This window comes from Lethenteron reissneri, chromosome 69 (assembly GCF_015708825.2).
Source record: "Lethenteron reissneri isolate LAM-NWPU_2019-01 chromosome 69, ASM1570882v1, whole genome shotgun sequence".
Taxonomy (NCBI): Eukaryota; Metazoa; Chordata; class Hyperoartia; order Petromyzontiformes; family Petromyzontidae; genus Lethenteron; species Lethenteron reissneri.
Window position 1 is genome coordinate 5,368,574 of NC_083847.1, and position 54,908 is coordinate 5,423,481.

The 54,908-nt window shown below is 48.1% G+C and overlaps 3 protein-coding genes and 11 non-coding genes across 17 annotated transcripts; 9 read left to right on the forward strand and 5 right to left on the reverse strand.

Annotated features, from left to right (window-relative positions):
* Positions 1 to 1,399: 1,399 nt before the first annotated feature.
* On the forward strand, positions 1,400 to 7,422 carry LOC133360655 (tripartite motif-containing protein 14-like; the record flags this gene model as incomplete). Its single annotated transcript, XM_061579449.1, has 4 exons — positions 1,400 to 1,639; positions 2,300 to 2,322; positions 4,145 to 4,335; positions 5,652 to 7,422. Coding segments are annotated over 4 exons (1,206 nt in total), but the record flags the coding sequence as incomplete, so codon positions are not given.
* A 1,070-nt stretch (positions 7,423 to 8,492) lies between these two features.
* Positions 8,493 to 8,564, forward strand: TRNAG-UCC (transfer RNA glycine (anticodon UCC)). The gene has a single exon. It is a non-coding gene; the product is annotated as a tRNA-Gly (tRNA).
* Positions 8,565 to 8,978: 414 nt separating this feature from the next.
* On the reverse strand, positions 8,979 to 9,050 carry TRNAG-UCC (transfer RNA glycine (anticodon UCC)). Its single transcript has one exon. It is a non-coding gene; the product is annotated as a tRNA-Gly (tRNA).
* Positions 9,051 to 10,576: 1,526 nt separating this feature from the next.
* On the forward strand, positions 10,577 to 10,648 carry TRNAG-UCC (transfer RNA glycine (anticodon UCC)). Its single transcript has one exon. It is a non-coding gene; the product is annotated as a tRNA-Gly (tRNA).
* A 665-nt stretch (positions 10,649 to 11,313) lies between these two features.
* TRNAG-UCC (transfer RNA glycine (anticodon UCC)) lies at positions 11,314 to 11,385 on the reverse strand. The gene has a single exon. It is a non-coding gene; the product is annotated as a tRNA-Gly (tRNA).
* A 1,786-nt stretch (positions 11,386 to 13,171) lies between these two features.
* On the forward strand, positions 13,172 to 17,185 carry LOC133360657 (uncharacterized). Its single transcript, XM_061579450.1, has 3 exons — positions 13,172 to 13,273; positions 14,329 to 14,504; positions 16,451 to 17,185. Exons 1-3 carry the CDS (start codon positions 13,172 to 13,174, stop codon positions 16,878 to 16,880), a joined length of 708 nt encoding a protein of 235 aa, XP_061435434.1. The 3' UTR covers positions 16,881 to 17,185.
* Positions 17,186 to 19,339: 2,154 nt separating this feature from the next.
* On the forward strand, positions 19,340 to 19,411 carry TRNAG-UCC (transfer RNA glycine (anticodon UCC)). Its single transcript has one exon. It is a non-coding gene; the product is annotated as a tRNA-Gly (tRNA).
* A 404-nt stretch (positions 19,412 to 19,815) lies between these two features.
* Positions 19,816 to 19,887, reverse strand: TRNAG-UCC (transfer RNA glycine (anticodon UCC)). Its single transcript has one exon. It is a non-coding gene; the product is annotated as a tRNA-Gly (tRNA).
* Positions 19,888 to 22,291: 2,404 nt separating this feature from the next.
* TRNAG-UCC (transfer RNA glycine (anticodon UCC)) lies at positions 22,292 to 22,363 on the forward strand. Its single transcript has one exon. It is a non-coding gene; the product is annotated as a tRNA-Gly (tRNA).
* A 4,183-nt stretch (positions 22,364 to 26,546) lies between these two features.
* Positions 26,547 to 36,700, reverse strand: LOC133360813 (tripartite motif-containing protein 14-like). 4 transcript variants are annotated; one of them, XM_061579688.1, is made up of 9 exons: positions 36,642 to 36,700; positions 34,029 to 34,434; positions 32,833 to 32,937; positions 31,414 to 31,549; positions 30,632 to 30,727; positions 29,251 to 29,496; positions 28,614 to 28,636; positions 27,925 to 28,046; positions 26,547 to 27,460 (listed from the first exon to the last, which is right to left on the reverse strand). In XM_061579688.1, exons 2-9 carry the CDS (start codon positions 34,397 to 34,399, stop codon positions 26,547 to 26,549), a joined length of 2,013 nt encoding a protein of 670 aa, XP_061435672.1. In that variant the 5' UTR covers positions 34,400 to 34,434; positions 36,642 to 36,700. The 4 variants fall into 4 exon arrangements, with proteins under 4 accessions (XP_061435672.1, XP_061435671.1, XP_061435670.1 ...); XM_061579687.1 differs by having other exon boundaries at positions 34,029 to 34,507; positions 36,642 to 36,666; XM_061579686.1 differs by having other exon boundaries at positions 34,029 to 34,504; positions 36,642 to 36,656.
* A 2,325-nt stretch (positions 36,701 to 39,025) lies between these two features.
* Positions 39,026 to 39,097, forward strand: TRNAG-UCC (transfer RNA glycine (anticodon UCC)). The gene has a single exon. It is a non-coding gene; the product is annotated as a tRNA-Gly (tRNA).
* A 1,110-nt stretch (positions 39,098 to 40,207) lies between these two features.
* On the reverse strand, positions 40,208 to 40,279 carry TRNAG-UCC (transfer RNA glycine (anticodon UCC)). The gene has a single exon. It is a non-coding gene; the product is annotated as a tRNA-Gly (tRNA).
* A 2,229-nt stretch (positions 40,280 to 42,508) lies between these two features.
* On the forward strand, positions 42,509 to 42,580 carry TRNAG-UCC (transfer RNA glycine (anticodon UCC)). Its single transcript has one exon. It is a non-coding gene; the product is annotated as a tRNA-Gly (tRNA).
* Positions 42,581 to 45,143: 2,563 nt separating this feature from the next.
* TRNAG-UCC (transfer RNA glycine (anticodon UCC)) lies at positions 45,144 to 45,215 on the forward strand. The gene has a single exon. It is a non-coding gene; the product is annotated as a tRNA-Gly (tRNA).
* The last annotated feature ends 9,693 nt before the right edge of the window (positions 45,216 to 54,908 follow it).

Sequence of the window (54,908 nt, forward strand, 5' to 3'; positions counted from 1 at the left end):
CTCCCCCCCACTCTCCCCCCACTCACCTCTCCCCCCCCACTCACCCCCACTCACCCCCACTCACCTCCCCACCACCATCACAAGGGGTCAAACAAAAACAAACAGAGGAATGTTTTGGGTGCCCGTATTGTTGAAACGGCTGGACGCCGTATGGACCTGAAAGACTCAATTTTCCCTGCACAAGAATGCGGGCTAAACCGTACGTGTTGACACGGTATGCGACCACCAGGTATCTTATCTTCACGTAATCTACATAGCGTCCTAACCGAGGCGCTTTACAGAGGATCAAGGACGGTACGACACCGTGCTTGAATGTAGCGAGGTGGATGAATTAGACGAGGGAAAGCAATGTGGGGGGGGGCGAATCTGTGATTAGGTGAAAGCGAATTTGATGACTGGAAATGATGATGAACGCCAGGTATTCGCATTTGATTCCCTCCCAAATGTGGTAAAGCATTTTAAGAGTTTGCTTTAGTTTAGATTAGGTGGTCACAGCAAAGCCCCGTGGTGGCTAGGAGATGTTAACTACCTCGCCTATAATACAGGTTTTGTGGGTTCGATCCCGACCCTGACGATGCCTGTTGTATATTTGGAGTTTGCATGTTTGGAGTTTGCATATTAACTAGCTCGCTTGGTATGCTGGAGTTCGTGCGTTCGATCCCGACCCTGATCCCTGCTGTCAATTTGCAGTTTGCGTGCGTCTCTCTCTCCCCGTGGTCGTGTGGAATTTTCTCCGGGTCCTCCGTTTTTTCCCCTCACATTTAGAATCGGCATGCTATTTAGAGTATTTGGCTGCTAACACAAAGACCAGATGATGCTATGCCACTTCGTTGGCCAACCGTGCTAATCTGTGGGTCTCTGTGGGTCTCTATAGGTCTGTGTGTCTGTGAGTCTGTGTATGTACGATGAACTTCTTTTGCACCGTACGTAGCAAACCGTTCTAATCTGTGGGTCTCCTCTGTGAGTCTCTATGGGTGTCTCTGTGGGTCTCTATGGGTCTGGGTGTCTGTGCGTCTCTGTGTACGTGCGTACCTTGAATTTCTTTCGCACCGTACCTAGCCAACCGTACTAATCTGTGGCTCTCCTCTGTGAGTTTCTAATGGTGTCTCTGTGGGTCTCTTGGTGTCTATGGGTCTGGGTCTCTGTGGGTCTCTGTGGGTGTCTCTTGGACCGGACTCGGCTTTCCACGGGCTGTCGTCCACGGACTTGAAATCCATGGATTTGAAATCCACGGATTCAGACTCGTAGACTTTTACGGGCCGTCGTAGACTCGAGTCGACGACCGCTGGACAAAATTCGAAACGACAAAAAAATAACGATAAATAAAAACAAAAAATTCGCCCGGCTTTTAACTCGCAAACCGCAACCGCTTGCTGCTGCTGCTACTGCGCGCGATATTTGCCAGGAAGCGGCCGAGGAGACAAAGTCGAGGCTGGGCGCCAGCTACGGCGAACTCCTGCGCCTCGTCGCCGAGGACCGCGAGTCGGCGCTGAGGGTCGTGGACGCGGAGCGAGACGCCAAACTCTCGGCGATCCGGCGCGAGCTCGGCAGGTGCGCCGAGGTGCTGGGCGGCGCGCAGGATGCGCTGAGAGCCGTCGACGATCTCGAGGTGACGGAGGACCACGTGGAGTTCATCCAGGTTTGTCGTGGGACATCTCCTGGAACGTAAATGCGTTGGGGGGGCAGGGGGGTGGGGGAGCGACGCGGCATGTCGGTCGCCTCCGCTTAGCTTTGCGTGGAGGTTCGCGTTACGGATTCTTGTGGGATGCTGGTTTCTTGCAGCGGAGGATAATAACCGAATCGTGGGTTATTCGCTCGCTCCTCCAAGAGGGAGTTTGGTCATCGTCTTGAAGGCGGTCCACCTCGGCCCCTACTGTCCACCCCGACACCTACAACTATCCATACTGTCCCCGTCTACAACTACCCCGACATTCTGGCGAATTGCCCGATGATGCTGGATGCAATTACCAGCGAAACGTCGTACAACTCAAATTGTAAATGTTGTGGTTTGACGCTTCAGCACACCGGTGGGCTAAAGCAGTGAACTATTTGTCTTTTGTCAACGTGACACTTTTTTACTGATTGGCCGTGTCGGGTGGTGGAGGGTTACGACACATTTATAAATAACGCGATCTCAACCCAAAAACGTTGATTATGAACTACACAACTACCCCAACTGTCGCCATCCCTACTGTCCCCACCCATACCCTTGGAGTTTCATTTGACAAAATCGTGTTCCGTATTATTCAACAACGTGAGTCTAAGTGTGTGCACCTGTGTGTGCCTGCGTGTGTTCCAGAAATGCATGACAAACTGGGACAGGTAAGTGCTCGATTTGAAGCTTTCGTGACTGCAAGGATTCATATTCTTAGGTTTTTTCGGTAAAGTCACGTAGGTAAAACATCAAAATTAATAAAAATAAAATAAAGATCACGACGTTTCGGAGGCAACACAAGGTGGGACCGTCACAGCCAGATTAGCTGCAGCTAATCTGGCTGTGACGGTCCCACCTGATGACGGAGACTTGTGTTGCCTCCGAAACGTCGTGATCTTTATTTTATTTTATTTTTATTAATTTTGATGTTTTACCTACGTGACTTTACCGATAAAACCTAAGAACAGGTAAGTCCTCTGCATCTTTATTATTTTCTTTGCTTCTGGATGACATGTATACACCGGCAAAGTTAACAGCGTGTTATATATATATATGTGTGTGTGTGCGTGCATATGGAAGTCATGAAGCCATTCGGTCGCCTCTATGGAGGCTTGGTGGTGCAGTGTTGGATCTGATCTAGATTTATCTAGCAGCGCCTTATTCAAAGGCGCTCTGCAGAAACTACACAATTCCGCATACGATGATAGTGATCGAGTATAAGAGTGGGGTTGTTATTCAAAACAAAAAACTAAACAATTTATTTTACCAGGTAAGGCCCACTGAGCTATAGAGCTTTGTTTCAAGAAGCCACCTGGCTACCACAAATAATAGCTCAACGTAAGTTGGCTTACGACGTTTCGGGCGCAACACTAACTACTTAAGCAGTTGTTATTTCGCTGTGTCTGTCCCCACCTGAAGACGGACGCTTGTGTTGCGCCCGAAACGTCGTCATTTTATTGAGTTGTTTTCATTTTAATTTATTTAGTTTTTTTTACCTACGTGACTTTACCGAAAAAAACTAAACGTATATGGATCCTTGCAGTCACGAAAACTTCAAATCTAGAAGTTGGCTTATCGTCATCACATGGAAATGTATAGCAGCAGCCAATATACTCTCTAAACCGCACGTCGATTCTAAAATGTGGATGGATAAACCGGAGGACCGGGAGTAAAAATCCACGCGACCACGGGGAGAACATTCTTCTTCTTTCATATGTAAGCAACAGTTTGTATAGATGTTATAGTTGAGTGTTAAAATCCTTCAACAAATCCGAGGTGGCAGTAGATGCTGTATGGATTCTAAATGTGAAGCTTTCGTGACTGCAAGGATTCATACTCCTAGGTTTTTTCGGTAAAGTCACGTAGGTAAAAAAATAATAATACTAAAATATAATAAAATAATAATACATGCAAATAACTAAATTTACTTGATACAGTAAATTTGGCTGTGACGGTCCCATCTGAAGATGGAGACTTGTGTTGCCTCCGAAACGTCGTGATTTAATTTAGTTATTTTCATTTATTAATATTTTATTATTTTTTTGCCTACGTGACTTTACCGAAAAAACCTAGGAGTATGCTATATGGATTTCGGCAATAACGCAGGGGATAATATTAAAATTGGCGGTTGTTAGCTACGGTGACAGCACAGCTGGGTTTGTGTGATCCGTGGTCTGGCGCATTTCATCCTCACGACCACCATCCTGATCATTACCATCATCACGATCGTCATCACCACCATTTTCATCACCACCATCGTAATCATCATCATCATCATCAAACTCATTTCTTTAGAGCTGTTTTGTTTTTATTTTGTCCTTCCCCCGCCACCTTCGATATTAGCATGGTTGGCTACAGACGGTGCAAAATAAGTTCAACATACATATTGACATACAGACATACATACATACACCTTGCCATGGCCCCTTGTCCCCCACTCACGGTCATCTCAGCCCATCGCTTGTGCGGCGCTACCCTCGCGGTCGCCAGCTTTGTGAGCCTGGGAAGCGTGCAGATGGAGCCGGCGCACGACCCGCCCTTGGAGTTCGTTGACGCGGCCGCGCTGAAGGAACGCATCGATGAATTCCTGGCATCCTTCAGAGCCTCCCAGCGCGAGGCGTCACCGGGAGATCCGGCACGTCACTTTGGGGAGCTTGGATATCGCGAGTTTATCAGGAGATGTACGTAGCACTCGACGCGGGAGATTGTTTTGCTGTAATTAACTCAACTGTTTATTACTCGTAGGAACCGCCAGGATACACCAGCCCACAGGGGATTATTGTGTCCGTCATGCAGGGAGGGGCTGGGTGGAGAGGGAGGGGCTGGGTGGAGAGGGAGGGGCTGGGTGGAGAGGGAGGGGCTGGGAGGGGTGGGGCTTGGTGTTGAGGGGCTGGTCACCCCGTGGTGCCCTTATAAAACTCAACGTTTAACCTACTCACGCCGGCTTGTGCCCACCCTCACAGTCGGCCATATTTGCGGAATACACCACACCGCCGTTGACCCTGGCCATTGACCGAGCAACCCAACGTTCCTACCAGCTCCCTCCGCAGGAATGTGTTTTATTATACCAGGCAAGGCCACACGGAGCTGCTGTGTAGCGCTTTTTCAGAAGTCACCTGGCTATCACAAACGATGGCTCAACGAAGTGGCTTTTCATAATCATCATCATCATCGGCTGGAAATTAATAGTAGCTGCCAAATACTCTGAACGCGTGACGTTGATTCTAAATGTGGAGGGGGAAACCGAAGGACCCGGAGAAAATGCCACGTGACCAAAATGGGGAGGGAGTCGCAAACTACAAATATACAGCAGGGGGTCGAGATCAAACCCACGACCTCCTGCATGCCAGACGAGGTAGTTAACACGCAGACTCCAAATATACGGCAGGGATCATCAGGGTCGGGATCGAACCCACGACCTCCTGCATGCCAGGCAAGGTGGTTAACGTGAAAACTCCAAATACACAGCAGGCATCGTCGGGGTAGGGATTGATCCCACGACCTCGTGCATACCAGGCGAGGTAGTTAACATCTCTTAGCCATCATTGAAACCTCATTTGCCAGTAAAAAATATGATAATTGGTTTTTTACCCTTATATCTGTCAACAAAATTGACACCTTTTTTACAAGGAGTCATGTTTGCATAGACCACAATACCTGCAGCCATAATGCAAACCAAAAACATAATTCTGATAATATATACATTGTCCTTGAAGTTTATTGGTCCACACCCGAGACAGCTTTCCTAAGAGCCTAGTTAGAGCCATTAGAGCCTAGTTGTGTGGACCAATCAACTTCAAAGACAGTGCATATATTATCAGAGTTATGTTTTTTGTTTGCATTATGGCTGCAGGTATTGTGGTCTATGCAAACATGACTCATTGTAAAAAAGGTGTCAGTTTTGTTGCCAGATATAAGGGTAAAAAAACAATTATCATCTCTTAGCCATCTTAACGCCTGGGGGGGTGGTGGTGCTATCTTGTGGCCGCGCACGCAGATGGCTACTCGCCGACTTTGAACGCGGGCTCGGCCCACCCGGAGCTGCGCTTCTCCCCCGACCTCCGGAGGGTGACGCTGGCGCGGTGCTCGCAGACCCTGCCCGACGCCCCCGAGCGATTCGACGTGGCCAAGCAGGCCCTCTGCTCCGAGCCCCTGTCCTCGGGCCGCCGCTACTGGGAGGTGGACGTCGCCGGCTGCGGCTGGTACCGCGTGGGCGCCGCGTACGCGACCATCGCGCGCAGGGGAGCGGGCGCCGAATGCCGCCTCGGGGAGAACGACGAGTCTTGGTGCCTCGTGCGGGACAGCAAGAGCCTCGTGGCGTGGCACGGCGGGTCGAAGGTGCCGCTCAAGCTGCCTGGGGGCACTCATCTTCAGAGGGTCGGCATCTATCTGGACTGGGACGCGGGGCTGCTGGCGTTCTGCGGCGTCTCGGCGGGCGGCGGTGGTGGTGGCAACGGTGGTGGCGGTGGTGGTGGCGGCAGTGGCAGCGGTGGCGGCGGTGGTGGCAGTGGTGGTGGCAACGTTGGTGGTGGTGGCGGCGGTGGTGGCAGCGGTGGTAGCAGCGGTGGTGGCAGCAGTGGCAGCGCTGTCACGCTGCACTCGTTTCACCACGAGTTCACGCAACCGCTACTGCCCGCTCTGGCCGTGGGTTGCGTCACCCAGAGCCTGAGGATCGTGGAGCTCGGGGGAAAGGAAGACGACGATGAGGAGGAGGAGGGGGAAGAGGAGGAGCTTCCGCCATGCTCGTGAACAACCTTGGGACTTAATTTGGAGCTTTCGTGACTGCAGGAATTACTCTTTGGTTCTTTCGGTAAAGTGACGTGTAGAGATAAACTAATAAATTAAATAATAGCATACTACGACGTTTCGATTGCGACACAAGCAATCGTCATCAGGTATAAAAGAAAACGTCGTAGTAGTATGATATTATTTAATTTATTATTTTATCTTTATACGTCACTTTACCGAAAGAACCAAAGAGTCACCGTTGGGACTGCGGTTGGGCGGAGCCCCTAACCGAGACCACGCCCCCTAACCGAGGCCACGCCCCTAACCGAGGCCACGTCCCTAACAGAGGCCACGCCCCTAATCGAGGCCACGCCCCTAATCGAGGCCACGCCCCTAACCGAGGCCACGCCCCTAACCGAGGCCACGCCCCTAACCGAGGCCACGCCCCTGACCGAGGCCACGCCCCTGACCGAGACCACGCCCCTAATCGAGGCCACGCCCCTAACCGAGGCCACGCCCCTAACCGAGGCCACGCCCCTAACTGAGGCCACGCCCCTAACCGAGGCCACGCCCCTAATCGAGACCACGCCCCTAACCGAGGCCACGCCCCTAACCGAGGCCACGCCCCTAACCGAGGCCACGCCCCTAACCGAGGCCACGCCCCTAACCGAGACCACGCCCCTAACAGACCACAACCCCCACACACCTTCTTGGTTCTTTCGGTAAATATTCTTAGGTTTTTTTTTTTTCGGTAAAGTCACGTAGGTAAAACATCAAAATTAATGAAAATAAAATAAAACAAAAATCACAAAAATAAAATAAAACAAAAATCACAAAAATCACGACGTTTCTCCGTCATCAGGTGGGACCGATGACGGAGACTTGTGTTGCCTCCGAAACGTCGTGATTTTTGTTTTATTTTATTTTCATTAATTTTGATGTTTTACCTACGTGACTTTACCGAAAAAAAAAAACCTAAGAATATGAATCCTTGCAGTCACGAAAGCTTCAAATCTAGAATCTTTCGGTAAAGTCACCACGTAGAAGGGAAGTAATAAAATAATAAAAATAAAACATAATAAAATAATTCTCACGACGATTCGGCCACAACGCAAGCAGCCGTCTTCAGGTGGAGACGGCTGCTTGCGTTGTAGCCGAAACGTCGTGAGAATTATTTTATTATGTTTTATTTTTATTATTTTATTACTTCCCTTCTACGTGGACTTTACCGAAAGAACCAAGAAGATGAATCCCTGCAGTCACGAAAGCTTTAAGTCGAAACCCCCACACCGTGTCGTGCGTTGGTGGAGCTCGACACGAAATTTGGCACAGCTCCCCGGGCCTCTTGGTCCATTGCCAAATTCTCTTCCCCTTCTCTCCCCTCCACTTCTTCACCCTCCCCGACACCCCCTACGCGCACCCCTCGATTGTGACCAGCTCCCCCCCCCCCTATCCCGTTTGCACCCCTCCGAGTCACCCATTCCACATGCGCTTGTCATCTTAATACAATTCTTCGTCCGTACCGTTGTTTAAATGATGTTAAGCGCCTCGGTCGAAGGCGTTCTACGACACACAAATTAAGTCGTGAACACCTCGTGAGAGTACCAACACGCAGATGGGTGTAAAGTTAAGAGATTATTTAAGGCACGCTCTACAAAAGGCATCTTTGGACGAAACGAGAATCTATTGGCCTAACCGTGTACGCCACCAAGCGGGAGCTTTGAAGAATAAAACGCAAAACGGGAAACAAAAAAAAATACATTTCATAAGTTAACCCAATTAACGAATCGTAATATTGACATGTCAATAAAGATCGCAGCTGTTCAAACGGTTTACATTTGTACTTGATTCGAGAGTGTGGCAACGCATTAGGGGAGGAGGCCTTCATCCAGCAGTGGATTGAGCCTGGCTGATGATGATTGTGATGATGATGGTGGTGATGGTGGTGATGATGGTGGTGGTGATGGTGATGATAATGATGGTGATGATGGTGGTGGTGATGATAATGATGGTGATGATGGTGGTGATGATGGTGATGATAATGATGGTGATGATGATAGTGATGATGTTGAAGGTGATGATGAGTGGGTCAACAGCAAGCTACGCAACAGCAACAGTGGTATAGTGGTGAGCATAGCTGCCTTCCAAGCAGTTGACCCGGGATCGATTCCCGGCTGTCGCAAGCAAAAGTTGTATATATTTTTTTGCATTTAAATAGAGGCGCCTCATCCATAACGAGTGAACAAACACCGACCGCGTGCAACACAAAGCGATGATTCATTAAAATTAGACAAATTATTGTGGCGATGCTGCTGTATTCTTAGTTTTTTTCGGTAAAGTCACGTATGTAAAAAAGTTAAAATTAAAAGTTAATAAAAGTAAAATTACAATAAAAATCACGACGTTTCTGAGGCCTCCGAAACGTCGTGATTTTTATTTTCTTTAAATTTTTTATTTTACTTTTATTAATTTAAAATTTTTACATACGTGAATTTTAATTAAACGTCGCTTTGTGTTGCACGCGGTCGGTGTTTGTTCACTCGCTATGGATGAGGCGCCTCTATTTAAATGCAAAAAAATATATAAAACTTTAGCTTGCGACAGCCGGGAATCGAACCCGGGTCAACTGCTTGGAAGGCAGCTATGCTCACCACTATACCACTGTCGCTGTTGCTGTTGAGCAGCTTGCTGTTGACAAAGTCATCATCATCATCACTATCGTCAGCCAGACTCAATCCACTGCTGGATTTTCTCCACGAGTGGGTGATGCACAAAGCCCTTTCGAGACTCGCCGAGCGACTCGAGGTTGCGGCTGCTGATGATGGTGATGATGATGATGGTGGTGGTGGTGATGTTGGTGATGATCGTGATGATGATAGTTGTGATGATGGTGGTGGTGGTGGTGATGATGATAATGATGGTGGTGGTGATGATGATCCTGGCTGATGGTGGTGGTGGTGGTGATGCTGGTGGTGATGGTGATCGTGATGATGATGATGGTGGTGGTAGTGGTGGTGATGCTGGTGGTGATGATCGTGATGGTGGTGGTGATGATGATCCTGGCTGATGATGATGGTGGTGGTGGTGATGATGGCGGTGATGATCGTGATGATGATGATGATCGTGATGGTGATCGTGATGGTGATGATGATGGTGGTGGTGATGATGGTGGTGATGGTGATAATGATAATGATGGTGGTGGTGATGATGATCCTGGCTGATGATGATGGTGGTGATGCTGGTGGTGATGATCAAGATGATGATGATAGTGATGATGATCGTGATGACGATCGTGATGGTGATGATGATGGTGGTGGTGATGATGATCCTGGCTGATGATGATTGTGGTGATGGTGATGCTGGTGGTGATGATCGTGATGGTGATAGTTGTGATGGTGGTGGTGGTGGTGATGATAATGATGGTGGTGGTGATGATGATCCTGGCTGATGATGATGGTGGTGGTGGTGATGATGGCGGTGATGATCGTGATGATGATGATGATCGTGATGGTGATCGTGATGGTGATGATGATGGTGGTGGTGATGATGGTGGTGATGGTGATAATGATAATGATGGTGGTGGTGATGATGATCCTGGCTGATGATGATGGTGGTGATGCTGGTGGTGATGATCAAGATGATGATGATAGTGATGATGATCGTGATGACGATCGTGATGGTGATGATGATGGTGGTGGTGATGATGATCCTGGCTGATGATGATTGTGGTGATGGTGATGCTGGTGGTGATGATCGTGATGATGATGATGGTGATGATGATCGTGATGGTGATGATGATGGTGGTGGTGATGATTTTCCGCGGTTGTCTGGCGAGGCTCCGTCTCGTGTCCGCTCCTCCACAGCCCCTGTCGTGCGGGAGGGGACCTCGTGGGGCTGAACTCTCGCCTGGCAGAGGGATGGCAGAGGCCTTCATCCAGCAGTGGATTGAGCATGGATGATGGTGATGATTATGATGTGGCTGATGATGATGTTAATGTTACTCTTAGTTCTTTCGGTAAAGTCACGTAGGTAAAAAATGAAATAAAAATTAATAAAAAAATAACGTGACTTTACCGAAAAAACTAAGAGTATGAATCCTTGCAGTCACGAACGCTTCAAATCTAGATGTTAATGATGTTGATGATGTTAATGATGTTGATGATGATGACTGTGTCAACAGAAACCTGATCAACAGCGACAGTGGTATAGTGGTGAGCATAGCTGCCTTCCAAGCAGTTGACCCGGGTTCGATTCCCGGCTGTCGCAGTGGTTATTGATTATTTTGATTTGTCCGAGTTGAACTCGGAGGAGGAGAGAGAGGGAGAGGTCACAGGAGCTGCTGTGGGTAGCCTCGTGCAAGGCGGCACAGCAAGTAGGACTCCCCTATCCTGCATCGTCATCAGCAGCCGCGATCAATCCACTGCTGAATGAAGGCCTGGTGAGGTCACTTCACGAGTTGAGTTTGTGTCGGTTGTGCACGTGGACCAATGCAGCAGCAGCATCACTTCTAGATTTGAAGCTTTCGTGACTGCAAGGATTCATATTCTTAGGTTTTTTCGGTAAAGTCACGTAGGTAAAAAATTAAAATTAATAAAAGTAAAATAGAAATGAAATAAAAATAAAATTCACGTTTCGGAGGCCTCCGAAACGTCGTGATTTTTATTTTACTTTTATTTTAATTTTTTACCTACGTGACTTTACCGAAAAAACCTAAGAATACAGCAGCATCGCCACAATAATTTGTCTAATTTTAATGAATCATCGCTTTGTGTTGCACGCGGTCGGTGTTTGTTCACTCGTTGTGGATGAGGCGCCTCTATTTAAATACAAAAATATATTAAACTTTAGCTTGCAACAGCAGCTCTTGTGACTCCCACTGTGACCTCTCCCTCTCAGTTCAACTCGGACAAATCAAAATAATCAATGACCACTGCGACAGCCGGGAATCGAACCCGGGTCAACTGCTTGGAAGGCAGCTATGCTCACCACTATACCACTGTCGCTGTTGCTGTTAAGCAGCTTGCTGTTGACAAAGTCATCATCATCAGCCACTGCTGGATGAAGGCCACCCTCTCGATCCTGGAGGAGGCTCGTGAAAGCCACTACTGAGCAGTTGGAGGCAGTCGCCCACCAAAAACTGAGGGCAGAGGAGCGACGCTCACAACAAGCGTAGCGCCAGACGGCTAAAATGCAGGAAGTTTGCACAATACGGAGTACAGCTGGTGCATCTACCAGTCATATCAGTCAGCCAACCCATCGCAACTGGGTCTGGCCCGTGACCTCCTGTCAGCGAGCCTTCGACACTTCACCGCACAAGGCACTCATTTGAGGCTGAGTCAACCTAGGCGAAGGCCCAGGACTGGTTCAGATGAATCGCCACCGGTGTTGGCCGTGAGCAGAAATCGAACTCGGGTTGGTGGGCTCATAACGCAGTGCGCGAACCACTTTGCTACTGCTCCCGCTCCGCGGGACGACACACACGTGTGGATGTGTGGTGAAGAACTTTTATTTGTCGGGTGGAGGAGGGGCGTACGACACAGCACGTTTCACTTCGCGCGGCAGAAAACATCAAATCCGAATTTGTATCACCGACCGTGACCCCTACCCCTCCTTACCCCATACCCACCCCTCGACCTCCAATAGAGCACAACGTGTAGTGTATAGTAGTGTAGTGTATAGTAGTGTAGTGTATAGTAGTGTAGTGTATAGTAGTATAGTGTGTAACAGTGTAGTGTATTGTGTATAGTCGTGTAGTGTATAGTCGTGTATAGTGTAGTGTATAGTAGTGTAGTGTATAGTAGTGTAGTGTATAGTAGTGTAGTGTATGGTAGTGGTTTATAGTTGAGTGTATAGTAGTGCAGTGTATAGTAGTATAGTGTGTAATAGTGTAGTGTATTGTGTATAGTCGTGTAGTGTATAGTCGTGTATAGTGTAGTGTATAGTAGTGTAGTGTATAGTAGTGTAGTGTATAGTAGTGTGTAGTGTATAGGAGTGTAGTGCCTCCATAAAGCTCAATGTGTTCGCTTATCGACCATTCCCCTGTTAACGACGGGCTGTTGTAGGTACAGTAAATATGAATTCATGCATATTCTTTGGATCTTTCGGTAAAGTTACGTAGATTGAAAATAATAAAGTGAATAAAAATTAATAAAATAAAAACCACGACGTTTCGATCGCAACACAAGCGGTCGTCATCCTGATATTTTATTTGTATTATTTTATTCACTTTATTATTATTTTCATGAATTCCTGCAGGCACGTAGGTTTAAGGTCAGAATGAATTAACGCATTTGTAGTGTAGCAGCGCCGACTGGCGGCCAGAAGTAGCAATTGTGGGTGTATCCACCCAAGGGGTGACGGTATTCACGGGAAAGTCCACAAGGGGGAGAACCAGAGACAGCTTTCTTTGGAGCCTCGTCTCAAAAGGTGTTAGACCAAAGGACGCCAAAAGGCGTACAGAACAAACACAATGCCACTATCAGAGTAATGAGAGCTCGGGGTGAGCAGCTACATCATGGGACCTCCTTTGCCAGTAGCAAAATATGAGAATAGGTTTTCTCATTTTTTCTGGCAACAAAACAGGTGTTAAGATGTTAAAACACCAAACTGAAACCTTTTTACAAGGAATCATGTCTGCATTAACTGGGGCAAGGGTCATGGAAGGGCACCATATTTGAGCTCCCAGAACCAGCTAGAAGGTTCGAGAAGGTGGGCGTGGCCAGGGCGGGGCCGGGCCCCGCTGGAAGCATAAAAGGAGGCGAGAGAGGGAGCTCGGGGCTGTCCGTGGGAATGGGGGTCGTCCCGCCGTGGAAGTCGTCCTCGTCGCCGTCGTCGCTGCCGTCCTCGTCATCGCCCGACGTCGCCGCCGCTGGACAGTCAGCCAGCTATCCAGTGAGTTAGCGCCGTCGGGGTTGACGGGTCAGCGTTACGTGATGTGCTCAGTGAGTCGTCTAGTGTGAGTACGAGTAATATAAATAAAGAAGGTGCCGCTACAGTTATTTTCTCCGGAGTCCTACATTACACATTGATTAACCACGTTTCTTTTAATAGTATGCGTTTATAATGTTGTTAGTATCGTTATGTATTAATATCCATTGTTTAAATGTTACAAAGCACTTTTTTTTTGGTGAAAAGGGTAACTTTCGATGTTATCTGAACGAATTAAACCTTTAACTGTCTATTTCTTATACTTGCTTTACGACCAAATAACTGAACGACCGGTATTCATGTCACCATTTACATACCTGTCAACCCCTTATCAGTGCCCCACCTTATTACAGACCAATTCAGACCTTATTTGTCATCCCGTGCCCCTTATGAATCTCAACGTTCATCCTACAAAGTCCCATCACAAGGAGAGAAACAAAAATATGTATGACGTTCCCATACGCTACAGAGGATACAATTGTACAAGGGACTTGCTACAAGTGTAAAGAAGCTCCTTGGAGACGTCCATTTAAAAAAAGGTGAATTCTTTATGTCTTAAAGAATAACGTCTATACAGCTTCGCAAAGAGTCAACCCCCAAGTCTTTCACTTCGTCACGCCCAGACTACCAGTCCTCACCCCCCTTCTATGCCCTCTCGGTCTGGACACTTTTGGCACGTGTCTCTTCTCAATGATGATACGTACACTTTGCCTCGTTATCTTAACAGTTAATCTACAAAGGTAGGACGACACTGGCCATCTTGGCTGTATCTAGCCGCTTTAAAAACATTGCCCACCGATGCCGAACGTCTTTTGGCACCGTTCGTGAACAGCCGTGCTTAGTCGGAGGTGCGGTGGGGGATGGGGAGAACAACAAACTAAACACAACAACAACAACAAGAAGCAGTTCTAAAGAAATTAGTTCGTCATTCGAGACGATTTTAAAAGTGCAGCATTGCTTACCAAGTGGCTTCCTTAACGTCGTTGTCGTGATGTGCGTTTGTCTTCCCATGTGGTCAGAAATCGCAAATGGGGACTAAGACTTCGTCAGAGGAAGAAAATTCCAAAGATTCATCGCAGCGCAAGGCCGAGTACAAGGGCAAGGACGTCACGGCTATTCAGGCCGGGATGCCCACAAGTGTCACGGATGCCATAGAGATCACCAACCTATCGACGTACACACTCGAAAATCCGACGTGAGTACGGGCATTGTGTGTATGTATGTTGAACTTCTTTCACACCGTACGTAGCCAACCATGCTAATCTGTGGATTTCTATGGGTGTCTCTGTAAGTCTCTGTGGGTGTCTGTGGGTCTCTGTGCGTCTGGGTGTCTGTGGGTCTATGTGCATGTATGTTGAACTTCTTTCGCACCGTACGTAGCCAACCGTTGTAATATGAGGTGCAGGGGAAGGACAATAAACTAAACACGAAAATCGTTCACGTGGATCTGGACAATGCGCGTGCTGTCTGTGTCTTTGTCTCACACACAAGTCAAAGGTCCCCCGTGTCACCTTAACGGACTGTTGGGGCAAGTGTTAGCCAGCACCTTTGAGGGCTTGACTAGGATGTCACAAGTGTCTGATGACTTGACTGGCATGTCACAAGTGTCTGATGACTTAACTGGCAAGTCACAGGTGTCTGATGACTTGACTGGGACGTCACAAGTGTCTGATGGCTTGACTGGCAATTCACAAGTGATGACCTACACCGCATTGAGGAAGTTGGTCTACAAGGGGAATCCCAACAAAGTTTCACCTTTCAAATGCCATTGATGACAATTGTACAGTACACAAAATTAAAAAACTAGTAACTTGCACTAAAGACGAATTACCTAAATTATCAACAGAAGGTGTATATCGGATTAATTGTTTATGTGGCAGATGCTATATTGGACAGACGGGGCGTAACATTAGTGTAAGACTAAAAGAACACCAGAAAAATATTAAACTATCGCAAACACAACTGTCGGCAGTGGCAGAACATGCATGCCAACAGGGACACTCAATTGATTTTGATAACGTTGAAGTGTTGTGTAAAACTAATTACTACTGGCGAAGACTAATTAGAGAATCAATTGAAATTGAGAGAAACAGAAATAACTTTAATCGCTCAAACAGCTACAGGCTCAGTGCGGTCTGGAAGCGTATTATCAAATAAGATACATTACAATTCCTTATAAGGGAAACAAACACTAACTGATTACTATCGTAGCATAATAATAATAAAACACATTACAACTGATTACTAATCTACAACTCGCATCGTAACAACTGCCTGATTACTAATCTAGTATATAATTACAATAACCCCCCCCCTCCGCCTCAAATCGTTGCACCTGATGAGTTGATGAGTTAATGATGACGTCACCCTGCTGCTGCTTTATTTAAGACCGGGAGCCAGAGCAGAGCCTCACCATTCTGGCGAATTGCCCGATGATGCTGGATGCAATTACCAGCGAAACGTCGCACTACTCAAAAAATTTAAATGTTGTGGTTTCACGCTTCAACACACCGGTGGGCTAAAGCAGTGAACTATTTGTCTTTTGTCAACGTGACACTTTTTTGCTGATTGGCCGTGTCGGGTGGTGGAGGGTTACGACACATTTATAAACGCGATCTAAACCCAAAACGTTGATTATAAATAATATTCGTCGCGAAAGCCTACGTGTTAAACATGTTTTCTTTGTTGTAACGTCCTGACCCCGTGCCCCCAGCTCAGAGGTCGCAAACGGGTTTTGATTCCTTACCCGTACCCGTACCCGGCCGCACCAGGGTTGCAAATGGGTACCCGTACCCGTACCCGGCCGGGTACGGGTAGCCGTTCTCTACCCGTACCCGTACCCTACCCGTACCCGTACCCTACCCGAAATGAGTGACAAACGGCTACTCACCAGTGACTCACGGCCTACCCGTACCCGTACCCGGCCGCACCAGGGTCGCAAACGGCTACCCGTACCCGGCCGGGTACGGGTAGCCGGGTATCGGGTAGGGTACGGGTATCGGGTACCCGGTTGCGACCTCTGCCCCAGCTACACATCTGTGACGAAAATAAAGCGCTTCATAGCTCATCAGATTTTTCCACAATGAACAAAGATTCTGTTCTGAACCACACATAACACGACCGGCCTCTTTCTCCCTCCAGCTTCGCGTTAAAATGTGGCGTGGTGGAATACGCCCCGCACGCAGAAATCAAACCCGACGAGAAGTGCGCCTGCGGATTCCAAAAGTACTGGATCGGCATCCAGGGCTGCCTAGGAGTGCTGCGCTACGCCATCCGGGACACCGGAACGTGCCTGGACATCTTCTTCAGTTGCCCGTACGCAGGCTTCCTTTACGACAGAACGGTCGGCATTCAGCTGGAGAACGTGGGCAACGTCTACGTCGGAGCGTCGCGTCGGCTCCTGGAGGAGATCGACAACCGCCAAAGTTCGATTACAAATTTCGACAAAAAGAAGGCAACGGATGTCGTTGCCAAAGTGAGCAACGGCGCGATGAATCTCGAGGTGACGGCCACCATGCTCGATGAGTGGAAGTCTATAATCTACGTGCAGCTCATTGACGTTGAACGGTGATGTTCAGTTGTGCTGACGCATCGACGAGTGTGGCGAGATGTTAACTGCCTCGCCTGGTATACAGGAGGTCGTGGGTTCAATCCTGACCCTGACGCCTGCTGTGTATTTGGAGTTTGCGTCTCTCTCTCTCTCCTCGTCGTCACGTGGATTTTTCTCCGGGTCCTCCGCTTTTTAAATCCTTTATATTAAGTTCGCTTGCGTGCTTGCTTCCTTGCTTGCGTGCTTGCTTGCTTAGGACCGTGCAAATCTTTCGGTCGTTTTTTAACCCACTTCCCGTGATCCAATCGAGCTGACGTTTTCCACACAGACTCGTTGTGCCAGACAATTAATGTTCGTAAAAAAAAATTCCCAAAATTTTACACTTTTTAGGCAAAAAAAAATATTTTACATATATTCAAATAGAACGCATTCATGGCTTTGGCTGAACATCACAGTATAAGAGCCCAGAGTGTAACCCCTCCACAGGCCGTGGCGGAGTAGCGCAGTTAGTAGCGCCCTCGCTTCCCATGCCTAAGGTTGCGGGATCGATCCCCGCGTCCTCCACAGGCGAATATATTTTTAATCCTTTATATTAAGTTCGCCGCCACGCATATAAAGGATGTATAGTGAAAAACTTTGTTTTTACGGGTTTACTTGTTCTCCTCCACATTTATAATCAAGATCACACATTTAGAGTAATTTGGCTGCTATTCATTTACACGTCATAAGCCACTTCGGTGGGCTATCATTTGTGATAGCCACTTCGCTTCTTAAAAATAGTTACATAGCAGCTCAGTGGGGCCTTACATGGTGTAAAAAACAGTTTATAGCTTTATAGAGTGGGAAACCAGTGGGCATTGCATGGAGATGCGGAGAGAGGGCGGACAACTAAAGCCTGTTGTATATACAGTAAAACCTTGCATTGCGAGCATAATTTGTTCCGGAAACGCGCTCGTAATCCAAAGCACTCGTACATCAAAGCGAATTTCCCCATAAGAAATAATGGAAACTCAGATGATTTGTTCCACGACCCAAAAATACTGTTTTCATGTAAAAATTCTTAATACAAAATACCTTTTTAAATCCTTTATATTAAGTTCGCTTGCTTGCTTGCTTGCGTGCGTGCTTGCTTGCTTACGACCGTGCAAATCTTTCAGTCGTTTTGTAACCCACTTCCCGTGATCCAATCGAGCTGACATTTTCCACACAGACTCGTTGTGCGAGACAATTAATGTTCGTGAAAAAAAATTCTCAAAATTTTACACTTTTTAGGCAAATTTTTTGTATTTTACATATATTCAAATAGAATGCATTCATGGCTTTGGCTGAACATCACAGTGCAAGAGCCCAGAGCGTAACCCCTCCACAGGCCGTGGTGGAGTAGCGCAGTTGGTAGCGCCCTCGCTTCCCATGCCAAAGGTCGCGGGATCGATCCCCGCGTCCTCCACAGGCGAATATATTTTTAAATCCTTTATATTCAGTTCGCGTGCTTGCTTACGACCGTGCAAATCTTTCGGTCGTTTTTTAACCCACTTCCCGTGATCCAATCGAGCTGACATTTTCCACACAGACTCGTTGTGCGAGACAATTAATGTTCGTGAATTTTTTTTTCCAAAATGTTACACTGTTTAGGGAAAACAAATTAAATATTTAATTACCAATTGCTTAATACTGGCAGACAATCATCTGACCCATAGGTGGCAGCCATCTCAAGCCAGAGGACGAGAGGACTCTAGCCACCACGCATATAAAGGATTTAGAGTGAAAAACTTTGTTTCTACGGGTTATACTTGTTATTATTTAAATTTAATATCAAGTAATCAAATGTATTCATTACAGAGGAGAGGAGGAGGAGGGTTTTTGTGTAGGACGACTTGCACTTGCAGTACAGTTAATAAAGAACAGTCACTACATTTGGACACAAAATTAAAAAATGCTTTACGCACACACACGTAACTGTAACATGTTGCCATTGTGAAATATACCGCTTTGAAATTGTGTTCATTTCTTTTAAACACCCTGCATATTCATATTGCAGCAGGTGAGACGTTCCTCAGGCTGCGTCTCTCCGTTTGCCTGCGCGAAGAGTGAGCCACCAGTTTCACCAAATTCTTGTCTCGACACTTCGTCTACAATAAAGTCAGGGTCGAACACGCAGGAGCCGGCTGTCGCGATCAATGTTAGCCATAGCAGAGGTTTTAGTTGTGATCTAACCCCAAAAAAGCCCGATTATGGATGTGACAGAGGCCTGAGTTCAGATGTGGATTGAGCATGGTTGATGATGATGTGGCTGATGATGATAGTGGTGGTGATAACGATGATGATGGTGGTGGTGATGACGATGGTGGTGATGATGGTGATGATGATGATGGTGATGATGATGGTGGTGATGGTGGTGATGATGATGATGGTGGTGGTAATGGTGGTAATGATGGTGATGATGATGAGTGGGTCAACAGCGAAGCCGATCAACAGCAACAGCGACAGTGGTATAGTGGTGAGCATAGCTGCCTTCCAAGCAGTTGACCCGGGTTCGATTCCCGGCTGTCGCAGTGGTCATTTATTATTTTGATTTGTCCGAGTTGAACTCGGAGGAGGAGAGAGGTCACAGTGGGAGTGCCTCGTGCAAGGCGGCACAGCAAGTAGGACTCCCCATCCTGCATCGTCATCAATCCACTGCTGGATGAAGGCCTGGTGAGGTCACTTCACGAGTTTTTGTCGATTGAGCTCGTGGATCAATGGAGCAGTAGCATCACCACAATAATTTGTCTAATTTTAATGAATCATCGCTTTGTGTTGCACGCGGTCGGTGTTTGTTCACTCGTTGTGGATGAGGCGCCTCTATTTAAATACAAAAATATATTAAACTTTAGCTTGCAACAGCAGCTCTTGTGACTCCCACTGTGACCTCTCCCTCTCAGTTCAACTCGGACAAATCAAAATAATCAATGACCACTGCGACAGCCGGGAATCGAACCCGGGTCAACTGCTTGGAAGGCAGCTATGCTCACCACTATACCACTGTCGCTGTTGTTGAGCAGCTTGCTGTTGAGCAGCTCATCATCACCTTCGACATCATCACCACCATTATCATCACCACCATCATCACCATCATTATCATCACCATCATCACCACCACCACCATCACCACCACCATCATCACCACCATCATCACCATCATTATCACCATCATTATCATCATCATCACCACCACCACCATCACCACCACCATCACCACCATCACCATCATCACCACCATCAGCACCATCATTATCACCATCATTATCATCATCATCATCACCACCATCACCACCACCATCACCACCACCATCACCACCATCACCACCATCACCACCATCATCACAATCATCAGCCAGGCCCAATCCACTGCTGGATGAAGGCCTCCTCTTCCCAAAATCCGTTGCCACCATCTCGCTCCTGCGATGGAACAAAAATTCACCACTCTTTGATGACCTCTTAAATCCCACATCGCATCGGACCCCCGGCAGAGGAAGATTGGCAGCAGACCGCCGTCACCCCCCCACCCCCAACAGCCGCAGTCACCACTCAGCCACACGGGGGCGCGCGCGAGACCCACGCGCGTGACGCGGGTGTTGTGACGCGCTAAGCCGCCTCCTGGCCACGCCCACAACCGCACAAGCCACACTCGGCCGCACGGGATAACCACAGCGCGCTAAACCGCCGTGCCACAGACTTCCCACCTCTCGTGCCGGATTGTCCTTGACGGCAAAAGTTGCTGTGAACGCAGCGGGGCCAACGCACTTTCAAGGGCCCAGCGCTAAACGCTTTCGAGCTTTCAATTCCGGTACGGCTATTCTGCACTTGCTCTATTACTATAGTACTATACCGCCTTCAACTTTTATGAACGACTGTGTGTTTTAGGTTAGCGATTTGTCGTATTATCTGGCTGTATAGTAAATTTAAAAAATACAATTACTTTACTGTGCAAGTAAAAAAATTTGTGTTTAATATTTAAGTTTTTATTTTATTTAGGGCCCCTTTAAAACAACATTTGCTACAGGCCCCGCACTTAGCTTCATCCGGCACTGCACCCCTCGCACTCCTGACACAATCCACTACTGGATTGAAGGCCTCCTCTTTTCCAAACCCATTGCCTCCCTCTCGTTCCTGCGATGAATAAAAACAAATGACCACTCGGAGATGACCTCCTAAATCCATCTCAGCTGTAAAATAAAACAATAAATCAATATTTCGATTTAAAGCTTTCGTGACTGCAGGGATTCATCTTCTTGGTTCTTTCGGTAAAGTCACGTAGAAGGGAAGTAATAAAATAATAAAAATAAAACATAATAAATAAAACATAATAAAATATGTTTTATTTTTATTATTTTATTACTTCCCTTTTACGTGACTTTACCGAAAGAACCAAGAAGAAAAAAAAATAAATCAATAAACACGTTCCTTCGGAGTGGGCAGGTAGGAACTTGGTTGGACAGCGCATTCGTGCACGACAGAGAGACAAATAATCCCTGGTGGGCAGTGTGGAACCTGTTGTTCCTACCTGTAAAATTGTCGCTTTGTGTTGCACGCGGTCGGTGTTTGTTCACTCGTTATGGATGAGGCGCCTCTATTTAAATACAAAAATATATAAAACTTCAGCCTGCGACAGCCGGGAATCGAACCCGGGTCAACTGCTTGGAAGGCAGCTATGTTCTCCACTATACCGCTGTTGCTGTTGACCAGTTCATCATCATCAACATCATCATCACCATCTCGATCATCACCACCATTATCACCATCACGATCACCATCTCGATCATCACCATCATCATCACCATCACGATCATCACCACCGTCACCCAAACCACCATCATCACCACCATCACGATCATCATCACGATCATCACCACCACCACCGTCATCACCATCATCATTATCATCATCACCACCACCATCATCATCATCACCACCACCACCACCATCATCACCACCACCACCATCATCATCATCACCACCATCATAATCATCATCACCACAACCATCACCACCACCACCACCACCATCATAACCACCACCATTAATATCATCACCACCATCATCACCACCACCATCATCATCACCACAACCATCATCACCACAACCACCCCACCACCATCCTTAATATCATCACCACCATTATCACCACCACCATAACCAGATACAGGGTACACACTTTATTATTGATTGATTCATTTATTTTCCAGCTGAGATGGATTCAGGACGTCATCTCCGAGTGGTCATTTAGTTTTTATTCATCGCAGGATCGAGAGGGGGGAAACGGGTTTGGGAAAGAGGAGCCCTTCAATCCAGCAGTGGATTGAGCCTGGCTGGTAATGGTGGTGATGATGTTGATGATGATGTTGAAGGTGATGATAATGAGTGGGTCAACAGCAAGCTGCTCAACAGCAACAGCGACAGTGGTATAGTGGTGAGCATAGCTGCCTTCCAAGCAGTTGACCCGGGTTCGATTCCCGGCTGTCGCAAGCTAAACTTATATATATTTTTGTATTTAAATAGAGGCGCCTCATCCATAACGAGTGAACAAACACCGACCGCGTGCAACACAAAGCGACGATTCCTTGCAGTTACGAAAGCTTCAAATCTAAAACTGAACCATCTCCGTTCTACCAGGCAAAGCCCACCAAGATGTTAACTTATGTTTCAGAAACGACCCGTACATCACAAATGATAGGCCAACAAAAAGCGGCCCATCATGCGGAAACCCCTTTAGTTATCTTTTTTTAATGTTTGTGGCCGAGATGTTATCACGATGTTAGCTCCTGTTGAGAACGGTCTGACAGGTGTAGCTCTTAAACCATTTCGTTGTACCGTCCGCAAATGTTCGTTGACCAAGTCTTGCGAGTAGAATATCGTGGTCAAGTGTGTCCAAAGGCTTTTGACAAGTCGCGGAATAGTGCACAGCTGTGGCGGGCTTCATCCAGATTACTGAAGAGGAAATGTAAATACAAAGTGTAATATTACAATGTATAGTAACGCAGTGTATAATTTAATGTTGGGTTTGTCTATGGCAGTATATAGTACGGGGTATATCCGTGTGATGTAAGAAAAAAGTTTAGCTGGAGGCATATTATATATTATATTTTTTGCGACATAGAAGTGTAATGTATGACCCACTGTTAGTAGCTCAGCTTATTGGAGAGTATATTGATGATATTGATGTAGTTTATATTTTAGTTTTTTACGTGGTGGTTTGGCTGCTGCAGCTCCTTACTATTAAAAATTTCCTCCCTTTATTACTGCTAATCCTACTTCCTCCCTTTATGACTGCTAATCCTACATAATACACGAGCATAATATGACTTTGAGACCCCCCCCCCCACCACCTACACATTCCACAAGTAGTGACTAATCCCATATCTGCATTTGCCATAAATATGCTAAATTCCTCTGTTGATATGTAAATTCATTTGTCAAGGCGCTCTTCTCCTCTAACCCAGCTTAAATATACGCTACCAAGCCTGGTGGTGTTAATTCGGACGCTGTCTTTCCGACAGACCTGTTCTTCACCTGAGGACGGCTGCTTGCGTTGTGGCCGAAACGTCGTGAGAATGATATTTTGTTTTATTTTTTTATTTTATTATTTCCCTTCTACGTGACTTTACCGAAAGAACCAAGAAGATGCGTCCACCATGGCTGTAATAATAAAGTGATCTCCTAGCAAAAAAATCTGCTTAGGATGGAGATTGAGTTTCTTTAGGGAGAAGTTTATTTGTACTTTTAAGTATTAAAACAAAAATTGCTAACTGGTGAAAGAATATAGATTGGTTTATAATCATTAGGGCCTTCCTTGGAACCATTTTTAAATCCTTTATATTAAGTTCGCTTGCTTGCTTGCGTGCTTGCTTACGACCGTGCAAATCTTTCGGTCGTTTTTTACCCCACTTCCCATGATCCAATCGAGCTGACATTTTGCACACATACTCGTTGTGCGAGACAATTAATGTTCGTGAAAATTTTTTTCCTAAATTTTACACTGTTTAGGGAAAACAAATTAAACATTTAATTACCAATTGCTTAATACTGGCAGACAATCATCTGACCCATAGGTGGCAGCCATCTCAAGCCAGAGGACGAGAGGACTCTAGCCGCCACGCATAAAGGATTTAGAGTGAAAAACTTTGTTTTTACGGGTTATACTTATTACACGCTGGACTCCAGCGGAAATGTACCTTCGATAAGTGGGGAGGTTGAGAAAATGTATCGCGAGGTTTACAAATGAGCTCCGCTACAGCCACGAGTGCAAAAATGCGAGCAGTCTTCTCGCGTGCACGACAATGTCTTGCCCGACGCGAGTTTACCCACTGCATCCAGTTCAGCTATGGGACTAAACGAGAAGTAGGGACGATGCCTTTCGCAAACATTTTCAGTCTTGGTGTGAAGAGGTAGAAGAGGGGCGATAACTCTTTGGTTCTTCTTGGTTCTTTCGGTAAAGTCACGTAGAAGGGAAGTAATAAAATAATAAAACACAATTTATTATTTTCTTCTTTTTTATTTTGATTTCCCTTCTACGTGATAAATATGTTTATTATATTATTTCCCTTGTACGTGACTTATAATTTAATTTTTATTTAATTATTTCCCTTCTACGTGACTTTACCAAAAGAACCAAGAAGATGAATCCCTGCAGTCACGAAAGCTTTAAATCGAAACTTTTTGGTTCTTTCGGTAAAGTCACGTAGGGAGAAATAAAATAAAACAAATCCCGACGTTTCGATCGCAACACAAGCATCAGGTGGCACAACCGCAGCAAAAAACGTCGCGATTCGTTTTATTTTATTTTTCTACCTCCGTGACTTTACCGAAATAACCAAAGAGCATGGATTGCTGCAGTCACGAAAGCTTCAAATCAAGGGGGGTGATGTGAACGGCGTCTGGTGCAATTCGGAGAAATTTTACTCTGGTGAGTTTTGTCAAAGATGCATCCCTGCTGATCCTAAATGAGAATTAAATCCATTGCCGCGGTCTTGTGAACACTTCTTTGCCATCCAATAGTTTTTTTTTAAGCGTATTTAGCATTTTTTTCTTTGCAACCGAGCTGAACGTTTGACAACAAAGTCCTGGGGCTTTTGTTGTTGTTGTTGTTGTGCATTTAGCATAGTGCGATGGCCCTCTAAAATGTAGTGTTTCTTATTTGGCATGTCTATCTATTTCTGAGTGTGCTATAGTTAATCCAATCGGAGGTTATTTAATGTTTTTGCTTTATTCCAGGCTACATCTCGAGTACCAGGCTACAGCAGAGTGGGTGGCAGTGGCAGGATGTTGGGGATAGCAGAAGAATTCACACCACGTGGAGAGATTTGTTTAAAACGAGAATTTAATACCAACAAGACTGCAGGAACACACCTGGCGCGAAGAATAAACCAACATCATCATCTCCCCCCCCCCCCCCACCGTTGCGATTGTTCAAGATCAGAATGTTTATTTGTACCGGTGGGAAATCCGATGAGCTGCAGAGTGATTTCTTTCCCCCTCGCAGATGTCCAGTGTGGTCTCTGGTGGCCGCAGAGTTAAACGAGTAACAACAAAACAACAGGTCAGTAAAAAAACTAAACACGCATTCACCCGCGAATAGTTGCTTCCTGCGATACACCGCGACCTCCCTTACGCCAAATGTCGTTCTGGACGACGCTGGGTACATCCGTTACAGCAACGTGCAAATAACAGCAAACACTAAAATATAAAATTCAACCACGTTCGCCAATAGCTCGTGGGCCATCCACAAACCGTATCTTAAAAGCAATACATTAGTTAGTCTCACCCTCCCCATTGCAAGTCAACGGGGGAGTAACATTTGTCGTACACATTTATTTTTACATCTTTATACTCCTGTAAACTCATCATCGTGACCTCGGTGATCACGGATGAAAACTCGCATCCCCCCCCCCCCGACCTTCTACCATCCCCTCCCCCCCCCCCGAACAGCTGTTCATCAACCCACGGCAGGCAGTGCTGCTGCTGCGAGGGGCACGTGGACTGCTGGGGCTGCGTGCCGCCCAGCTGCGAGTTGGTGGGGGGGGTTGACGGATTTCCGTTGCGCGACGGCAAACGCAGGGAACGCGCTTAAACGCCCCCCTTGGCTCACGGACTACGACACCTTCACACCCACCCCCTAATCGCTCCTCCCCCACCTTACCCATCCTTCCCCCCCCCCTACATTACCCATCTGCCTCCACCTTACCCTATCCCCCCCCCCACCTTACCCATCCTCCCCCCACCATACCTTATCCGCCCCCCACCTTACCCATCCTCCCCCCACCTTACCTTTTCCGCCCCCCACCTTACCCATCCTCCCCCCACCTTACCTTATCCGTCCCCCACCTTACCCATCCTCCCCCCCACCTTACCCATCGCCCCCCCACCTTAGCCATCCCCCCCACCTTAGCCATCCCCCCCACCTTAGCCATCCCCCCCACCTTACCCATCCCCCCCACCTTACCCATCCCCCCCCACCTTACCCATCCCCCCCCCCCCCCACCTTACCCATCCCCCCCCACCTTACCCATCCCCCCCCCTACATTACCCATCCCCCCCCCCTACATTACCCATCTGCCCTCACCTTACCCATCCCCACCTTCCCCATCACCCCCCCACCTTACCCATCCCCCTCCTTATCCACCCCCCTATCCCCCCCCTCCCCCCACCAATCTACTCGAGCTCCACCATGGTGAGGGAGCCGTCCCACACGAGCACGGCGAGGGCGGGGAACAGCGGCTGCGTGAACTTGGCGTGGAACGTGTGCAGCAGCGTCATGTCGTCCGCTAGGTAGAAGGACAGCAGCCCCGCGTCGCAGTCCAGGAAGACGCCCACCTTGCGAACCGGTGCCACGGCCGCCACCGCCGGTGCTGGTGCCAGTGCTGGTGCCAAGGCCGGTGCCAAGGCCGGTGCCAAGGCCGGTGCCAAGGCCGGTGCCAAGGCCGGTGCCAAGGGTGGTGCCAAGGGTGGTGCAAAGGCTGGTGCCATGGCTGGTGCAAAGGCTGGTGCAAAGGCTGGTGCCAAGGCTGGTGCCAAGGCTGGTGCCAAGGCTGGTGCCAAGGCTGGAGCCAAGGCTGGAGCCATGGCTGGTGCCACGGCCGGTGCTAGTGCCAACGATGGTGCCAGTGCCAACGACGGTGCCAATGCCGGTGCCAACGCCGGTGCCGCCGGCATTTCACTGGCGTCGCCCTGCTGCTGCTGCAGCTGCTGCAGCTGCAGCGGGTTCGGGCGCAGCAGCAGCGTGCCCACGCCGCCGTGGCGAGCAGTCAGCTCGCTGTTGTCCATGAAGAGGCACCACGACTCGCCGTTCTCGCCCAGCTTGCAGACGCCGCCCTGGCCCTTGCGCGGGACGGAGCCGTACGCGACGCCGACGCGCCACGAGCCCGCGCCGCCCACGTCCACCTCCCAGTAGTGGCGGCCAGACGCCAGCGGCCGGGCGCCCAGCACCTGCGGGTGCCAGCAGTCGAAACGCTCGGGGTGGTCGGGCGGCGGCTGGCGCGGCGGGGAGCCCATGACGGTCTTGAGGTCGCGGGAGACGCGCAGCCACGGCGACGCGGTGGTCGGGTTCAGCGTCGGGGAGCAGCCATCTGGGTGGGGGGGGGTGCAACCTCCGGTTAGCACGGTTGGCTGCGTACGGTGTGAAAGAGGTTCAATGTACGTGCTATACACTTACACACTCTGCCGTAGGCCGAGTGGGTGGGCGGCAGAGTGGCCGTGTGGGCGGGTGGCCGAGTGGGTGGTGGTCGTGTGGGAGGCCGAGTGGGTGGGTGGCTGGGTGGATATGTGGGTGGGTGGGTGGCTGGGTGGATATGTGGGTGACTGGATAGTTGTGTGGGTGGCTGGGTGGCTGGATGTGGGTGGCTGGCTGGGTGGTTATGTGGGTGGCTGGCTGGGTGGTTATGTGGGTGGCTGGCTGGGTAGTTGTGTGGGTGGCTGGGTGGTTATGTGGGTGGCTGGATAGTTGTGTGGGTGGCTGGGTGGTTATATGGATGGGTAGCTGGTTGGGTTCTTCCCAACCCCGGGCTTGGCGCTGCTACACCGGTGTGCTCACATCTCTCGGCGATGAGTGGCAGCGGGCGCGTGCCCATGATCTTCTGCAGAGAGATGATCTTGTCCAGGTCCGTTGTGGTGGACAGCAGCAGGCCCTTGGTGTGCACCTTGGCGGGCACGCTACTGCAAGACAGAGAGAGAGAGCGCGCAGGTACAGCTTAACTCCCAACGGCCGTCCAATAGAAGACAAACGGCGCGCGCGCATTCTGCGTTAGGGACGTCACGAGCTCTGCGCTCTAATGGCGCGCGCTCCGTGCGTAAAGCGCCCCCCCCCCCCCCCCCCCGCCCAGGACCGGCATCGCCCCAGCGACAGCGTGCCAGCCTGGACGTGCGCCGGTGGGCGAGCCAAGCGGGCACCGACTGTAGACCACTCAAGGCTGCGTCTGAGAAGCACAGCAGCAGTGCCTCCATTGGCATCGGCGCTCCGGCTATTATACGTGTCACCACGATTCAATTCGAACAAATTATCCGGTGGCGGCGATTATGCCGCCACCGCCGCTACTGCATTGGCGGCGGTGCGACAGGCAAGAGACGACGACAACTCCAACACGGACCGGGTAAATAACAGCGAACGCCACACGCGGGTGCGCGTGCGTGTGCGTCTGTCACCTTCAAAAATAAATGTATAGAAAATAGGCGAGTTTTCAGAGGGCGGGGGGAGCGGAGGGACACGGTGTTAACGAGACTCACGTAAGCTCGTTGAGAACCGGATCCTGCAAAAGAGAACAAGTGAGAGGTGAGTTTTACTCTCACCTCAGCTCTGGAGAGAAACTCAACAAAAACTGAACAACGATGACGCACGTGCGCCTTTTGGCGTCATCTGGTTCAACCAACACCATGTGAGACTGGGCTCTAAGAAAAGCTGTCTCGGGTGTGGATCAATCAATTTCAAGGATAGTGCATAGAGAGATGATCTTGTCCAGAATGCTAGTTTTTTTTTGCATTCTGACCGCAGGTATTGTGGTTAGGGCAAACTTGACTCCTTGTTAAAAAAGGTGTCGGTTTTGTTGCCAGATAAAAGGGTAAAAAACCAATTATCATATTTTAAATCTGTTCGTGAATACTCTTTGATTCTTTCGGTAAAGTCACGTAGTAAAATAATAACAGATCACGACGTTTCGATCGCCACACAAGCCGGTCGTCCTCAAGAACCAAAGAGTATCGATTCCTGCGGGTCACGAAAGCGTCACATCTACAGTGAACATTGAACTGAAGCTTGACTTCAAAAAATCAAATCGCATCCGTCAGAAAAATCGCAAGTAGACATTTCCCCCAAATCGTTCAGCCCCCGTGTGTCTAGTCGTGCATCGTGTTAGTTAACATGCACCTGCAGAAAGGCGATGGGGTCATGCGTCTCGAGCAGCGCCTCCAGGCGCGAGATGATGCAGCCGAGGGCTTCGATCTCCTTGCGGTGGCGCTCGATCGCGAGCTGCGTGGAGTAGAGCACGGGGCCGCACTGCGCGTCCAGACCGCGGACTACCTCGTCCTCCTCCTCTTCGTCGTCGTCGTCCGCCGCCGGCTTGCTGACGGCGTAGAAGGCGCTCACCCGCGTCTTGATCGCGTCCGTGTATCTCTGCCCTCGCGGAGTTTCGAACAAAAGACAGCGATGTGAAGGAGCTCCCTCCTACCCCCCTGGGCAGACGTCAATTTGGTTTCTTAAAGAAAGATGCGCGTGCGTTTTTAAATCCTTTATATTAAGTTCGCTCGCTCGCTTGATTGCTTGCGCGCTTACGACCGTGCAAATCTTTCGGTCGTTTTTTAACCCACTTCCCGTGAGCCAATCAAGCTGACATTTTCCACACAGACTCGTTGTGCGTGACAATTAATTTTCGCGAAAAAAATGTTGCAAAATTTTACACTTTTTTTTATATTTAATTACCAATTGCTTAATGCTGCCAGGCAATCATCTGACCCATAGGTGGCAGCCATCTCAAGCCAGAGGACGAGAGGACTCTAGCCGCCACGCATATAAAGGATTTATAGTGAAAAACTTTGTTTTTACGGGTTAATTTTTTTTTATTTTTACAACTTGTGGGGCAGTCGTGAACGCACCGATGTCGCCCACCGTTGCTAGCCGTCCCTGCTGCAATCGCTCCCCCCTTGTATACCCCGCAGGCCTCGCCCCTATCAGAAAGTGCCCACCCCCCCCCCACTCTGGCACGTGCTTTCAATTATCTCAACGTCGACATTGAGCTGTCTCCACCCCCCCCCCCCCCAACAACTTTCTGGTGCCCGTCAGCCGATCATCTCAACACGCAGTGTGCAAATTAATTAATGAATTATCTATACAGTACCTTAAGGGGCACCTGTTCTTGATTATCTCAACTCGTGTGTTCCAACCCCTATTACTACTCCTATTACTACACTATCCACTATCACTACCCCTAACCGCGATCACTACCCCAACCCCTATTACTACCCTATCCACTATCACTACCCCTATCACTACCCCTATCCAATTACAATAAACTTATCACTACCCCTATCACTACCCTAACCACTATCACTACCCCTATCCAATTACAATAAACTTATCACTACCCCTATCACTACCCTAACCACTATCACTACCCCTATCCAATTACAATACACTTATCACTACCCCTATCACTACCCTAACCACTATCACTACCATTACCCCAACCCCGTTTACCACCACCGGTATCAGTGGGGGCAATGGCGGGGGCATCAGTGGGGGTATCGGTCACCTCCACTCGGTCGTGGAATGCCGTCAGCTCGTGCACTTTGGACTCTGAGTTCTTCTTGCGGTCGATCCTCCCCTCCCTCTCCATGGTCACCAGCAGCTGCCAAAGAGGTTGGGGGAAGCAACGTCGGAAAGACGTCGGGGAATCGACTGGTAAGCGGTTGCAAACCCATAGAGACCCACAGAGGCACACAGAGACCCACAGAGACCCAGAGAGACCCACGGAGACCCACGGAGACCCACGGAGGCACACGGAGGCACACGGAGGCACACGGAGGCACACAGAGGCACGCAGAGGCACGCAGAGGCACACAGAGGCACACAGAGACCCACGGAAACACAGAGACCCACGGATATGCACAGAGACCCACGGACAATACACAGAGACTTACAAAGACCCAGAGAGGCACACAGAGACCCACGGAAATACAGAGGCCCACAGAGGCCCACACACAGAGGCCCACACACAGAGGCCCACACACAGAGGCCCACACACAGAGGCCCACACACAGAGGCCCACACACAGAGGCCCACACACAGAGGCCCACACACAGAGGCCCACACACAGAGACACACACACAGAGACACACACACAGAGACACACACACAGAGACACACACACAGAGACACACACACAGAGACACACACAGAGAGACCCACACAGAGAGACCCACACAGAGAGACCCACACAGAGAGACCCACACAGAGAGACCCACACAGAGACACACAGACACACACAGAGAGACCCACAGAGAGACCCACACAGAGACACACACAGAGACCCACCTTCCTCTCCTCATACTCGTCCTTGGCCGCCACCAGCTGGTGGTTCTTGTGAGTGCCGAACAGCGAGCAGTCGGAGCACACCAGCAGCCCCTCCCGGGTGCAGTAGTAGCGGAGCGTCGCGCCATGCTCTGTGCACCTGGGGGGGGGGGGGAGGGAGGGGCGGGGTCACAATTTGAAAGGAAACGGCACCACCTCCAGGTAGGGTGTTGATTGTACTGGTAGGAACGAAGTGAACCAGCCTACAATAGATTATATCGTCCGTCCGTCCGTTCGATGTCCGATTAGGTGTAGCAACATCGCCCCCTACTGCAAACACTTGGCAGGACCCTACAAAAACCTGTGAGGCTTTCCTGGCTAAACAAGTGTAACATTCCCTTATAATTCCCTGAGATAGTTTTTAATTAAAACATTTAAGTTAAAAATTAACTCACAGCGGCCTAAAGCCTACAGCTAGGCCTAAAGCCTAGAACTAGGCCTCAAACTCTCCCTTCGTATCGTACCCCCGCCATTTCATTTTATTATAGCCATTCATTTGTTCGTTCCTACCAGCCCACCCCGCAGGGACCTGTTTATGTTAGCCAACTCTCTGTGTTGCATTACATTATATTTCTAAGTTTACCAGGTTTTGTTTTCTCATTCATTCGTACCCGATGATGATTGCTTGTGTTGCAATCGAAACGTCGTATGCTATTATTTCATTTATTATTCTTTCTACGCGACTTTACCGAAAGGACCAAAGAGTTGTATAGTGTCGTGTATCGTGAAGGGTACAGTAGTGTATAGCGTAGTGGATAGCAGTGTAGTGTATAGCGTAGTGGATAGCGTATAGTGTATAGCGTAGTGGGTAGCGTATAGTGTATAGCGTAGTGGGTAGCGTATAGTGTATAGCAGTGCAGTGTATAGTGTATAGCAGTGCAGTGTATAGTGTATAGCAGTGCAGTGTATAGCAGTGCAGTGTATAGTGTATAGCGTAGTGGGTAGCGTATAGTGTATAGTGTAGTGGGTAGTGTATAGTGTATAGCAGTGCAGTGTAGTGTATAGCGTAGTGGGTAGCGTATAGTGTATAGCGTAGTGGGTAGCGTATAGTGTATAGCAGTGCAGTGTATAGTGTATAGCAGTGCAGTGTATAGTGTATAGCAGTGCAGTGTATAGTGTATAGCATAGTGTATAGTGTAGTGTATAGCGTAGTGTATAGCATAGTGTATAGCATAGTGTATAGCATAGTGTATAGCATAGTGTGTAGCGTAGTGTGTAGCGTAGTGTGTAGCGTAGTGTATAGCGTAGTGTATAGCGTAGTGTATAGCATAGTGTATAGCATAGTGTATAGCGTAGTGTATAGCGTAGTGTAAATAGCATCTGAGAGCGGCGCGCGATGCGGTGGCCGTTGTTGTCCGATGGCCGAGCCAAGCGGTGGTTTACCGGCGAGCGGCCACGTTGATGCCGAGCGGAGCCAGCACATGGCCGCTGAAGGCCGGGTCGTGCCGGTGGAGTTTCACGTGGGCCTCGCAGAGAGCCGACTCGCACCTGCCGCACAAAAGCAGGCGGCGTCGTTATGAGGGTCGGCATCGAAACCCCGCGTACGACCTCATGTATAGCGGGCGAGGTAGTTAACATCTCCTCGCCACCACCCCCCCCCACCGCCCCTTGCATGTGGAGTGTACATCCGGTGAACTTCTTTCGCGCCATACGTTTTAAAACGGAGGTGCGGCGGGGGAAGAGGACAACAAACTAAACACAAGAACAAGCAGTTATAAATAAATTAATTTTCAATATAGCATAGTGGTGTAGTGTATAGTAGTGTAGTATGTAGTGTATAGAGTAGTGTACAAGCATCATCTGGTACTACCACCGTCACCACGACCTGGTCCCACTAATGCCATCACCACCACCAAGACTTGGTACCACAACCATCACCATAATCATCACCATGACCTGGTACCACCACCACAACCACCACCACCCATTACCAACAACAACAACCGCCATTCGCCACTAGGTGGCGGTGACGTCACGACGACGCTTGTGCCAGGCCATGTGCACCTTGAGGCCACGTGAAGTGTCGAACGCCCGCTGGCAGGTCACGGGGCAGACCCAGGTGCCACTGGTCGACTGGCTGATGCACCACCTGTGCCCCCTACTGTGCCAACTTGCTATGCTTTAGCCAGCCGGCGCTCCGCTTGTTGCTGGAGGGCGACTGCCTCCAACTGCCCAGTAGCGTCCTTCATGAGCCTCCTCCACAGAGGCCGATCCTGACACCGCTGGTACCAGTCATTGGCAAGTCCACTCAGCTCCACGTCCTCCTGTACCACATCACTCCATTTCTTCTCTAGTCCGTGCCGCGCCCGTTTAGCCCCCTCGATTCGGCCGAACAAAAGCTGTTTTCAGCATGCAGTGGCTGGGCATGCGGGTTACATGACCCAGCCAACGCAGCCTTGCCTGCTGGAGGAGCTCACCGATGGGACTTTGCCCAGATCTTTCAAGGATTTGTGAGCTCCTCACACAATCCAGCCTGCAGGTTAAACCCAGGATGGATCGTAGGCAGGCCAGCCTAAATGTTTCCAACCGGCGAAGATGCTCCATTACCACCACCACAACCACCACCACAACCACGATACCTGAGGCACGTCTTGACGGCCAGCACGTCTTCGCCGAGGCAGCTCTTGCACGACACGGCCGCCGCCGCCGCCTCGTCGTCGTCGTCGTCCTCACCGTGGGCCACCTTTCGCCGCCTCTTCTTCACCTCCTCCACCATGTTGGCGAGCACGACAGTCTTGGCCAGCCGCCGCTTGCGCGGGTACTCCTTGCGGCACACGGGGCACGTGCAGCAAGGGTGGGCCGGAGCGCGGCGCTGGGCAGCCCAAGATGCGGCGATGCAGGTCCGGCAAAATGTGTGGCCGCACGGCAGCGTGATGGGCCAGTCGAAGAGCTCCAGGCAGATGACGCAGCGGAGGTCGCGGTAGTGGACAAGCGCCGCCTCTTCCTCCATCGCGTTGTTTCGGTCGCGTTCGGCGTTGGAGGAGTCTGCGGTGATGGTGGTGGTGGTGGTGGGGCAAGGTTGTGTGGTGTTGTTGTGCCAACGACCATCACCACCCTGCTAAAATCACCACCACCACTCAATTATCACCACCACCCACTCATCACCACCACCAACACCACTACCCACTTATCACCACCACCAGTGCCGGATTATCCTCGTGGCAAAAGTAGCATATGCTCAGGGCACCGCACTTTCCAGCTATCAATTTCGGTTCAGTGATTCTGCACTTGCTCTGTTACTATAGTACTATACCGCCTTCAACTTTCACGAACGACTTGGGTGTTCAAGGTTAGCGATTTGTCGTACTATCTGGCTGTATAGCAAATTAATAAATACAGTTACTTTACTATGCAAGTTAAAAATGTGTTTAAATATTGATGCGGTTTTTAAAAAAAATCAGGGCCCTTTTATAACACATTCTACAGGCCCCGCGCCTAGCTTCATCCGGCATTGACCACCACCACCACCCCACTTATAATTACCACGACCACCCACTTATAATCACCACTACCACCACACGCTTATCAAAGATATCCCCGTGTATGTAGCCTTCAGCAGGCTCTGGGGGCAAGTGGCTGTTAGCAGCGATTAGCAGCAGCAGCAGCTATGAAGGCTACCGGCACTGTGGCACATACGAAGGGGGGGGGATTGGTGGCCAGAACCACGTACATCCGGGCCGCCTTTGTCTCCCCTAGTGGCGACGGTTTACCACCGAGTCCACCTAGGGGAGTACCTGGGACTCTCGGTTTAGATGACAGTCGCTGGTGTGAGCATCTGCCGTGTTCGTAGCGCTAACCGCTGCACCACCGCTCATAACCACCACCACCAACCAACCACCCACTAAGAACCACAGTTCACTCTCAGGCGGTGATGGGGTGTGTGGATGTGTGCGAGTGTGTGTCTGTGTGTGTCTGTGTGTGTCTGTGTGTGTCTGTGTGTGTCTGTGTGTGTCTGAGTGTGTCTGAGTGTGTCTGAGTGTGTCTGAGTGTGTCTGAGTGTGTCTGAGTGTGTCTGAGTGTTCACTACCGCACTGCCACCACCACCACCACTACTACCGCCCCACCGCCACCACCACTACTGCCACCTACACCACCACCACCACTACTACTGCCACCTACACCACCACCACCACTACCGCCCCACCACCACTACTAGTCACCACCACCACACCGCACCACCACCACTACTGCCACCTACACCACCACCACTACTAGTCACCACCACCACCTCACCGCACCACCACCACCACTATTGCCACCACCACCACCACTACCGCCCCACCCCCACCACCACTATTGCCACCACCACTACTTCCCCACCACCACCACTACTACTGCCCCACCACCACTACTAGTCACCACCACCACCCCCGCACCATCACCACCACTATTGCCACCACCACACCACACCACCACCACCGCACCACCACCACTATTGTCACCACCACCACCACCACACCGCACCACCACCACCACTATTGTCACCACCACCACCACCACCACTACCGCACCACCACCACTACACCACCACCACCACCACAACGCTCTCTCTCTGCCACCACGACGCGCACCACCACCACCACCACCACAACGCCACCACTATTGCCACCACCACCACTACACCACCACCACTACCGCACCACCACCACCACCACCACCACACCACCACCACCACAACGCTCTCTCTCTCTCTGCCACCACGACGCGCACCACCACCACCGCACCACCACCACCACTATTGCCACCACCACCACTACACCACCACCACTATTGCCACCACCACCACTATTGCCACCACCACCACTACACCACCACCACTATTGCCACCACCACCACTACCGCACCACCACCACCACTACACCACCACCACCACTACCGCACCACCACCACCACTACCGCACCACCACCACCACCACTACCGCACCACCACCACCACTACCGCACCACCACCACCACCACACCACCACCACCACTACCGCACCACCACCACCACCACTACCGCACCACCACCACCACCACTACCGCACCACCACCACCACTACCGCACCACCACCACCACCACTACCGCACCACCACCACCACCACTACCGCACCACCACCACCACTACCGCACCACCACCACCACCACAACGCTCTCTCTCTCTCTGCCACCGCGACGCTACCGCCGCAACTCGATAAGACAAACCACGTACAGTGCGTACAGTGCGGTACAGTGCGGCGGAGACGGCGAGACGACTTCCTGCAGCGCTCGGTGACGTCACCGGCGGGGGAGGGGGGGGAGGGGCTACGAAGACTCCACCCCTCTGATGGGGGCTGCCCCTTTTATAGACCCCGCCCCGTCATTAGACCACGCCCCCTTTATAGACCACGCCCCTTTCATAGACCACGCCCCCTTTTGATAGACCACGCCCCTTTTAGTAGACCACGCCCCCTTTAGTAGACCACGCCCCCTTTTATAGTTTCCGCTTCCTTTTTATAGACCACGCCCCCTTTTGTAGACCACGCCCCTTTTTGTAGACCACGCCCCCTTTTATAGACCACGCCCCTTTTATAGGCCACGCTCCTTCCCTCAGAACACGCCCCCTTTTGCATAGACTCCGCCCCTTTTATAAACCCAACCCCTTTTTAAATCCTTTATATTAAGTTCACTTGCTTGGTTGCTTACGACCGTGCAAATCTTTCGGTCGTTTTTTAACCCACTTCCCGTGATCCAATCAAGCTGACATTTTGCACACAGACTCGTTGTGCGTGACAATTAATTTTCGTGAAATTTTTTTCCAAAATTTTACACTGTTTAGGGAAAATAAATTATATTTAATTACCAATTGCTTAATGGTGGCAGGCAATCATCTGACCCATAGGTGGCAGCCATCTCAAGCCAGAGGACGAGAGGACTCTAGCCGCCACGCATATAAAGGATTTATAGTGAAAAACTTTGTTTTTACGGGTTAATTTTTTAAATCCTTTATATTTTTTACATATATTCAAATAAAACGCATTCATGGCTTTGGCTGAACGTCACAGTGTAAGAGCCCAGAGCGTAACCCCTCCACAGGCGAATATATTTTTAAATCCTTTATATTAAGTTCGCTGCCACACATATAAAGGATTTATAGTGAAAAACTTTGTTTTTACGGGTTATACTTATTATAGACTCATCATTACCAATTCTAGATTTGAAGATTTCGTGACTGCAATGATTCATATTCTTAGGTTTTTCGGTAAAGTCACGTAAGGTAAAAAAAATGTTAAATTAAAATTAATAAAATAAAAATAAAAAAATAAAAAAATAAAAAAAATATAAAAAATAAATAAAAAATAAAAATCACGACGTTTCGATTGCGACACAAGCAATCATCATCAGGTATAAATGAAATAGCAACAAAAATTCTAACCAAAAAAACTACAGACAGACATATAAGCAGACAGATATCACCAAGATACACAGACAGAGAGAGTAACACAGGTACAGAGAGGGAGATCGTCTCTGTGGAGTGGCCTTAAATAGGCAGCACCTCCATAATTCAAGTTCAAGTTCATGTATTAGGTATAGCCCTGTGAGCCATTCGGCTCTTGAATCGGGTGCAACCGCAACAAACAAAAAAACATGAACAAAAAACATCTTAAAGTGACTATGTGACTAAGTGCAAACAGAAAATCTAAGAAAAGACAGCAAAATATTGCAGAAAAAAACCGTACACCAACGCTGTGTGCAAAAATCCCAGTGGGATGCAAGTCAAACAACAACATCATCATCATCACCATCATCATTATCACCACCCTACCATCATCATAATCATTATCACCACCATCATCGCCACCACCACCTCCATCATCATAATCATTATCACCACCCTACCACCATCATCATCATTATCACCACCACCACCACCATCATCATCGCCACCACCACCTCCATCATCATCATCACCATCATCATCACCACCATCATCATTATCACCACCCTACCATCATCATCATCATTATCACCACCATCATCATCGCCACCACCACCTCCATCATCATAATCATTATCACCACCCTACCACCATCATCATCATTATCACCACCACCACCACCATCATCATCGCCACCACCACCTCCATCATCATCATCACCATCATCATCACCACCATCATCATTATCACCACCCTACCATCATCATCATTATCACCACCATCATCATCGCCACCACTACCTCCATCATCATCATCACCATCATCATCACCACCATCATCATTATCACCATCATCATTATCACCACCCTACCATCATCATCATTATCACCACCACCACCATCATCATCACCATCATCATCACCACCATCATCATTATCACCATCATCATTATCACCACCCTACCATCATCATCATTATCACCACCACCTCCATCATCATCATCACCATCATCACCACCACCATCATAATTATCATCACCATCATCATCGCCACCACCACCTCCATGATCACCTACATCATCACCTCCATCATCATCATCATCATCACTGGATTGAGCCTGGGTGGTAATGATGTTGATGATGATGAGTGAGTCAACAGCAAGCTGCTCAACAGCAACAGCGACAATGGTATAGTGGTGAGCATAGCTGCCTTCCAAGCAGTTGACCCGGGTTCAATTCCCGCTTGTCGCAAGTTTTAATATTCTAGATTTGAAGTTTTCGTGACTGCAAGGATTCAAACTCTTTGGTTCTTTCGATAAAGTCACGTGGGTGAAAAATATAAATAATGAAATGAAAATAACTAAATTAAATTAAATCATCGTGATTTGAGTGATTTTCAGAAGAAATGAAAATCACTAAATTAAATCATTGTGATTTAATTTTGTGATTTTCATTTTTTTTCATATACGTGACTTTACCGAAAGAACCAAAGAGTACGTATTTACATATTTATTTTAATTTTTATAGTTGAGATGGATTTAGGAAATCATCTCCTCTGCCCTGCCTCCGCTGCCTCCTCCTCCGCGCTCCTTCCTCCGTGTTTTCCCCCATGCCTCATTTTACAAACCAACGCGTTCAGACTATTTGGGCTGCTGCTGCTCCCAATGTCCACGTGGTCAGGCGGCTTCGGTGAGCGGCTCTCATTTGTGACCGGTCGCTTCTGAGCAGGTAGCTGCTGCTGCTGCTACTCTGCAGCAATTTTACTGGTAGGAACCTCCTGGTTACACCAGCCCACAGGGGATTAGTGTGTCCCTCGTGCAGGGAGGGGCTGGGTGAGGAGGGGAGGGAGGGGCTGGTGGGGAGGGGAGGGTGGGGAGGGTGGGGAGGGTGGGAAGGGGCTGGTTGGGGAGGGGAGGGAGGGGAGGGTGGGGAGGGGCTGGGTGGGGAGGGGAGGGAGGGGAGGGTGGGGAGGGTCTGGGTGGGGAGGGTGGGGCTGGGTGGGGAGGGTGGGGAGGGGCTGGGTGGGGAGGGGCTGGGTGGGGTGGGGCTGGTCACCCCGTGGTGCCCTTATAAAACTCAACGTTTAACCTACTCACGCCGGCTTGTGCCCGCCCTCACAGTCGGGCATATTTGCGGAATACACCACGCCGCCGTTGACCCTGCAGGCCATTGACCGAGCAACCCAACGTTCCTACCAGCTCCCTCCGCAGGACAATGTGTTAAAGCACCCCCTGTGAGACGCTGCATCTCTCTGTATTCTCTGTGCAATGCGCCACCATCCCCCGCGTTCATTCATTCACCTCGGCTCGAATCTCAACACTTGGCAAATAAAATACAAGATTTATAAAATGCGAAGTTGCATGCGACAGCCGGGAATCGAACCCGGGTCAACTGCTTGGAAGGCAGCTATGCTCACCACTATACCACTGTCGCTGTTGCTGTTGTTCAGCTTGCTGTTGACCCACTTATCATCACCATCATCATCACCACCATCAACATCACCACCGTCATCGTCATCATCATCAGCCAGGATTAATTCAACTGCTGTGAGCGTCAGCCGTGACAGTGGTATCGTGGTGAGCATCGCTGCCTTGCAAGCAATTACAAGGTTTTGATTCCCGTCTGTTGCAAGTCTGAAGTGTCTTCGTATTTATTTAGTTTTAACGGAAGAAATGGATTCAGGAGATCAGCCCTGAGTGGTGGCAACGGATTTGGGGAAGAGGAGGCCTTCAATCCAGCAGTGGATTGAGCCCTGGCTGATGATAGCTGATGGTGGTGGTGATGATGGTGGTGGTGATGGTGGTGATGATGGTCGTGATGGTGATGATCATGATGATGGTGATGATCATGATGATGGTGTTGATGATGGTGGTGATGATGATGATGGTCGTGATGGTGATGATCATGATGATGGTGATGATCATGATGATGTTGATGATGATGGTGGTGATGATGATGACGGTGGTGGTTATGATGATGACGATGGTGGTGGTGGTGATGATGGTGGTGATGGTGATGATCATGATGATGGTGATAATCATGATGATGGTGATGATCATGATGATGGTGTTTATGATGATGATGGTGGTGATGATGATGACGATGGTGGTGGTGGTGATGATGCTGGTGGTGATGATGATGATGATCTTCTTGGTTCTTGCTTGCGTTGTGGCCGAAACGTCGTGAGAATTATATTATTTTATTACGTTTTGTTTTTATTATTTTATTACTTCCCTTCTACGTGACTTTACCGAAAGAACCAAGAAGATGAATCCCTGCAGTCACGAAAGCTTTAAATCGAAAGATGATGATGATGTTGATGATGACGGTGGTGGTGATGATGATGACGGTGGTGATGGTGGTGATGGTGGTAATGGTGGTAATGATGGTGGTGGTGATGATGATGGTGGTGGTAATGGTGGTAATGATGGTGGTGATGATGATGGTGGTGGTGATGATGATGATGGTGGTGATGATGGTGGTGGTGATGATGGTGGTGATGGTGGTAATGGTGGTAATGATGGTGGTGATGATGATGGTGGTGGTGATGATGATGATGGTGGTGATGATGATGATGGTGGTGGTGATGATGGTGGTGATGGTGGTAATGGTGGTAATGATGGTGGTGATGATGATGGTGGTGGTGATGATGATGATGGTGGTGATGATGATGATGGTGGTGATGATGATGATGGTGGTGATGTTCAAGTTCAAGTTCATTTATTAGGTATAGCCCTGTGAGCCATTCAGCTCTTGAATCGGGTGCAACCGCAACAAACAAAAAACAAAAACATGAACAAAAAAACATCTTAAAGTGAATATGTGACTAAGTGCAAACAGAAAATCCAAGAAAAGACAGCAAAAATATTGCAGAAAAAACACCGTACACCAACGCTGTGTGCAAAAATCCCAGTGGGATGCAAGTCAAACAACAACAACAACCACAAGACAACTTAGATTAAGGCCATCAGTCTAACTCTGTACTACAACAACACAAACATGGCTAAACCAATACACTTTTCGAAATCACCAAAATAAAGCCATGAAGGCAATGAAAAAGCAATCATAGGAACTGACGGAATTTTCACAATAAATGGCATAAACAACATGTACTACCAAAACCCTGCAGCCATAGCTGGCTGCATGAGTCACTCCACAACAGCAGGAGCATCAATCGGAGTATTGTAATTTTTCAATGCACCTTTAAGATCAGCACACTAAATCAAAACACAGGTCATACTTTGTAGCGATCATCCGGAGCGAAACATTTTATTTTAGGTCACTGAATAGCACTGGCAGCTAGGGGTGTACAACTCCTCTAAAGCAGTTTTGAGTGAAGATCTCATAGGTAGTGACTCAAGTTTCAATTTATTTGCAACAGCATTCCAGACCCTGGGGGCATCAATAGCAAAGGCCCTTCCTCCAGTATATGTACGGCAATAGGGAATATTAAGCTGGTAAATGAGTGTAGACCTTAGGTCAAATTTGTTCTTTGAAACAGAGACGAGATCCAGCAGGTAATCTGCAGATTTTTTTGCAAGTACATCATGAATAAATAAGATCTGGTGCACAAGCCGTCGAACATTCAGAGATGTTAAGTTTGACCCAATGTTGATGGTGGTAATGATGAGTGGGTCAACAGCAAGCTGCTCAACAACAACAGCGACAGTGGTATAGTGGTGAGCATAGCTGCCTTCCAAGCAGTTGACCCGGGTTCGATTCCCGGCTGTCGCAGCTCTTTAAATTTAATTGAACGCGTTGTGTTATTATCCATTGATTGATGAGGGTTTTTAAATCCTTTATATTAAGTTCGCTTGCTTGCTTGCTTACGACCGTGCAAACCTTTCGGTCGTTTTTTAACCCACTTCCCGTGATCCAATCGAGCTGACATTTTGCACACAGACTCGTTGTGCGAGACAATTAATGTTCGTGAAATTTTTTTCCAAAATTTTACACTGTTTAGGGAAAACAAATTCAATATTTAATTACCAATTGTTTAATACTGGCAGACAATCATCTGACCCATAGGTGGCAGCCATCTCAAGCCAGAGGACGAGAGGACTCTAGCCGCCACGCATATAAAGGATTTAGAGTGAAAAACTTTGTTTTTACGGGTTAAACTTATTTGGAGGTTAGATCGCGTGATGTAACCCCAACTAAAACCTCTATCATGGACAACTCGTTCTTTATTTGCCCGTCCAGGGACGGGTGTCTATTGCAGTAAGCCTGAAATATTCAATAGAAAAATTGTTCAGCTCATTATTATTAATGAGGGGGTGGGGGGGGGGATTGCCCCATGTGGAGTGACGTCACCCCCTAATAGTTGTTGGGGAGGGGTGCGGCATGTGGAGTGACGTCACCCGCTCATGGTTGTTGGGGAGGGGTGCGGCATGTGGAGTGACGTCACCCCCTCATGGTTATTAATGAGGGGAGTGGCATGTGGAGTGACGTCACGCGGGGGGGCCTCATGTGGAGTGACGTCACGTGGGGGGTGTGGGCCTCATGTGAAGTGACGTCACGCGGGGGGGTGGGGCCTCATGTGAAGTGACGTCACGCAGGGAGCCTCATGTGGAGTGACGTCACGCGGGGGGGGTGGGACTTCATGTGGAGTGACGTCACGCTGGGGGGGTGGGCATCATGTGGAGTGACGTCACGCGGGGGGGTGGGGCCTCATGTGAAGTGACGTCACGCAGGGAGCCTCATGTGGAGTGACGTCACGCGGGGGGGTGGGCATCATGTGGAGTGACGTCACGCGGGGGCCTTATGTGGAGTGACGTCATGCGGGGGGGTGGGGCCTCATGTGGAGTGACGTCACGCGGGGGCCTCATGTGGAGTGACGTCACGCGGGGGGGTGGGGCCTCATGTGGAGTGACGTCACGCGGGGAGACTCATGTGGAGTGACGTCACGCGGGGGGGTGGGACCTCATGTGGAGTGACGTCACGCGGGGGGGGGTGGGCCTCATGTGGAGTGACGTCACGCGGGGGGGTGGGGGGCTCATGTGCAGTGACGTCACGCGCGGGACACACACATTATTGGCTTATTAGACTCTGTCTCCCCGACAGACCTGATCTTCACCTGAGGACGGCTGCTTGCGTTGTGGCCGAAACGTCGTGAGAATTATTTTATTATGTTTTATTTTTATTATTTTATTATTTCCCTTCTACGTGGTGACTTTACCGAAAGAACCAAGAAGATGAATCCCTGCAGTCACGAAAGCTTTAAATCGAAAAATTGAATCGAAGGTTGTAGATTTCTTTAATCGATACCACAAACGCTCACCAGATATCGATTATCGCCAGTCCTGAATGCGGGTTGACGTCCCCCCAAAATACAAAAGTGTATTTTTTATAATTTTTGCATGGTGTACAGCCTGGGATGATGATGATAATGGTGGTGGTGATGATGGTGGTAATGATGGTGATGATGGTGGTGATGATGATGGTGGTGATGATGGTGGTGATGGTGATGGTGGTGATGATGGTGGTGATGGTGATGGTGGTGATGATGGTGGTGATGATGATGGTGGTGATGATGATCATGGTGGTGATGGTGATGATGATAGTGGTGATGGTGGTGATGATGATGATGGTGGTGGTGATGGTGGTGATGATGGTGGTGGTGATGGTGGTGATGGTGGTAATGATGGTGATGGTGATGATGGTGGTGATGATGATGATGGTGGTGATGATGGTGGTGATGATGGTGGTGATGGTGATGGTGGTGATGATGGTGGTGGTGATGATGGTGGTGATGGTGGTGATGGTGGTAATGATGGTGATGGTGATGATGGTGGTGATGATGATGATGGTGATGATGGTGGTGATGATGGTGGTGATGGTGATGGTGGTGATGATGGTGGTGGTGATGGTGGTGATGGTGGTGATGATGATGATGGCGGTGATGGTGATGATGATGGTGGTGATGATGATGGTGATGATGGTGGTGATGATGGTGGTGATGGTGGTGGTGATGATGATGGTAATGGTGGTAATGATGGTGGTGATGATGATGGTGGTGGTGATGATAGTGGTGATGATGGTGGTGGTGATGGTGATGATGGTGATGATGATGATGGTGATGATGATGATGGTGATGATGGTGATGATGGTGGTGATGATGGTGGTGATGATGATGGTGGTGGTGATGATAGTGGTGATGATGGTGGTGGTGATGGTGATGATGGTGATGATGATGATGGTGATGATGATGGTGGTGATGATGATGATGGTGGTGGTAATGGTGGTAATGATGGTGATGATGATGAGTGGGTCAACAGCAAGCTACACAACAACAACAGCGACAGTGGTATAGTGGTGAGCATAGCTGCCTTCCAAGCAGTTGACCCGGGTTCGATTCCCGGCTGTCGCAGTAAAGCACGTTTTTTTAAAACTACGTAAGGGATTATTTATTTGTATGGATGTTGAACTTATTTCGCACCGTGTGGGCAAAGGACAACAAACTAACACAACAACAACAATCGGTTGTAACGAAATTAGTTTTTTATTTAGAATAGTGACGTAGTGTATAGTAGTGTATAGTGTCGTGTGTATAGTAGTGTATCGTAGTGTATAGTGTCGTGTGTATAGTAGTGTATAGTGTAGTGTATGGTAGTGTGTAGTGTATATTAGTGTAGTGTATAGTGTAGTGTATAGTCGTGTATAGTGCAGTGTATAGTAGTGTATAATAGTGTATAGTGTAGTGCATATTGTAGTGTATAGTAGTGTATAGTGCAGTGTATAGTGTAGTGTATAGTAGTATATAGTGTAGTGTGTATGGTAGTGTATAGAGTAGTGTATAGTGTAGTGTATAGTGTAGTGTATAGTGTAGTGTATAATAGTGTATAATAGTGTATAGTAGTGTATAGTGTAGTGTATAGTGTAGTGTATAGTGTAGTGTATAATAGTGTATAATAGTGTATAGTGTAGTGTATAGTGTAGTGTATAGTGTAGTAGTGTATAGTGTAGTGTATAGTGTAGCGTGTGTATGTTGAACTTCCGTCGCACCGTATGTAACCTCCCGCACAAATCGGCGGTGTGGGGGTTTCCATTGACATGGAAATGGCGGAGTGGTTTTGTTCATTTGCGAACAATTTCCATTTGTTTAGCTCACTCGGGTCGGTAATTGACGATTGCGTATCAATGCGAATAGATTCCAGCCACTGCGCATTGCAAAGGGAGCGTGGCAGTGGGAGGTGAGGAGGAGGGGGTGAGGGGGGGGCAGGGGGGGTGAGGTGGGTGAGGAGGGGGTGGGGGGGAGTCCTCCACTCTCACTCACCCATTTACCCACTCAACTCACTCACCACCCACTCACTCACTCACCCACTCACTCACTCACCCACTCACTCACTCACCCACTCACTCACTCAATCACCCACTCACTCACTCACCCACCCACTCACTCACTCACCCACTCACTCACTCACCCACCCACTCACTTACCCACTCACTCACTTACCCACTCACTCACCTTCACTTACAAAGACTCACCATCTCACTCGCAGACACTCTCACTCACCCATTTACCCACTCACTAACTCACCCACTCACTCACTCATCTACCCACTCACTCACCCACCTACCCACTCATTCACTCACCCACCCACTCAACCACTCACTCACTCACTCAATCACCCACTCACTCACTCACCAGTCACCCACTCACTCACCCACTCACTCACTCACTCACCCACTCACTCACTCAATCACCCACTCACTCACTCACCAGTCACCCACACTCTGCAGCACATGGTGAGAGCACGTAAACACCACACACACAGGTTAGGGACTAATGAAGTACAACCATAACCACAACCATATAAACAGAAATCTATGCGTTGATTTATATGAAGACAAGTCCAGATATTGCGGCCAAGGTTTAGAAAATTGTTATTTTTATTTACATAGCATAGCAATTCTTTTTTGTATCGCAACATATTTGGGGGTGACATTTTGAGCATATTTGAATATTGGGGAGGGGGGTGTGTGTGTGTCCCAATATATTATAATTACGGCCTTGCCACACACACACACAGAGAGAGAAAATAGCTCCCGAGTCGAGAAGCGAACTCAGGTGGTCGTTACTGCGAGGCGCAGCTGTGCAGCAGCAGCACCACCGGCCTATTCATTAGCAACGCGTTGGGCCGCGCTTTAGAAATGCGCCCTCAACTTGCATCTCAAAGAGACGGAGCACGTGGCCGCGTCTCCGCATCACAATGAGAGCGGCGGCACCACGTGGTGCTGGAGGGGGCGGGGGGTTAGAGAGGGAGGGGGCGAGGGGGGAGGGTCACTGAGGGAGGGGGGCAGGGGCCGCAACGATGCCCTCAATCGTGAATATCGGAATGTGATTTGTTTTATTTTATTTTTAGTTTTGTTTAAGTTTTAGTTTATTTTAATTTAAATTTAATTTTATTTAAATTGTATTTTGTTTCATTTAAATTGTATTTTTTATTTTAGTTTAATTTTATATTTATTTTTTATTTTATTTTATTTCTAACTACGTGACTTTACCGAAAGAACCAAAGATTTATCAAAATGAGATTTTTGTATGTCTATTGCAGGAGGAATCCGATGAGCTATGAAGCTATACTCTTAGTTTTTTTTTTTGTAAAGTCACGTAGGTAAAAAATAAAAAAATATAAATAATAGAAGTAAAATAATGAAGCTCTTTGTTCACGGATGTCCCAGTAGGGTCACGGGTCTGAGTTGGGGTGGGCGGATATGGGGGCAGGCGATGGGGAGGAATGAACTCTATACTAATTTTTCTTTATTTTACCAAGTGGAAGGCCCCACTGATCTATGTAGCTTATTGTTCATAAGCGAGCCTGGCTATCACAAATGATGGCTCAACGGAGTGGGATTATCACCATCATCATCATCACGTGGAATGTCATCGCAGCAGCCAAATACTCTAAAGGCGGGTTTCTACAGACTCATAGAGACCCACAGAGATCCATAGAGACCCATAGAAACTCATACAGACCCACAGAGACCACAGAGACCCACAGAGACCCATAGAAACCCATAGAAACCCATACAGACCCACAGAGATCCATATAGACCCATAGAAACTCATACAGACCCACAGAGACCACAAAGACCCACAGAGACCCATAAAAACTCTACAGACCCACAGAGACCACAGAGATCCATAGAGACCCATAGAAACTCATACAGACCCACAGAGACCACAAAGACCCACAGAGACCCATAGAAACTCATACAGACCCACAGAGACCACAGAGATCCATAGAGACCCATAGAAACTCATACAGACCCACAGAGACCACAGAGACCCACAGAGACCCATAGAAACCCATAGAAACCCACAGAGATCCATAGAGACCCATAGAAACTCATACAGACCCACAGAGACCACAAAGACCCACAGAGACCCATAGAAACTCATACAGACCCACAGAGACCACAGAGATCCATAGAGACCCATAGAAACTCATACAGACCCACAGAGACCACAGAGACCCACAGAGACCCATAGAAACCCATAGAAACCCATACAGACCCACAGAGATCCATAGAGACCCATAGAAACTCATACAGACCCACAGAGACCACAAAGACCCACAGAGACCCATATAAACTCATACAGACCCACAGAGACCCACAGAGACCCATAGAAACTCATACAGACCCACAGATGATGGTGATAAGCCCACTCCATTGAGTCATCATTTGTGATAGCCAGGCTCGCTTATGAACAATAAGCTACATAGACTTGGTAAAATAAATAAAATAAATAGTTTAGAGTTCATTCCTCCCCATCGCCCTCCCCCATATTCGCCAACCCCAGCTCAGACCCGTGACCCTACTGGGACATCCGTGAACAAAGAGCTTCATAGCTCATCGGATTCCTCCTGCAGTAGACATACAAAAAAAAATCATTCTGATAATCTTTGGTTCTTTCGGTAAAGTCACGTAGTTAGAAAGAAAATAAAATAAAAAATAAAATAAACATAAAACTAAAATAAAACTAAAATAAAATTTAAATAAAATAAAACTAAAATAAAATTAAAATACAAATAAAAATAGGACTATAAGTATAACCCGTAAAAACTAAGTTTTTCACTATAAATCCTTTATATGCGTGGCGGCTAGAGTCCTCTCGTCCTCTGGCTTGAGATGGCTGCCACCTATGGGTCAGATGATTGTCTGCAGTATTAAACAATGGGTAATTAAATATAATATTTTTGTCCTATGAAGTGTAAAATTTTGGAAACATTTTTTCACGAACATTAATTGTCACGCACAACGAGTCTGTGTGCAAAATGTCAGCTCGATTGGATCACGGGAAGTGGGTTAAAAAACGACCGAAAGATTTACACGGTCGTAAGCAAGCAAGCACGCAAGCAAGTGAATTTAATATAAAGGATTTAAAAATAAAACTAAAATAAAACAAAAATAAACAAATCACATTCCGATGTTCACGACTGAGGGCATCGTTGCGCCCCCCCCCCCCTCAGTGACCCTCCCCCCTCGCCCCCTCCCTCCCTAACCCCTCGCCCCGCCCCCTCTAGCACCACGTGATGCCGCCGCTCTCATTGTGATGCGGAGACGCGGCCACGTGCTCCGTCTCTTTGAGATGCGAGTTGAGGGCGCATTTCTAAAGCGCGGCCCAACGCGTTGCTAATGAATAGGGCGGTGGTGCTGCTGCTGTACAGCTGCGCCTCGCAGTAACGACCACCTGAGTTCGACTCTCGACTCGGGAGCTTTTTAAATCCTTTATATTAAGTTCGCTTGCTTGCTTGCTTAGGACCGTGCAAATCTTTCGGTCGTTTTTTTAACCCACTTCCCGTGATCCAATCGAGCTGACATTTTCCACACAGACTCGTTGTGCCAGACAATTAATGTTCGTGAAAAAAAATTCCCAAAATTTTACACTTTTTAGGCAAAAATTTTTTATTTTACATATATTCAAATAGAACGCATTCGTGGCTTTGGCTGAACATCACAGTGCAAGAGCCCAGAGCGTAACCCCTCCACAGGCCGTGGTGGAGTAGCGCAGTTAGTAGCGCCCTCGCTTCCCCTCCACAGGCGAATATATTTTTAAATCCTTTATATTAAGTTCGCTTGCTTGCTTACGACCGTGCAAATCTTTCGGTCGTTTTTAACCCACTTCCCGTGATCCAATCGAGCTGACATTTTCCACACAGACTCGTTGTGCGTGACAATTAATGTTCGTGAATTTTTTTTCCAAAATTTTTACACTTTTTAGGACAAAAATATTATATTTAATCACCAATTGCTTAATGGTGCAATGCAATCATCTGACCCATAGGTGGCAGCCATCTCAAGCCAGAGGACGAGAGGACTCTAGCCGGCACGCATATAAAGGATTTATAGTGAAAAACTTAGTTTTTACGGGTTATACTTGTCTCTCTCTCTCTGTGTGTGTGTGTGTGGCATGGCCGTAATTATAATATATTTGGGGGGGACAAAGGCGGTCGCGCATGGTGCTGGCCACCCACCCCCTCGTGTGCCACAGTGCCGGCCTTGATTGGATGCTCACAAATCCCCCCCCCCCCTCAAATATTCAAATATGCTCAAAATGTCACCCCCAATATATTGCGATAAAAAAATATAATTGCTATGCTATGTAAATAAAAACAACAATTTGCTAAACCTTGGCCACAATATGTGGACTTGTCTTCATATAAGTCAACGCGTAGATTTCTGTTTATATGATTGTAGGTTATGGTTGTACTTTATGAATCCCTAATCTCTGCCATTACATACTATGAAACAAGAAAAGGTAATAAGAAAAAACTGATAAATGTAATACAATACACTATTAGACATTATTGTAAAAAAAAAAAGTCCATCCCATGCGTTTGTGAATTTTTTTAATGTTTTAGGCAGGAAATTAGTTTTCAAATTTAATTTTTTTTCTGGGGGGAGGAGGACCCCCAGACCCCCTGGAAGATTTGCCCCCCCCCCCCCCCCAATGTTGACTCCATGGCTACGGCCTTAGCGCATTGAGACAAAGACGCGGTCCAGACAAGAGTCCACATTTTGGTGTTCCTTGTACAGCAACATCGCCTTTACACTATGGGAACCTCATTTTGCCAGTAAAAATAGATAATGGTTTTTTACCCTTCTATCTGAGACTAGGCTCTAAGGAAAGCTGTCTCGGGTGTGGACCCAATCAACTTCAAGGACAGGTGCATACATTATCAAGAGTTGTCTTAGTTTTGGATTATGGACTGCAGGTATTGCGGTCTATGCAAACATGACTCCTTGTAAAAAGGTGGTCAGTTTTTGTTGCCATATAGAAGGGTTAATAAAAAACAATTATCATATTTTTACTGGCAAATGAGGTTCCCATAGTGTAGATTCTTGCCCCGAACGACTCTCATACTCTGATGGTGAATTGTCTTTTGAGTTGTGCGCCTTTTGGCGTCATCTGGTCCAACACATGTGAGACTAGGCTCTAAGGAAAGCTGTCTCGGGTGTGGACCAATCAACTTCAAGGACAGTGCACATTATCAGAGTTATGTCTTTTGTTTGTATTATGACTGCAGGTATTGCGGTCTATGCAAACATGACTCCTTGTAAAAAAGGTGTCAGTTTTTGTTGCCAGATAGAAGGGTTAAAGAAACAATTATTTAGCAATCGCCTTCTTATGTATCGCGAGGATCAAGGCAACGGGAAACTTTTCGGAGAGAGCCGCCTCTCTGCTCTGCCCCTTTTTCCCCGAGGCGTCTGCGTAAACAACGAGCGGCAGCAACAGGGGGGGGGGGGTCTACAACCCTCGCCCGTCTGGTGCCTCGCCTCGCAAAGAAGATTTACAGAGGGTCCATCACCCACCCATCACCCACCGTCCTTCGCTGGGAAGGCGTGTTTTTCCGTCTCAATACGCAACTTACGGACTTGAACCGGGAAGCCTCACACACACCACCGTTAACGCATTTTGAAGCACTTATTCTTGGTTCTTTCGGTAAGTACACGTAGAAGGGAAATTAATGAAATAATAAAAATATAAAACAATAAAATTCTCACGACGTTTCTGATTGCAGCACAAGCCACTCAATCATCAGGTAGTGAAAACCACAGCAGGAAAATTTGAAAAAGGCTAAGCATAGGGGGATCTTTGTCTTTGTGCCGTATCTATCTTGAATGTGTGTGGCCTTAAATAGGAAAACAATAGAAATATAAAACAGGCGACGTTTCGGACAAGGCCCTTCTCACAGCACAACATGAGAGGCCAGGCCACACAGCCTAAAAGTCCGTTAAAGTATACATAGGATCATCTTCTTGCGTTCTTTCGGTAAAGCACGTAGAAGGGAAATAATAAATAATAAAAATAAAACATAATAAAATAATTCTCACGACGTTTCGGCCACAACGCAAGCAGCCGTCCTCAGGTGAAGAACAGGTCTGTCGGAAAAGACAGCAGTCATTCAGACGCGTCGTGAGAATTATTTTATTATGTTTTATTTTTATTATTTTATTATTCCCTCTACGTGACTTACCGAAAGAATCAAGAAGATTAAGCGGTTGTGTTTTCACTAAGTTGTCCCCACCTGAAGAAGGACGCTTGTGTGCGCCCGAAACGTCGTGATTTAATTTATATAAAATATTTACTTTCGTGACTTCACCGAAAAAACCAAAAAGAAAAAATTGTTATTTTCTTTCAAACCTATCTACGTGACCCAAGGAATATGAATTCCTGTACTCACGAAAGCTTTAAGTCGAGATTTTCCCCCCATTTAGAGCTTCTTCATTGCATGGGGGAGGGCTGACTTAACCCTAATAACACAGACAGCGGCAACTCCCCTTCAGTCGATTTAACGAAGGCTCTCAGATAATTATTGTTGAACTAGCGGTAAGTAACCGGCGTTGCCCGGGCGAAAAAGACAGACACACACATTGACTTACACACAGACATCGACCCACACACAGAAACACATCGACTTACATGCACACACACACACATATGGACTCACACAGACAGATATCGACTTACAACAACAACAACCGCCATTCGCCACTAAGTGGCGGTGACGTCACCACGACGCTTGTGCCAGGCCAAGTGCACCTTGAGGCCCAGTGAAGTGTCGAACGCCGCTGGCAGGAGGTTACCATTCGGACATCGACTTACAACAACACACACAATATGGACTCACAACAGACAGACATCGACTGACACACACACACACATATGGACTTACACACACATAGACATCCACCTTTAGATGCACAACGCGTGGAGTTACACACCTTGAATAAATGCCTCATCCTCCAGTGCCGGACGAAGCTAAGTGCGGGGCCTGTAGCAAAAGTGTGTTATAAGTAAAAATAAAAGTAAATATTACAACAACGTAACTTTTTAACTTGCACAGTAAAGAAAATTGTATTTTTCATTTGCTGTACGGCCAGATAGTACGACAATCGCTAACCTTAAACACCCCAGTCGTTCATCGAAGTCGAAGGCGGTATAGTACTATAGTAGTAGAGCAAGTGCAGCATCACTTAACCGGAATTGATAGCTTGAAAGCGTTTAGCGCGGGGCCTTTGAAAGTGCGTGGCCCCGTAGCGTTTGCAGCTACTTTTGCTGCTAAGATAATAAGACACTGATCATCTTGCACCTGTGTGTTCTTTGGGGAGGCGCGTTTGAGTCGTCACTTCGCTCACAACTTTTAAAAGACAACCGAGAGGATTTCGTTGTCCGTTGTTGGGCAATATCGGGTTATATTCTTAGGTTTTCGGTAAAGTCACGTAGGTAAAAAAATTAAAATTAATAAAAATAAAAACCTGAAGACGGAAGCTTGTGTTGCCTCCGAAACGTCGTGATTTTTATTTTATTTTATTTTACTTTTATTACTTTTTTTAATAATTTTTTTTTACCTACGTGACTTTACCGAAAACCTAAGAATATGAATACTTGCAGTCACGAAAGCTTCAAATCTAAGATCGGGTTAGTCCAGAATGTCGAAGGAGAGGTCCACGTACCAGCCGCTGAAGTTGACCGTGAGTCATTTCATTTCATGTATTAGGTATATAACCCTGTGAGCTATGCGGCTCTTGACTCGGGTGCAACCGTAACAAAACAAAAACGTGATCAAAGAAACATCTTAAAAGTTACTACACGCAACAGAAAAATCCTGGAAGAAACAGCAAAAGTCTTCCGCGAAAAAAAACCCCCACCGCATTTCAACGCTGCGTGCAAAAAATCCCAGTGGGATGCAAGTCAAACAATAACAACCATAAGACAATGCAGATTAAAGTTATCAGGCTAACTTTGCACTACAAACAAGTATAACCCGTAAAAACAAAGTTTTTCACTATAAATCCTTTATATGCGTGGCGGCTAGAGTCCTCTCGTCCTCTGTCTTGAGATGGCTGCCACCTGGCGATGTTTTACTCCACAACAGCACGTGCTCATTTGAGGTCGAGTCGACCTAGGGGAGGCCCAGGAACCGGTTTAAGATCGTGGCCACCGCTGCTGGTGGCCTCGTGAGCGGGAATCGAAGTAGGAGTGGCCGGGTTTGGTAGCGCAGCTACCCACTGCCCCAACCCCCACCACCACAACAACAACAACCGCCATTCGCCACTACGCGGTCACCACGGCGCCTGTGCCAGGCTAGGTGCACTTTAAAACCACGTGATGTGTCGAACGCCCTTGCCGGCAGGAGGTCACGGTGACAGACCCAGCAGGTGCCACGGGTCGACCGACTGAGATCACCGGCTGATGCACTACCTATGCCCCCCGACTGTGCCAACTCGCTGCGTTTTATCCGCCCGGCGCTCCGCTCGTTGTAGTGAGCGTCGCTCCTCCGCCCTCCATTGTTGCTGGAGGGCGATTGCCTCCGACTGCCCAGTAGCCTCAAGGTGCACCTAGCCTGGCACTGCCCAGTAGCCTCAAGGTGCACCTAGCCTGGCACTGCCCACTATCAGCGTTCTTCACGAGCCTCCTCCTCCACAGAGGCCGATCTTGACACCGCTGGTACCAGTCGTCTACTCAGTTCCATATCCTCCTGTACCACATCAACTCCATCTCTTCTCTAGCCCGTGCCGCGCCCGTTTAGACCCCCTCTATCTGGCCGAA

What these genes read in the sequence shown, in the direction of transcription:
- LOC133360657 (XM_061579450.1), top strand. Translation starts at nt 13,172, where the DNA reads ATGGGGGTCGTCCCGCCGTGGAAGTCGTCCTCGTCGCCGTCGTCGCTG. An exon ending in GACAGTCAGCCAGCTATCCA is followed by an intron (nt 13,274 to 14,328) that starts GTGAGTTAGCGC and finishes CCATGTGGTCAG; the next exon opens with AAATCGCAAATGGGGACTAA. An exon ending in TACACACTCGAAAATCCGAC is followed by an intron (nt 14,505 to 16,450) that starts GTGAGTACGGGC and finishes TTCTCCCTCCAG; the next exon opens with CTTCGCGTTAAAATGTGGCG.
- LOC133360813 (XM_061579688.1), bottom strand. Translation starts at nt 34,399, where the DNA reads ATGGAGGAAGAGGCGGCGCTTGTCCACTACCGCGACCTCCGCTGCGTC. An exon ending in CATTCCACGACCGAGTGGAG is followed by an intron (nt 29,497 to 30,631) that starts GTGACCGATACC and finishes CCGCGAGGGCAG; the next exon opens with AGATACACGGACGCGATCAA. An exon ending in CCGGTTCTCAACGAGCTTAC is followed by an intron (nt 28,047 to 28,613) that starts GTGAGTCTCGTT and finishes TCTGTCTTGCAG; the next exon opens with TAGCGTGCCCGCCAAGGTGC.